Here is a 72,089-nt window from a genome sequence, read left to right on the forward strand (position 1 = left end):
TACTATAGGTAATCCATTCTCTCTTCTCTTTATAGATTCACCATTGGATGATGTTGTAGATTATCAAATGTATAGTTTCATTTATGGATTTTTAGGCTATAACGAAATTTGCATGCATCCCAAATGATATGAACAAAATAACATTTATAAGAGAGTGGAGAACTTTTGTCAATGTGATGATGAATTTTGGCATGAAGAATAGTCTTGGGAGTTTCAAGGAGCTATACATCAGACCTTTGATCCTTATTTGACTTGTCTTATGAGGGTCTTCTTAGATAATTTCCATGTCTTTCGAAAGGAGAACCATCTTTGTAATTTGAGACTATGTTTTGAAATATACTAGATGTATGAATTGTCTTTGAGTCCTTTTAAGTTAGCATCTGTAGTCATGAGGGGAGTAATGTTGGGTCACATCATTTCTATAGAAGGTATGGTCATTGATCCTAGGAAGATTGAAGTGGTGAGACTAAAGATGACTAAAGCTCGGTCTCCAAAGATAGTTTCTAAAGTGATGTGGTTTGTAGGCTAGCTTAAATGTGCTACGTATCTGTATTTCAAAGGATAGTAAGAAATACCCTTTCTTTACATGCTATAAGGCCACCAAAATGATCCCTTTTACTTTACTAAACTTATAGGTTTTTCAAATTATAATTGAAAACCCCCTTTTGTAAATATAATCCTGTAAATTTTACTAAATAAAATACCCTTTCCTTTGAATTCATGTGGTATCTTACATGTTATATAAGGTGGACTCCCCAAGGTATTACTTGGTTAATATACATCTTCTTTTTACTACATTGACAAAAAAAAAGGTGCATTTTGTTTGGAGAGACTCTCAATAGAAATATTTTGAAGCTTTGAAGAAGATGTTGATACTAGCACCTATTTTGTAACCCGCTTGGTGGAATCTCCTATTTCATGTTTTTGTGGATGCCTCTATGAAGTTTCAAGCTAGTTTTGCCCTATTTGTTATATAAGAAAAATAATTAGTGCTACAAAAAAGAATTATTTTGTTACAAAAGAGAAGCTCTTAGCATATGTTTGGATTGCAAGAAAATAGAGATTCTTTATTAGCTAATAAGGTTATTTTCCATGTTGATCATCAAGCTTTGGCATTGTGGATATGCCTCACTTGTAGATGGAGGCTTTGAGAAAGTCAAATGGAGGGCATGGTGGATTTGGCTCCATCCTTGGTCATTGTAGAAGATTTACAGTTGCAACTCTATGAAAAGCCTCAATTGTGAAAATGTTTTGCCAAAGACATGTGAGATGAGTTTGGGAAAGCAACTAGGACAAGGCCTCTCTATACCTTTAAAGACTCATGGCCCTTGCAAAAACTTCACATTCACAGATTTTTGGAAAGGGTGATGCATTTGATGAAACACATTCCATTGGCCATCTATGGTATGCAAAGAACGAGGCTGTGCACGATTGGGCAAATGTGGTGTATGAGAGGATCATATCAAAAATTTCTCATGGGAACTCACAAGTAAGACCATTGCAGTACTTGCTATATTGCATGAGTATGTTGTGGATAAGCATCTAAACTTGCCACATGCAAGTCCCATCTTGTAGGAAAGGGGAAAGAGTAGCAATCTCCATGATCTAATCATGGCATACATACTATCAAAAAAGAAGGATAAGTTGGAGTTAACACTTCAATATCAAGTAGTACAAAGCACGAAATTTTGGATTATTTCATTTCAATTGGATATGATATCAAGGTGGCAAAGAAGGCTATTGATTCCATCCATGATGACTAGAGTTTTGATTTGGATTCGCATGCCACCATGCAAACAAGTACCTTTGACAAATAAAATGGTGGGAAAGAAATCTTTGCTTCGGTTGTGAAATTTTGATTTAAATTCCAAGTTTTCTCAAATTGGGTCCACACCCATTGGATTAACATTAATCATGAGTCTACCTAAACAAAATATGGCATAGTTTAGTCCTCCAACTATTTTGACTGCAACTAGGCAAATGTAGGATTTAGATGTATCAAAAGTGGTATGTAGACTGGAGGAAGTACTACAATTTGGGAAGGAATTACCTTTGAAGTCTTTTGTCAATCTTTTAGCTTATGATGATTTAAAATAACAATATGAACATGAAATCTCTAAAGTGGTGGAATTATCTTCCTATTTACAACAAGTAAATAGGGAGCAAGGTAAGGAAAGGATGTATGGCAAAAAAGGGTGGATGCCTTAAGGCAACATGTTATTCAAGGAAAATTGTCTATTAAGCTTTTTAAGCATTGGATTAATGATCTTAAGAAATATATGTCTAAGGAATATGCAGTATTAGCACAACAACATGTTGAATTATTGGTTGAAGCTTAAATGTTGCATAAAATGATTGCTTCAACTACAATAGTTGGAGAGATGTTTTGAATAACCTAGAAATTAAAGTGGAAGGTTCTATCATTTTAGCTACACATAGTCAAGAAATGCATTCTGATGTGCTCAATGCAGCTAAACAAGCTTGGTCAACAATTGTAGGTAGACTAGATGTGAATGTGAATTGGCCATATGAGGTTTTATAAGGCTCTTTCTTGATAGAAGATGCTGAGAAGTTACTGAGGACGGTGAATAAAGGGCATTGTGCCCATATTGAATATCTTTAGAATGAAACTTTGATGCTTAATGAGAAATTGTAGAAAACTATCCATGCTGAGGTTGCTGCTCATAATTTAGTTGAGCACAAATGAAGCAAACGTTGTAGATTCTGCAATCTGAGCAAGAAACAACAATGGATTCAAAAATGTGCAAATGAAGAAAGCTTCTTAGAGGTTGTAGCTATTCAGGAAATGTTGGGCGCGCAGGAGATCTATCATCTTGAAGGTTTCACTTTTTCGATTCATGAAGAATGTTTGTAGCAAAATATATTGTTCTTGAAGTTTCAACAAGCATTGAAGAACATGATGTTGAAACTGGCTTTGATTTTGCGCTCCAGTATTGAGAACCCAATTCAAATTTTGAGAATGTGCAGCAAATGCTCTCTGATGTAGGATTTATTGATGATTTTTTTCATTGTCCTCCAGGAAGTCATTTGCAAGAAGTTCAAAAGTTTTTTATTGCAAATATGGATTTAGATATACATATGGAGGTGGAATGTTAGGAAATGAAAGTTATTTTTGAAGGATCTCATACTAAGTAGTAGAAGAATCTCAAAGCTACTATAGTTGAACATGTTGACATTTCTACTATCTAAAGCATTTAGTTTTCTTTGCTTTTTACATAATCATGTAGTTTTCTTTTCTTCATTGATTTAATATACTGCTTGGGCAACTACACCAAAGGGCTTTTTACTCCTAAAACTGCATCTAGGCTTTGCTCTTAATGAGGCATAAGGCTTTGAATGGGACTCACATAGTAGCCAATCATAGTTGCATTTCATTTTGTTGCATTGTCATCTATGGATATGTGTAGTCAAGTTGTCACTACTAGGCATCCATCCACTAGGATGTACTGGGTTTTTACCAATGGTGTGGCCATGATATGCTCAGGATTAGCATGTATTGTGAACCATACCTTAGTTATCATAGAAAGTTGGTACTTTTAAATATCAATGTAGTTAACAATTCTACTCTATCTTTCAATATTGATTATCTCATTATTGAAGATAATTGTTTTATTCTAAACTATATAATATCTTCTTTGATATTTCGTTTCTTGTTTTGGATATATTTCGTGTTGTCTGCAATGTTCAGCATTTGTTAGTTATGTTTGTTTTAGTATTGTTCTTCTAAGTGAGTGGGTAATAGGGCTAGAAACACTACTACCATTGATGAATTTTTTGCTCTTGAAAATTGTCAGCATTCCAAAAATTGAAGCTAGAAATACAATGAATAATTGTTATTTTTCTAGTCATGTCTTTCTTCTCAATTAAAGAATCAAATTTTGTGCAATTATTATACATTATTCAAACTAACAATGCTACCAAGAATTGTGCTAGAAGTTGGTTCTTCTCAATAAATATTTATTTTTGAGTATGCTATTATTTCTCTAGGATTGTTTAACATTGAAATAGTGATGGAGTTTGTTGGTGCAAAGATAGTTGTTGTTGTACCATGCTTGTAATTTTTAAATCCTCACATATGCTTGTTAAGATGGCAAGCTCAACACGTGTAGACATTGATGTTTGCTTATTTTGAAGGGCCCTGTGCTTGGGACATCATGTAGCATGCCAACAAGAACTCATATTTAGTATTCAAGGATTTCAAAGATCCCTTGGATAGTGGGGCCCTTGGTGCTAGCAATGTAATAAAAAGTATTTTCTTACAGGAAACATTAAGTTGTATTGATAATAAAGAAAAAGTTGTACTCATAGAAAATGGAAAGTTCTATTGATAGAAAAGGATAATGTAATGATGTCATTTCATTTGTAGTTGCATGATGTCTTTCTTGGCTAGCATTTGGATAATTTGATATATTGATTTTGTATTCAATGTCACTTCATCTCTAGTTGCCTATTGGTTTTCTTGGCTAGCATTTGATTGATTTCTAGCAAACTTTGGATGCCGATGTTTTGCTAATGTTATTGTGGCATCTCACCCTATGATTGATCGTCTACTCTAAAAGCAATAACTCTCTCTTGTAAAATTTATTGGAGTTGATTCCTTTTGTTGTGCTTTGCAAACATCCATTGTTGCTTGCGCTTGGTGGGATATTTTGGTTGCTAGATATCTTGTTTAAGTGAGTTGGTTTTGATATAGACACTAGTTGCGATAGCTACCATAGTGAATGAAAATGGAAAGTAGATGTATAAGGCCAACCACATCAACAATACATTCTAAACCAAATGCATCACCAAAAATAGGATGTCACGTGCCTACCCAATAAATCTCTGGTAGCATGTTTTAGTGGTCCATCGGGGAACTATCCTAGATAGCTTGGCCAGCACTCGTGAGAATGCACATGGTTTATCGTCTAGGTTTCCTAGAGTCCACCTCGTAACGAAAGGTACCGACCGTCCCCACAAGAATCAACCTACAAGCTCAGGGTCCTAATTTGGCAATTGAGGTCTTGATACATTAGTTAACTCCATCAGAGGTGTCTCACAAGGGCTTCTCATCCAATTGGAGCAATCGTAGTTATCCTTGGTTCATGGAGTGTTACACTTTTTTCTAGCAAAACTGGTTAGGATTCAACCTTAACGCAGTTCTCGCACTGTCGTCACACCTTTCCCCTAAGATAATTATTGATCAAGGTTTTAAGACCTAACCTTGGGTAAGTCAACACTTGGCTCTACCTAATTTTTCCTAATTAACGTTTCGTTCAATCTCTTGAAAGAAGCTCCCAGCTTATCGAGACCACCCATCCGTAGGATGGATTTGTCAGGGATCTCGCCCACCTACTTTCCAAAAATAGTTTTCTTTAGTTTTCTAATTACCTATCACATTAAGTTATGGCATATGAAAGCATCTTTGTTAATTAACCCGTTATCATAGGTTCCTTTGCATAATTTTATGGCACAACATAAAGACAGAGGAAACAATATTTTGGAAAAACGTATTTTGCAAAATTATTTACAATGCTTTTCCCCTTTTGCCTATGCAGAAGATAAACCTCAGTTCATTGGAAAATCCCTTCTGTCGTATTCCATTTGCCTTTTGAAAAATGCATACTTTTTTTCTTTGCATAGAGCTTATGCGTCCTCATTGTGTCCAACACAATGCACAATTGCAACTCATGGTCTTCGTCTCTCTTGGAGTATGTTAGGATGTCATCAAAGAAGACTAGGAAAAACTCATCAAGATAAGGTCAAAAAATGTCTTGCCTAATTTATTAAATGTAGCAGGGGCATTAGTTAGACCAAAAGACATTAAAAGAAATTCAAAATGACCATATCTAGTATTGAAGGTAGTTTTGGGGATATCTTCTTCCTTGATCTTTATTTGGTAATAACCAAATCAAAGATCAATCTTGGAAAATATTTTTGCCCCTTACAGCCTATCAAGTAGCTCGTCTATTCTTGGGATCAGATACTTATTCTTGATTGTTACCTGGTTTAGACCTCGGTAATCAAAGCAAAGGCAAAGAGTTATGTCCTTTTTTTTTTTGAAACAGTACTGGGGCTCACTATTTTTAAAATGCTAGCTATATTTTTTAGAACTAGGTCTAATGTATCCTTGATCTAGGACATTGGTGAACCCGACGTGAAAGGATTTCAAAAGAAGGAAAGACAAAATGGGAGAACCTTTGAACACAATCTCTAGTGATGTTTTATAATAGTTGGTGCAAAATATGAATATGCTTATGCAGGTACAACAACAACAACAATAGGTGATGCAAGATTCTGTTCAAACAGAAAGTGTTGTGGTGAATGCTTTGCAAGCAGTTGAGCGTGGGATGAAGTTGTTCAATGGTAGGAATGTATTTGCATATGTATGCTCAAAAGATAGAATTCTTTGGAGTGGCTCAACTTGCATGGAGCCGGTATTTTGTATGTGTTACTATACATGAACTGAAAGCATGAATTACTGAATTATACATGTAGGATGCTGACTGGGTAGCCTTCAAAAAGACACTCAAGGAAGAATTTTACATTGAAGATACCAGTTTGATTACACGCAATACTTTTCAGGAGTGTGTTTTACAACCCAATAAGAGTCATGTGGCTGCAGAATTGCTAAGAGAATTTGAAAGTCGATTTGAGTAGTTGGATCTTGCGAAATAGCAAGCTCTTGCAAGTTAGAAAATTGAAGTATTTCTACAGGTAGCTGATCCTGAGCTTCAAGAGAAGCTTGATGATTTGCTGGAGGATCAGACTACAGAGACAGGTTTGAAAACAGAGTGGAGACATGTCAAGGAATTTGTTATTGCACTTGTGAAAAAACATAGAAGAAGAGAAAGATTGCACATCTCTAGCTTGCCCACTGTTACGGGCAAGACAGTTGAAGTATCCAGTAAGCCACCCGCTTGTGTGGCTAACCCTATGGCTGTACCTGCTATTGTTCCCTCTGTTAGGGAAGATGTCTTGGATGAATTGGTCAAAGGCATGCATGAGCTTCAATTGAAGGTCGCAAAGTTGAATGAGAAAGGACAAGAGGAAAGGGGACGGGCAGCAACCCCTAAGCTAGAAAAAAGATATATGTGGTGTGATAGTTTGTAGCATGAGAGAAAGGATTGTGATGCCTATCATGAGGCCTTGGCACGGCATCTCATCTTTTGGAAAGATGGAAAGATCCATGCACAAGAAATGGGATTGTCTCTTGCTTTGAATTTTGGAAAGGGAGGTATACAGAAGTTGTTGGAAGACTTGGCTATCCGAAATGCTTATGCGGCGATACATGCTTTTGCTTTTGGTCTACAATTGGATAGAACGCATGTCCAAGTGATGGTTAATCCAAAGGATGAAATATGGACATATAATTTTCATGCAGTTGAAAAGAGAAAAGTTACGGATAGTGAAATATCTCATGCAGGGCAAGAAATTCATGACATAACTAGCTGGGAATCATTGATAGATGCATATTCAGTGGATGCATATTCAGTAAAAGGGCAAAACACAGATGTATTTGTGGAAGAGAAACAGAAGAGAGATGAAGATAATGTGGGATAACTAAGGAAGTGACAAAAAGAAATATGGATTTGTATAAAGCTACAAATCAGCCACCTTGCGAGCATGTTATGGAAGAGATTGGGTAGGAGCAAAAATAGGATAGCGAGCAAGAGGACAAACAACTAGGATATAAGCTGCAGTCTGATATTGAGACATACACAAATGCCTTAGAAGATCATGTACTAGAAGATTCAACCATTGCATCTATAGATTTTCTTAATGTATCTGAAGAGATTTACGAAGATCATGTTTAATCTACGTTGAGTGTGAGATACCCTAAGCTGTAGGATTAGAGATTCAGTTCCTTGGAGCATATTCAGTGAGGACTATCTATTATCTCCTAGATTAATCAATCAAAAGAGTGAAACATGTTTTGAATGTGTTTTATGTGTTCATAATGCTTCTTAGGGCCAATCCCCGAGGTGTAGGAGAGCTGTAGTGGAGCTACATTAATCAGCCCATTGAGGGGGGTGCTCGCTTTGTATGTGCCTATGTGATGTATAACATCGATATGTTTAGGGACTTCCTCTGAGGAGAGTAGGGAAGGATATTAGCTCGATTACAATTTATACAAATGCAAAGGTTCTTTATTAGAGGTTAGGGTCTTGATGCAGAGAGTCAAAGGGAGATCGATGACTTATTGGATGCACATGATTTGCACGATAAAGTTATTATCTATGAGACAGTTTATGAGCTTGAGGATATGCCTATATTAGAGAACGTTAGATATGATGCTGCATAGTTGAAAACTGTTTCAGATGCTTTATCAAAGGCCTTGATAGACAAATCAAAGATGCTTCAAGATATGGATTGTTTCACTATTTTCGGTGATGGTGATAATGTGTTGAATGCGATTGAGACTCATATCAGAAGAAACTTCCCATGCAATGGACTTTGAAAGAGTAGGCATGTTGCTATGTATTTGTTGTTGGGTGTATTGATAGCATGTATATGGAGATTCAACAACCTCTAATGTATGATATGCACCCAAGGCCTTATGACCCTAGAGGGGGTACTAAGTATGTCTCAAGAGTTGTACAAATCTTGATTATTTTGATCTATGATCCAGTGGGATGCCTTCTTATATGCATGATAAGCAACAAGTTGATACTATGGGTGTTGGACTTAGGTCGTGCATCGGTGGCACATACCAGAGGATGTGCAGGTTCAGAGGGGGGGATGTCGTGCCACTATGCAGACATGGTGTGAAAAGCTCTAGAATGCATCATCATTCGACTTTCTTATTGATCAAGAGGGTTAATGTGATCTGAGTTATTAGTACTAGTATGAGTGGCATGGATTATCTAAAAACACTAGATTTTTGGATCATGTTAGCCTATTTTTATATTATTTATTATAAAAAATATGAAAAAGTTAAAAAAGCTTCTAGATTAGGATGGCATACAAAAAACAAGTGGCTTTTTCAGCTAGTTATGGGATTTTCATAAAAAAAGACAGATTGACGAAATCACGCGCGTCACGATCACTGTTGATAAAATGAAAACTATAGTTTGAACTGGAAGAGGAAGAAGGAGTGATCTGGGAGATCCGTAAACATGTGTCTTGAGGTTTTACCCCCCTTTCGGAGCCAATAGAGCCATCAAATTCGGGTTCCGAGCAACAGAGAAGGAGCTGTTTTTTCTAATCCATGTTTTTATTCTACAAGGGAGCTCCAGGAGATCTAATGCCTGAAGAGTGCTTCTGAGTAGTGCCAGACAAAGGATTTCGGGTTCTCTCAATACATATTGATTTGATTCATTGTACTTTGTCATTATTATGTTTACCTCTTGTATATTCTTTATCTTCTCTTCCATCTCCTATCTCTAATCTCTTCTACCTCTGATCCCTAGTGGATTTGACCTTTCGGCAAAAAACCCTCCGATATCGTATTGTAGATCCCCAAATACAAAGTCAGGAGGCATTGTTTGTGAGGTCAAGTGCACACTTTTGCACCGTATCACACTTTCACTCATATATGAAATCAAAGGATGTTGCAAAGAAAAGAAGAAGGTTGTCATCAGGGTCAATAAGGGCTTCTGGTTGTGTTGCCTTCTTCCCTAAAATTCCCATAGCTTTCTCCCCTTGTTCAACATCAAGTGTGGGAATACCTATGAAGTCTCCAATCACAGAGGATTGTCTCAGATCACAGAGGCTTCTCCATTAGAAAGGCTCCTAGACTTTCTTCTTCAGAATGGTATGGAGTTATCTTATTACAGAACTGCAAAGGATATTTTCAATCCTGACTAGGATATTGACCATGTATTGAACTCATGCAAGGAGTTTTTCTTGGAGGAGTTTGCTGAGTTTGAAAGTCTTGCATTTCTGATAGTTGAAAAGGATGCAAATGAATATGTTCACATACCTATTGGGAGCTCACCTTCAGAGAAGGCTTTGTTTTCAAGAAAGTATACATCTCATTCTCTCAACCGGTTTTGTACCTCAGATTTTTTTTGTTTTGCTCATTCTAGAAAATACAGGCTAATGTCCAAAATAGTTGCATTCATTGTGTTTACTATTGTTAAATATCTTGTTAAATTTGATGAACAACAATTAGAGGGTCCAAAATGTTCCAGCTTCTACCTTTTGGAGGAGATAGCAAATGACAAGGATATAGAGGAATGTTTGGACCCTGAGCAAGAAGCATATATTCCTGGGAAACTAGATGTTGCCCAATTCAAAGCTAAGACCATTATTGAAGAAAACCATGCAAACGCAGATCTTGTATGTGACTCTTCTTTTTATACTGTTTCTTTACTTCCAACTTTCCCTATCAAGGACAAGGAATACATAATGCTAGCAGACATCCAAAGACTCTTTAATCTTAGGAAGAATTATTGTTTAGCCATCATTGCAGAGGCTTCTGATGCTAAAAATGGCATTGTTGATGTCAAAAATGAATCGAAAGAAGAGTTACTTAAACTTGACACCGAAATTACGGACGACAAGTTCATTGAAGCAAGGGATGCCCTTTGTCTTTGTTTTTGTAAGGCAAAGAATGCTGAGAAAGAGTATGGGATTACTGAAGAGGAGTTCTATGGCCTTCAAGACGACTTGCAATTTCCCATTTTGGAAGAGAAGAGTCGCAATATGTTAAAGAATTGGAAGATACCAATGAGGCACAATCATCAATTAACATATGGAATCCAACTAAGCTAGAGAATGATGAAAATCAATTGGTACTATTATCTTGAATTCTATAAGATATACATTAATATGTTTGATTTCAACATTCATTTGAAATTTATCTTTTTTAACAATTGGAGAATGAAGATTTCGATTACTTATTGGGATGGGGTAAAGGAACAAGAGTTGGTATTAGTTCATTGAAAAATGTTGCACTTGGCCATTACTTAGCAAGGATTGATTTGCATGTTTTCTTGGTACTTCATAACATCTTCTCAAAGGAAGCAACATGGCCTATACTATATATCAAGGCACTTACAAGGCTACTTGGTTTCTCTGGGTTACAGTATAATGCACACAAGGTGATGTTTTTGGAGAAGACTGCGGCAATTAGGTTTTTTGGTTATGGTCCTGGTTTCTCTGCTTCTAGAGCAAGATACTTTTTGGCCCTCTCATCTTATTCTTTGGCAGCAAACCAAACTAATATAAAATCAATAGTTGGCTACAAGAGAATAAAATTTCTGCATTATAGAGGAAATATCCCAGAGGGGGAGGATGATGTAAAGGCTCTTGAGAGCTAGCTTTGTCCTTTTCTTTCTTGAAAAATACTATGAATTCTCAAGTTGAAGTATCTATCATTGAAAAAACCAATTGAATAGCTCCTCAAGAGCATTGCTTTTTGTAACTTCTCCTCCATGTCTTTGCTTTGAAAAAAACTTGTACGTGCTTGATAGTGAGATTTTTCCATGCCTTTGGCCACTATAAGTTGCTAGGGGGCCTTGCTCCTCCACAAAGTAAGGCCCATGGATATGAAGGATATGCTGCAAATTCATAAGAGTAAGGATCATTTTATGCCAATGGAAATTTTATCAAAGAAAGCTTGGATTAAATATTCTCTCTTACCAAATAAAATGTGATATCCTTTTCTCCCCATACCTCCTTTATTGCTTGAACAAGATTTGTAATCGAACATTTGAACTCTTATGGATACGTGTAGGTTTCGTTTGTTGCTTAAGGAGCTTTAGGAAGACATCGAGGTGTCTCCAAAACTCCATCCTTAGAAATACAATTTGTGGTGTGGTTGCAACATTTTTTGTTATCCCACATAGCTCTCTCCAATGCTCCCAAGTAATGCTCACCTATTTTCTTGTATGGTTACCTATAAAACATCTACCTTTTGAGCCTCCCATTGAGACATCAACCAAGACATATCTTGTTTTCCTTGAAAGTGTTTGATCATTTCTTAAGTGAACTTGACCTCCATGAAAACCCATTTTGGAGAGTAATGTCTCACATTTGTCAATACACTCATCTGATAAAGACAAAGGCTTTATTGAGTATGCATAGTTGAGATGCAACCTGAGAAGTTTATCGATAATACTAATCTCTACATGCAAAGTACATATATGAAAATTTGTAAGAGGAATTGAAAGAATTGGATCCCATATATCTTCCTTGTTTTTTTAAAAACTTAGATCTATAGAGTCTCTAGTTGGGGCTCTTCTTACAAGGTGTTAGTTGCTCTAATCTTTAGACACAACACTTTCCATGCAATAAATACAAAGATATTTTACATTTTACCCATTGCATATTCCAAGCACACATTTGATAGTTTTCAAGTCAGTGATTATGTGCCATTCCACATTAAAATTACCAACCCCATCAACAATCAACATTTCTCCTTCACTTTGAGACTTAATAATGCTTGGAATACCTATATGAGTAAACAACCATTTCAATGTTTGATGATTCTTAATTGGTACTTGAGCTGCACCAACCCACCAAATCTCCATTTCAAATTGGAACTTATGCACTGGTGCTTGACCCTCACCATTGCTGTATTCCAATACCCTGTTCATGATGCAAATGTTGACTCTTCCCATCTTTTGTCCTTTTTGAATTTGTGCTTCATCTAACTTCAAGGCAAACTTCAAAACATCGTGACATTACTCTAACGTGAGTTTATACATGTGAGCCATTGCAATCTGCACTCTTCTTAGATCAACCCATATATTGTTAAATACATTGTGTTCAAAACTAGATTTTATTTTTGTCTTTTCATATGGCATAAATGCTTCAATATGAATGTATTCCTTGAAAACTTGTGGAATCTTACGATTCATGGCAGTCCTTGCAACCGATACTCTTAGGGCTCGAGGTAATCCAAATGTAGTTATTCTATTATATTTTAGATTTTTAAACCATAATCTTGAGATAGCCTGATAACATTTTCGACTAATGCCCATAGTATCACATGTCTCTACAATTTTGTTTGGTTTTACTATGTCCTTTAAGTCATTCACAAATTCTTTGAGAGTTGGGCCTCTCAAATCCATATTCTGAGGTGACCTAAGAATCCTTAAAATATCATTCTTATTCATGGCCTCTTTTAAAAAACTGATTCTCTCCTCACTCTCTCAAATGTTAATACCTGACATGTTAGAGACATATTTCTTTGCAAGATTCAATCTTCTTTTCTTTACTCACACACACAAGCTAGTTATACTTTTTAATGGTCTCTTTCTCTCTCTTAATCCTATTGGAGTTTTCTTTAAGTGTTCTAGCTTGTCTTGTAATGACTTATTGGCATTTTCTAAAATGTCAATCTTATTTATAAGCTCAGAAACGCTTGTCTGTGCAATAAATAATGCTTTTCTCATTTCATTCATTTGAGCCATGTATGTGTAAGATGTAGAGTATAACCTTTTACAATAGCCAAGCATCCCATTATAACCTTTCCCAACATATCTCATGTAGTCATGAATATTAAAAAAATTAGGAGGTTTACGTATTGAAGGATCCTTGGGATAAATATTTCCATCCACCCACAAATCTATATGTTTCTTTCCTTGAGTTTGCAATTTGTGGGCCTCCATCTCATCTCTTAGTACTCGACGATGTATACTTCTCCAAGATGAATAAATTGGATCTAGTTGGATGGTAAGTTTGTATTTTCATGTGCTCGCATCTGTATTACTTGCAGAGGTATTGATAAATATTTTAGCAGATCAACAATCACAATGATAAGAAAGTGAGCACAAAGAAGAGAATGGTGAAAGAAAATGGAGAAAGAGCGTGGAGAAAGAGCGTGTAAAAAGAATATGTGGGAGTAGATAAACCGCGATATAGGTGGACATTTCTTGAAAATACAAATTCTCCCAAGTTTCAAGATTAAAAAAACATCCAAAAAGGTTACCCTGACATAAATTAAAGATGAGGGACATTTAATGGATGAGCTCTTTAAGGAATTTAATATTCTCTCTTTAATCACATCCAAGCAACCAAATTTGGAATTTTCATTCTTCCAAAATCTCAACTAATTAGCAACTTAATCATTTTCTTACAAGTGCCTTTTTTGAAGCGTTTTTGGCCCTAATGATGCTATGATTTTTACAACTAAGGGATATTTACAAATGGCAGATGTTTACAAGTACGGATACATCAACATCGATAGGATAGGCTGGATGCTATATAAAATTTCCAAAACATGATATCATTATATCTTTCTTTTCAGGGATGGATATCAGTTACATTCATGTAGAAAAAAGTAGGCCAATTGTTGTTTATGTCCAGAAACCTATACTATGAGAATGACAGATCTTTAAAACCATGGATACGGTAATCTTGATACTTGCGATATCCTTGGATTATAATCCTATCAGTTGGAATTACCTTCAGTACCCTATCATAGACATAATGGTCTAGACGTATCTGTCGACCACCACTGGTAATCATAACTGGATTCCTTCTAGATGGACAAAAGATAAATGCATCAACTACTTTTAAATTTCCATCCATTCAAGGCATTTTAGATTATTTTCATGTTGAAGAATCGATTGGCCTCTTGATGTAACAATAACGCTCATCCCAGAACCATCTTCTTTCGTGATTCACAGGGGATGGATCATATATAAGTGATCAAGTATCCTCATCATTTCTCTTCTCCACTTGTCATCCATGGAGTTTAGCACAGATGTGTACATTGCTCAAAAAACAAGGAACTGGTTCTAGGCTTCATTATTCTGCCAAAGTTTATCCCTTAATAATTAGCATGCTGATTATTACTTAGAATAGTTGGTCTTAAAAACCATATATATTTTTAATTTCAATTATGCTCTAATACCACGTGTCACGTGCCTACCCAATAATTCCTTGGTAGCACATTTTAGTGGTCCATTGGGAACTATCCTAGATGGCTTCACCGGCACTCGCAAGAATGCACATGGTCTATCATCTAGGTTTCCCAGAGTCCACTTCGTAATGGAAGGTACCGGCCATCCCCATGAGGATCAACCTACAAGCTCGGGGCCCTAATTTGACAACTGAGGTCTCGATACATTAGCTAACTCCATCAGAGGTGTCCCACAAGGGCTTCTCGTCCAACTGGAGCAATCGTAGTTACCCTTGGTTTATGGAGTGCAACACTTTTTTCCAGCACAACTGGTTAGGATTCAACCTTAACGTAGTTCTGGCACAGCCGCCACACCTTTCCCCTAAGATAATTATTGATCAAGGTTTTAAGACTTGACCCTAGGTAAGGCAATGCTCGGCTCTACCTAATTTTTTATAATTAACATTTTGTTCAATCTCTTGAAAAAAGCTCCCAGCTTATCGGGACCACCCATGCGTAGGACAGATCCGTCAGGGATCTCGCCCACCCATTTTTCACAAATGGTTTTCTTTATTTTTCTAATTACCTATCACATTAAGTTATGATATATGAAAGCATCTTCATTAAATAACCCCTTATCACAGGTTCCTTCACATAATTTTACGGCACAATACAAAGATAGAGAAAACAGTCTTTTGGAAAAATGTATTTCGCAAAGTTATTTACAATGCTTTTCCCCTTCTGCCTACACAAAAGATAAACCTTCATTCACCAAAAAATCCCTTATGTCTATGTAGAAGAAAATAAACCCCCCAAGATTTCCATCCCTTCACTATACCGAGGACTCCACGATCCCATCTTGATTTGCATGAGGGTCAGGAAGTTCGTAGGAGCGATCGAGAGATTTATGCCCAAACCCTCCCTAGCACTCTCGCCTCCTCCTACTTGATGGATCCCTCATCGAGTGATCTCTTGGCGTCTGGGCCGGTCCAAAGCTCCTCGCAATGGTACAAAACAATCCCCCTTTGAGCAAGTATTTCCAATCGTTTGAGAAGAAGAAGCTTTTATTGGAATCAGTCCCCTACACCTCGTTAGGTTGTGTTTTATACAAGAAAGGTAAAGATGAAGTCCTGCGAAGATGTGTTGCAAAAGAAGAGATTGGAATTGTGTTGAAAGCATGCCATGACAAGCCCCACGGAGGACACTTTGTGGGAGAAGTGATAGATAGGAAGGACTTGCTCATAGGATATTGGTGGTTGACCCTCCACAAGGATACCTATGACTATTGTAAACATTGTGATGCCATGACAAGCCCCACGGAGGACACTTCACGGGAGAAGTGATAGCTAGGAAGGACTTGCTCATAGGATATTGGTGGCCGACCCTCCACAAGGATGCCTATGACTATTGTAAACATTGTGATGCTTGTCAATGAATGGGAAAGCCTACCAAATCTAGCATCATGCCACTGTAACCCATTCTTCTCTTAAAGCTATTCGAGAAATGGAAATTGACTTTGTGGGCCCCATTGATCCGCCCACCAAAAGGAAATAGAATAGATACATCTTGGTCTGTACAGACTATGTGACGAAGTGGTGTATGCTCTCAAGCAAGATGATGACAACACTGTGGCCCTATTCCTATACGAGAATATCATCACCTGTTTTGACAGTCCCCTAGAGCTCATAAGTGATAGAGGTACTCATTTTCTCAACAAGATAATGGAAGAGTTGATTGAGTTGTGCAAGATTTGCCATCACAAGTCCACACCCTACTACCCCAGAGCCAATGGCCAAGTTGAAGTTAACCAATCACATTCTTTGCTTGATCTTGATAAGAACGATTGCTCCACATAATCTTGATTAGAGGGATCGACTTACAGAGGCCCTCTGGGTATACGGAACCTCTCATAAGGCTGTTACAACCCCTTTCCAGTTGGTGTATGGCACACAAGCGGTTCGCTCTTGAGTTAGAGCTATACTCTTTGTAAGCAAGAGAAGAGAAGAGAAGAGAATAAGAGAGAAGAAGATGGAGAACTTCTCCTCCACGATCCCTCACCCTCACCCTCACACACTCACTCCCTCACACTCTCACACTCCCTCTCTCAAGCACACGCTCAAGCAAGCAAGCAAGAAGAAGAAGAAGAAGAAGAAGAATAAGATAGCTACTTTTGGCTACACACAAGAATGAGCTTCTCATTCACTTTTCAACTTTATATACAAAGCCCCAAATCCCTTTTGGGCAGTCATCCCCTTAGCCCTTTTTTACATGGCCGGCCATAGCCTATGGCCGTAGCTTAGGCCCTTTTTTCATTGTCCTCCTATCTTCTTTCCTACCACCCATCTACCTTTACAAATTGTATGGGTGAGAGCCCCGCCGACGCTCTTAAAATAAATCATGGTGCGCCTTGCACTCTTTTACAAAAGTATTGACTTGCGCTTTTTCTTGTGCGCCTTTTTTCTTGATTTAGGAATTTTTAGCACTTCTTGTATTTCCATATTTTTCTTGGCACACCCTTGTCTTCCATTCCACTTTTTCGTTGGTCTTGTCTTCTGCTTTAGATTTTCTAGATTTGCCATCTTGTTCATTTGAGGGTTAACATTACCCCCCTCCTAGACAAGTGCCAGTCCCACGGCACTCTCCATCATAGGTAGCAGGATTTGGCATGTACCGAAGACGTGGTTGGAAGGGATTGTTGTGGTTTATTGTGGAGGAGTTTTGGTGGTGGTGCGGATAAAGGTCATTGGGGATACTTGTTGGCATGATTAGCAGGTGATACGGTAGTTGTAGTTGGTGATAGGATTGTTCTTTGTTGGGAGTTGCACTCATGACTGACACAGGTGTTGATGTTCGGAAATTCTGCAGGCGACGATTCTTTGGTGGGCTTGCACGATGATAAAGGATAAGAATTCAAAGTTGAGTGTTGATGAAGAGTTGACAACACTTTTGTTGGAGTCTTCAGTACCTGCAATTGAAAACCTCTCATATATGGTCTCCCCCTGGGGATAGTGCTAGTCTTCTTATCGTGCACAAGACGTAGTTTGATTAGTTTGGGAAATAATTTGAACTGTAAGCAAGCTGAGAGTATTGTCTTGCACTTGAGGACCCAAACTGTGTATATATTGTGGTGCAGATATTATGTGAGTGCATGTCCATACTTAGATATTACATAGTTAACAGATTGCTGGTTTGGTTCCTTGTAGCAAGGGGTGGACGAAGCAAGGGTTATATGGGGTGGAAAAAATTATTAATGTTGAGGAGAAGTACACTTAAAGGCTTCTTGAGAAATCATTTGTGATTTTGACAACATGACATATCATACTTGAGCTCATTGACACCTTAGCTTTTTGTAGTTGGTGACTATTTGTAGTGATTGAAGAGTATAGTGTACTTTCCATGGCCTTCCATGCCTTGCTTACCACTTTTGATTGCAATGGCATTGAGATGGAGTGCGAAAAATAATTGTGCAAATGGCTCAGGGTGACAGGACTACAAGACGAGCTCCCTAGGTATTTCCTGCCCTTGATATGCCCTGAACAATTGTGGAGGATGTGTAAAGGGCTAGGGGACTAGGGATGGGAGCCATCCGACTAAGGTCATTAGACGTACCTAATTTGAGGACCCCTAGGTGTTATACTGTGATCGTGGGTGCCTTTCTCTTTTTCTTTTTTTAATTTTTTTTCTTTTTCTATAAAATGAATACAATCAGTGCAATATATTGAGGCTATCAATCTTTCATTTAGATTGAGAAATGTCAAGATCCAAAGGCTATGAAAAATGGATATTATAAGGGTGATTGTGTTACTAGCCTCGCTGCCAGAGGAATAGTCGTTGAGATGGAGAGATACACTTGAAATTTTGCAAACCTCTTTGTAACATGTGAGACATCGGAACAATTGAGGTGGCAACTGCAGTGAGCTAGATGTAGAGTTTGGCCAAGAAAGAGAGAGTAGCCAATGACTATTCTTTGGGCCATGCTCAAATGCGATGTGTGCTTTCTGCAAGGGCAATTTTCACCTCTAGCTATAGGGCTTTTGTCATGGCTCTTTGTTCTTGGTATTTCAGTTGTTTTATCTGTACTAGCTCTTTGTGGGATTGGTGGTCTTGTGGTGACTTGGACATTGAACGCTTTCGTACAGCGACTTGTGTCATCCTGTATCCACTTGACAGCTCGTATGAGTACATGTGAGTCATATGCTTCAATCATAATGAACAGGTGCAACTCAAAAAGACATCACTTATCTGAATCCCGTAGTGTTGACTTCGATGCATATCACTTGTGATTGATTATTATCACTTGTGTGTGTGCTATCTTTGCTTTTTTAGTATTATCTATACACAATCACAAAACACATTGTTTATTTATATATACATTTATAAATCCATGTCACTTCATGAGGATAAAAACCAATTTTAGAACTCAAGATTGTATTGGAGTGTGGCACATGCATCTAGTACTCGTGGCAGCCTACTCAATAACAACATATATTTTGCAACATCGAGTAGCATGGTACCTTGTCCGAATCTACTGGAAACATGTAGCTCCTCTCCTCAATGAGAATTTTATCAATCAGATATTTCTCTTGGCTAGTTCTGGCTAAGTCCATACCTCAAACGACAATCAATACTCGAAAGGAAGTTGGCACCACATAGATCGAGTCTCTTTGAGACTGCCATTTAGCCAATCACTCCTTTGAGACTGTAATAATTTGGGCTCACAAGTTCAGCCATTGTAGCATGGTTTTCAAACCAATGTTTTTCAAATTGGCTTTGATTATGTGATTGTCGCTTTAGCTTCTCTATCTCTAAGAGATTTGGTTGGTAGAGCACGTCATTGAATGTCATAGTTAAGCGTAGTTCGTTAGCTTCCTCATCAGAGATGAGTTGCATGCATTCATGTAGGAGCTTGTCATAATGCTCATCCAGATATTCTTGCTCTCCCAAGATAGAGGATATGGCAAGTATTCCTCAAGCTTCTCCCTAGGGAATGTGCCATGTCTGCAAGGACGTAGACACATGCGAATAATTTGAGTTTAGCATCCAACTAAGTCAAGCACTCTGTGACACTTCTATGTTCTATGAAGGCTTGCTCGGTTACTATCTCATGCAAGGTTCTAGGAGTTTCCCTAGGCTTTAGCATAACTGGGGGACTTAGGCCTAGATGAGCAAGATTGGTTAATGCTAGGATTGCTTATGTCCTCAGGGTTTTCATGTTTCTCATCCTCCTGAGGCTTTACTGCTATTGTGTCATGGTTTTCCTTGGATGTGACTGGTATAGTTTTGTCACCCTATTGTGACAATGTTTTATCTTGATTGATCAATGCAAGTTGTGTTGTTGTCGGTGGATTGAGTGTTGCAAGCAACCATTGATGGTAATGGTTTCTTTGACTTATCAGAACACATGGATGTGTCTGAGGTTTCACCATTGTTAGGAGAGATGGCAATGGATTCATTTGTGGGTGGACTCAATGCTTTATTTCCAAGATCTTCAGTCCTCTTGGCCTCACTCTTCTTGGTGTCTACAACCACTTGCAACTGCCATTGTTTTCTCCTCTTTTTCTTGGGAAATGGAGGTGTATCTTTTAAAGACTCAGGTCCCTAAACTAGGTCAGCCATTGATGTGCTAGGTTGGGCCTCAACATTCTCTTTCTCTAGTGTGTCCCCATGGGACATAGCTGTGGCCTGCTGAACGGCCTCGCTAGGTTGTGAGGGTACAACTCCCTCTCCTTTTGGAGAGTCTAGCTCTTTAGCTAATTCCCTAGTGTTTAGCCCCTCATTCGATTACATTGGTAGTTGCTCCTAGTCGGGCATTTGCTCTAGACTCTTGTCCTTACCCATTGGAACATGCCTGCATTGCTTCTTATCAGAGCGGATGTCATGCTTAGTGATGCCAGGAGGCATATTCCACAGTGGATTTCGTGAGGTTTTGCGGTGGATTTCGTAAAATTTTATTACCGGGGCTCATACACAAAGTGGATTCTTTGTGCGAGAAGTCGATAGGGATGCCTATCCTTTTCGAGCATTTTGTTAATTTTGTGTGTACATGGGTGATTCCATAGCGGGTGATTCCGCAAAATACATATTTAAATTAATAAACGTTTATGAGTTTAGAGTGCACACTCGTAATAAATGAAGGTTAGGATTGATTTCTAACCAATTTATTTATGTAGCTGAAGACTGCTAGGTATTCACTTTTGTCGGTTTAATTGTATTATTTTTCTAACAATTGTGAATGCTTCAGTTGATGTGTAGAGCAAGCAGCAGTGGCAGTGGGAAGCATTGGAGGATAGAGTGTATTCAAGTTATCGTCAATATTTTGATGGGCGCATATCTTAGGCATGACGCCTATATTTTGTCGCGCTTATTTATCAAAGTGCTTGATATTTATTTATTATTTTTGTATGTGCATGGGTGCACGATTTAAATAATTGTATTGGACATTGTATTTGGGTACCGCTGACTTCTTGGGCACCCATTAGCTTTAATTCTTTCTTGGCACAAAAGCAAACTCAAAAGCTAAGGTGTGCTATTTTGTAATTTGGGCTATTATTTGAGCTTGAAGATGAATAATATATTAAATACATGCTTTGTGGAGCGCTCACACAAGGCATGGGGGGGAGATTGCACCCAAGTGGTCTCTTGTTCATGTCGTGCAAGCTTTCTACATTGATTTGTGTGCAAAAAGTAGAGTTTTTTTGTTCTTGGGGACCTTTTGACGCTCACTACGCATGCATATGGCGACCGATCTGTGCACCAGTGGTATCAGAGTGAAGCTGAGATTGAGAGCTTCCAATCGCTTATCATCTTGCACGAAGGCGGAGCTCTTGGAACGATTGAGCTCTACAGTCAATTTCATCGCGAACGGTCAATACCAGCGTGTTCCTGGCAGTCAAGAACCCCCTTCGGCATCCTCTGATCACAAAGGACCAACCTTTGTAGGCGGAGAACCACGCGGATAACTCCTTCATCAAAGTTGTGATATGCAGATAAGATTCTTCACCATAGCTTAAAAGCTTATAAAGCTTAAAGATTAAGCTTAATAAGATTTATAAGAAGCTTATCTAAAAGCTTCCATAAACGATTTTTCAAAACGGTGGCAGCGGCATGTCCTAGACGGCGTCAAAACGGCCGCCAACATACTCAGATACACAAAAATCACGCATGCATCATAAAGCTTAAAGCTCTTAAATCCTCCAAGTACTCCAAGCCTTCTTAATCCTGCAAGTCACAAAGGTCATTAAAGACTTCAAAAACAACTACTTAAGAGGCAGTTCACACGCAGAAGCACACGAACTAGTCTATTGCTCTCTGGTAGACCCTGTTCACACTTCTAGACTTACTGAACCAGTTTTAGCAAGAACAGAAGTTCATACACAGGTCATACACAGATTATACGCAGTTTCTACGCAACACTATTCTCTTGGAAGACGGTTGTGATAACGAATACTGCAATCGCAAAGGAGAGATACCATAAAAGCCAAACAAAAAAATATATATACAAGCCTTGTATACCCGCCTTTGAGCTACGCTCATACCGCTAATAATATTTTGAGAGTGTGAGGTCTTTTGGATTTTGTAGGATGACTGATCAAAACATGGACGATCTTATGGCTGAAGGTGATCTACTTGAACCAACGATGGAGCAAAAGTTGGATTTGATTATGATGCAGCTTGTAGAAGAACGAAGAGCTCGACAAGCCTTGCAAGTTCAATTGGCCAATCTGCAACGATCTACCACCAACCAAGATGGACCGCAACCCAAAGATCTTATATGACGTACCATTGATGCGACCTTGAAGCCCAATCCATCCGCAAAGAAACAAAGATAAGTTAAAGAAACTTCAAATTTCGTACTTTCAATGGATCATGCAATGGAAAGACTGTACTTGCTTTTATCAGTCAATTTGATGATTACTTCCATGAAGAAACATATGCTGAGAAAGACAAAATTAAATGTGTCACTAACCATTTAGTTGATCGAGCATCCTTATGGTGGACTATGGTCCGCAAGAGCGTTGATTGTCCCACTACCTGGGAGACTTTCCAAAAGAAATTTTTGCAGAATTTCCTTCCCCCTCAATTCCATGAAAAAGCCATCAAGCAATGGGATCTTCTACAACAAAGAGATCGTGAACCTATTTCCCAATACACTGAACGTTTCTGGAATGCCCTATTGCAACTACGTATGCTCGAAGATGTACCTAAAGCAACTCATAAATGCAAGTTTATGTCTAGTCTACTTGGACATTACTATGCGGAAGTCAATATGTTCAAGCCAACAACCCTTGAAGATGCAATTTCCTTGGCTCATGATACTGAAGACAAGATTCGAGGAAGAGACAAGTGGCTACAACAATTTCCAACTAATGGTAACTATGGTTCCAAACAATTCAATTCAAATTTTCGAAGATTCAATCAAAGTCGTTTTCTTTCATCTTCATTCCGTAAATCTTAGACACGACCACCTGCCTTGCCATCAAACACCAATCCAAACCCTAAGCCATCCTCACAGTCAAATCCCAACATTTCTAAACTTCCTGCCATTATCAATAATGTATCTAAAGCCAAACCCATAGTTTGTTACAAATGCCATCAACCTGGACATCTAGTAGCCAATTGCCAAACCAAAAAGCCACCTATCCATATCAATTATCTTGGTGCAATAGAAGAAGAAGAACGTGAGGAAATACCGGACTTTACGAAAAATGATGACGACATTGGTACTACTTCGGATACTTTGCCAGGTATGCCAACTCCTCATTCTTTATTAACAATAAAATGTTTTGTGCATGGTAAAGAAAAGACTATTTTACATGATGATGGGAGCACACATGACTTTATTTCAGCAAAATTAGTCAAAGAATTGAATTTACAAACTGTTTCTACACATTATCGCATCAAGGCTGCATTCCTAAGAATGAGATATAATGGAACACAAGAGGTGCATAATTTAGAAATTAAAATTGGTGAATATACTGAACAAAGAAATTTCTTAGTTGTACCTTTGCATTCTAGTGACATTATCTTAGGAATGCCTTGGTATCATTAATACAATCCTGACATAGATTATTCTACGCATTCAATTAAAATTTATTTCCAAGGAAAACAAATCACATTGCATGGTATGCACGCTTCTAATAACTTTCCACTGTTTACTCATACTCAAGCTAAACGTGTATTACATAAAAGTAGCAAATCTTATTTAATATGGGTGAATAAAATTCAAGCTAAAGAAAAACAGATGCATCCTAGGCATACACAATTTCTTGCCCAATTTCAAGATTATTTTGCTATTGATTTACCACCTAGATTACCACCATCACGTCCTGAAGATCACAAAATAGATTTAATTCCTAGAACACAACCACCATGTAAAGCACCATATAGACATAACCAAATTGAACAGAAAGAAATTCAAAGTCAAATAGAGGAATTGCTTAACAGAGGATTAATTAGACCTAGTAGTTCTCCATTTGGTGCACTTATTTTATTAGTGAAGAAGAAAAATAATACTTATCGCATGTGCATTGATTATCGTGCCCTAAATAAAATTACTGTTAAGAATAGATATTCGATTCCTAGGGTAGATTATCTTATGGATAAGCTACAAGGATCTGCCATATTCAATAAGATAGATCTTAAATCTGATTATCATCAAGTAAGATTGGACAAATCTGATATATTCAAAATTGCATTTAGAACACAATTTGGACACTATGAATTTCTGGTTATGCCTTTTGGTTTAACTAATGCACTAGCCACATTTAGTCATATGATGAATCACATATTTTTGAAACATCAACATTGTGTCATAGTTTTCTTTGATGAGATATTAGTATTCAGTAAAAATGAAAATGAGCATTATGAACATTTGTCTTTAGTTTTTTAGTTGTTAAAAGACAATCAATTATATGCTAATCCAGAAAAGAGTGAATTCTTCCAAACAAAAATTAAATATCTAGGACATATTATTTCATCAGAAGGTATTAAAGTTGACCCTTGGCCCATACCCAAAAATGTGCATGAATTACGTTCTTTTCTAGGTCTTGCTAGCTTTTACAAAAAGTTTGTGAGGAATTTCTCATTACTTGCATTACCTTTGACAAAACTTTTAAAGAAGGTTATTGTGTATAACTGGTCTGACAATCAACAAAAATCCTTTGATTTATTGAAACATGCTTTAACTCATGCTCTTGTATTACAACTACCTGACTTCAATAGACCATTCTTCTTAGTAGTTACTGACGCTAGTGGATCTAGAGTAGGAGCCGTCCTTATGCAAGATAATCATCCCACAGCCTATTCTAGCTGTAAACTCAAACCATCTGAACTTAAATATTCTACATATGATAAAGAATTGCTAGCTGTAGTACAAGCCTTACGTCAATGGAAACATTATTTAATGGGATGTGAATTTATGATCAAAACTGACCAACAAAGCATTAGACATCTTCTTAGTCAACCACAAATATCTGACTGACACATTAAATGGGCCGCTTTTATTCAAAGTTTTCATCCCCTTATACAATATCAACCAAGAAAAGAGAATGTTGTAGCTGATGCTTTGAGTAGACGACCGACAATTCATAATATTTCTATGATATCATTTGATTCCCTTATCCCTATGAAAGATACTTATCATCAAGATCCTACTTTTCAAGCTGATTGGAATAAACTAGTCACAAATAATTGGATTCCTATTGATTCATTGTCTTACAATAATGGATTCATGTTTTATGAAAAAAGATTATGTGTGACACTTCCATTTAGATCATTTGTTTTGCATGAAATTCATAGTCCTCCATATCAAGATCATAGAGTAATTATATCTACTTTGCATACATTGACTGAAGATTTTTATTGGCCACATATGGACACTGATGTATCTAACTTTGTATCTGAATGTTTAGTTTGTCAACGAGTTAAAAGACACCATGGTAAACAGTATGGTTTACTAATGCCATTATCTATTCCATCACGACCATGGGAACAGATTTCAATGGATTTTATCACTGGTTTACCTAACACTAAAGCTAACCATGATATGATTTGGACTTTTGTCGATAGATTTAGCAAACAAGCATATTTTATTCCATACAAGAAAACTTTAACTGCATCTCAAGCTGCTCAATTGTTTTTGAAAACTGTTTTCACTAACCACGGTTTACCAAAAGTCATTATTTTTTATCGTGATTCTAGATTTTGTAATAATTTTTGGATTACTTTTTTTGCTAACTTAAGAACAAAGATTGATTTTTCATCTGCATTTCGTCCTGAAATAAACGGTCAAACAGAAGCTACTAATAGTACTATTTTAGATCTTTTGCGTGCTTACACCATTTCAAAAACACACACATGGGATGCACATCTACATTTACTTTAGTTTGCATATAATAATACACCACATACAGCTACAAAGAAAGCACCATTTGAAGTTATTTATGGATATTGATTGCCTACACATGTTGCATCATTATCAAACAAAATTCAAACTGCTGATGATATTGCTAACATGCATGCTACTATTTTTTATGAAGTTAAAGATATGATTGCCAAAGCCCAGCAATCATATACAAAACAAGCAAATAAGAAAAGACAAGCTATGAATTTTAAAGTAGATGATTATGTTTGGTTATGCATAGAAAAACGAAGATTACAAAGTGTAGATAGACACCCAGTTGTGAAATTAGCACCTAGATTTTATAGACCATTCAAGATCATACACAAAATCAATGACAATGCATTTAAACTAGAGCTATCACAACATTGAAAAATCCATAACACTTTCCATATAAGTTTATTATGACCCTTTAGAGGTCAATTACATGTACACCCTGTCTATGAAAACCCTCCTTTGCTAGATGATGAAACTGAAATCCTTGAGCCTGAAACTATTATAGATACTGACTTTATGACCACTAGAATTGGCCATAGATATTCTAGATATTTGGTCAAGTTTAAAAACCATCCTGTTGAAGAAGCCCAATGGATGCACGTTAGAGACTTAAATGCTTTCCCCACTCTGTTAGCTCCACATTGAGCTAATAGCAATTGAGGAAAATTGCTATCCCACCTCGGGGGTATGATGCCAGGAGGCATATTCCACAGTGGATTCCGTGCCACGGTGGATTCTGTGAGGTTTTGCAGTGGGTTCTATAAAATTTTATTACCGGGGCTTATACACAAAGTGGATTCTTTGTGTGAGAAGTTGATGGGGATGCCTATCCTTTTCGGGCGTTCTGTTAATTTTGTGTGTACATGGGTGATTCCATAGCAGGTGATTCCGAAAAATACATATTTAAATTAATAAACGTTTATGAGTTTAGAGTGCACACTCGTAATAAATTAAGGTTAGGATTGATTTCTAACAAATTTATTTATGTAGCTGAAGACTACTAGGTATCCACTTTTGTCGGTTTAATTGTATTATTTTTCTAACAATTGTGAATGCTTCAGTTGATGTGTAGAGCAAGCAACGGTGGCAGTGGGAAGCATTGGAGGATAGCGTGTATTCAAGTTATCGTCAATATTTTGATGGGCGTGTATCTTAGGCATGGCGCCTATATTTTTTCACGCTTATTTATCAAAGTTCTTGATATTTATTTATTGTTTTTGTATGTGCATGGGCGCACGATTTAAATAATTGTATTGGACATTGTATTTGGGTACCGCCTGACTTCTTAGGCGCCCATTAGCTTTAATTCTTTCTTGGCACAAAAGCAAACTCAAAAGCTAAGGCGTGCTATTTTGTAATTTGGGCTATTATTTGAGCTTGAAGATGAAAAATATATTAAATACATGCTTTGTGGAGCACTCACACAAGGCATGGGGGGAGATTGCATCCAATTGGTCTCTTGTTCATGTCGTGCAAGCTTTCTACATTGATTTGTGTGCAAAAAGTAGAGTTCTTTTGTTCTTGGGGACCTTCTGACGCTCACTACGCATGCATACGGTGACTGATCTGTGGACCACTTAGAGCTCTTTTTCTCTTGCTATGGAGGTTCGAGTGACTCTAGTGTAGAACCAAGAGACAGTTTAGGATTCTTGTCATGTAAGCTTGGATGAAACCAGCTAAAGAAGTCGAGGTTATATTGATGGGAAGCATAAAGATCTAGGATTGCAGGGTCTTGAGTGAGGAAAAAGACATATGCGCTAACATCAAGTATTATGCTCCCTACTCCTAGCCAGCTAGCCACATGTAGATCTTCTTTTAGAAGCAGTTTATTGTACAAGGGATGTTTTTTGGAGAGTGGTGGTAGAAAGCTGGACCTCACGGACCATTGCCAACACTCTTAATGAGATCGGGGCAACATACGTGGGATCATGTATTGATGTCCAAAGGGCTTTCCTTTGCTCAGCAAGTGTCATTAATCGGTGGCCAATTTTGGCTGCCAAACTCTAGTTGGAGTACCATTTCTGCACAAAGCTGCCTTGTCCTTTCCCTTTTTGTTTGATTGCTTTGACCTTTTTCTTGTTTGTCTCACATTGAGCAGTATAGAGTTATGGTATCAAGCACAATTCTCTAGCTGTGGCCTTTGGGATATCCTTTATGACTTCTTCAGAAATAGCTACATAGCAGGAGCAAACATGTTGTTGCTCATCCCAAGTCAGGGGTTTGGCTATGAGGTTTGTGTGCTCTGGTGTTGGTCTTCCAATGTCCCCATGGACATACGCACATGTGATGGCTGTCAACTTGTGGTCAAGCTTCATCATGCACTTCACATCTGGTTTATTGATTAGATGCGCCATCTCCTTGGCCAAATATTTGAGAGATTTCTCCTCAAGCCTAGGCTTTAGGTGCTTCAGAAGTGTTGGATGTGTCAAGGATGTTGGTTGAGGCACCTCTTCCATAGGTGAATTGCTAAGGACATGTTTCGCAAGGGGTGTTGTCACGGCCAAACGTTGTGACTGCTATGGTTCTTGATTGGAAGTAGTAGCAGCTAGTTCAGTGGAGTAGCTACTATTGGTGGATTGCGGCGTCAAGTCCTTACGCAGATCAGAAATGGTCATGTCTTTTGTTACCCTTTGAGCATTCACTTGTGCAAACCACCATTGAGCTGTTAGAAGACAGGCATAGAAACCCACTGTAAGCAAGGGAGTATAAGGGCAGATGAGTGTGAATAGCCCTAGGGGTAGGGAAAACCCTAACCCTAGTTGGAAAAGGCTATATAAACAGCCTATGGGTCACTATCAAGTGTGAGAGGGTGTACCCAAGTTGTACTCTAAGCAACTTAATAAGCAAGATTTCATTCTTGTACTTTGAGCTCTCTTCTCCCTCTTGTGCACACATTCCAATGCTGAAAACTTTGATTCTCAACATGGTATCAGAGCCATCTCTGATCTCCTTAGCTTCCCTTAGCATAAGCTATCACTAAGTGCACATGAGCTATCATTTTCTTCATCTTATCCTTCTTTCATCCATAGCTTCCTGAAACCTACCTCAATTGGAGGACTTGGGGAGGATAAAGGAGGCCATATCAGCCTGTGCTTTCTTTTGGAGATCTCTTTCCCACGTCAGGTCACAGCTCCTCGTCAGGTCTACCCCCGACATTGTCCATGTGTGAGGCCAGCATTGCGAAAATCCTAGAAACGGCGCAGTTTTCTGACAGCACAGAATTCGGGCTGCTGTACACGCAGCAGGCGGCGCAATCTGTGCGGCTATCTTGGGGCTCTGATAGCCCCCAAGTGGGCTATCCTCAGCTAAAAGGGTTCTTGGAAATTCCTCTCACAAAGAGAGATCTCTGCCAAACCCTAACTGTGTTTTTTTGGGCAGCCATAGCCAACAAGCTCCAAGCTTGACATTTTGTCAGGTTTTCACTCTGAGCTTCATTAATAGTGATTCTAATCATTGAAGCAGAGTCTCTGAAGCCCATTCCAGATTCTAAAGCTCTTGGGCATGCTCAATGGACATCACTAAGCATCGGGAAGCCGACTTCCAACCGGGTTCCATTCAAGCACTTCACTAAGCTTAACAATAGTGTTTTCTAAACACTAATAATGAATCATCAGGTTAATTACTTGCTGGGCATTCACTAAAACCCAGTGAGTTTTTTATTCCTCTTCATATATCGTTGTAAGGTTATGTGTAAAATTAACACATAGACCATCATGCACTAGAAGTGTATAGCATACCGTGAGTGACTTTGTCTCAAGTACATTGGTCAGTGAAATCAATAGCATGAGTGTCATTGTACTCTCCTCGGAATCATCAGCAACAAGCATTGAGATCATAGACAAACCGTGTCCAACACAAGCTTCATCCACTAAGCCATACCACAAGGAGGAGCCCGAAGTCCAGTCTAGGTTTACTTCATTAAAACCTAAAAAGACTATTAAACCTCGGAAGAAGCTTGCACATAAGAAAGGACCACCAAAGTCATACTTTGAAATATTACACTTATATGATTTTCAGCCTTTCTCTTCATTGCAACTTTGACTTCACATTGTCTAATTTGCTTCTGCATTAGTGAAAAGTCTGTAAGGGACTAGACATTGCCCTTGTCCTAACAAGTGGTCAGACCTTCCCAATGACCACAACATATGCGGATGTCCGTCCACAAATTCGAAAGTTTGATGGCAAGGATTTCCACCCATGGCAGGTACTTATAAAATACAAAATGATGGAGAGAGGGTATTGGCCTCTCATTCAAGGTAGTAGAGCTGTAAACTTTGCAAATATGATTGATATAGAGGATGACCAACATGCTCAAGCAGTCATAATGCTACACTTAGATGAATCCCTGATTCATCATGTTGATCAACCAAACACTGCTAAAGAAAAATGGGATGAGCTTGAAAAGCTCTATGGAGCCACTGGCAAAATACTAAAATCTTCCTTAAAATTGAATTCTTTAGCTTGGAATATCGTTCAGGAGAAGATTTGGGAAAATTCATTTCTCATATGAAGGGACTTATGACACAGCTTGCTTCTGTACAAGCTCCAATACTTGAAGAAGATGCTATTGCTATTCTCCTAAAAGGTGTAAAACAGGTATTTCCTACTCTTGTAACGACTCTCACCAACATTCCAGATCCTACTTTGGCAAGTAACATTCAATCCTGTTTGGATGAAGAAAAGAGGAACCACAAAGAAAGCAGCAACAGTCAGGCAACTTCAAATTCCCGTGAACAAGTATTGGTTCATACAGTTCTCACTAGATGTTCTTTCTGTAAGAAAAAAGGACATCTTGTAAACAACTGTTGGAAGAAGTATCCCGAGAAGATGAAATGTAACAAATGCAAGAAGACAGGGCATATCAATAGTAAATGCCCCAACACTCTTGAAATACCCAAAGAATTGGTGGCCAACTATGTCTCCAATCCATCTGAAGATCGACTATTTTGACTATTTAAATCATCTACCTAAAACCACCTTGTAAGCCTGATTTATAAAGGCATCCCAAAAAGGGGGGGAATCTCTTACCTGCTTTGTAATCCAATGCCACCCTGGCATTGAGGGGGGGTGTTAGAAGACATGCATAGAAACCCACTGTAAGCAAGGGAGTATAAGGGCAGATGAGTGTGAATAGCCCTAGGGGCAGGGGAAACCCTAACCCTAGCTGGCAAAGGCTATATAAACAGCCTATGGGTCACTATCAAGTGTGAGAGAGTGTACCCAAGTTGTACTCTAAGCAACTTAATAAGCAAAATTTCATTCTTGTACTTTGAGCTCTCTTCTCCCTCTTGTGCATACATTCCAATGCTAAAAACTCTGGTTCTCAACATGAGCTAGTCACAATGGATTGCACAGGCATATCCTTAGGCTGAGAGCTAAAGGTGGTGTCATGTCCCATCTCTTGGACATTTGGAAGCTCACATGGAGATAGATATTGTGATTGAGTAGCTGTACTTGAAAACTGTTGTTGTGCTTCCTATGTTTGTTTATGGACCATTACTAATGGACAAGAGAAGAAGTCTTGAGATGCTGCCCTTGTATCAATCTAGCAAAAGAATGATGGCAAGGCTTAAGCTATCATAAAGCTTGAGTTAGATGACAGCTATATCCACTGTGTGGATGTTTATGACATGACACATCCCATAACACTTGGGATAGATTGGACACATTTTTTGGTACCTAGTCAAAGTCCTCAAAGTATGGTATATTAATTGAATTTTTCACACTAGACACGAAGCCTAATACATCACTGGTATCTCATCTGAACTAGATGGAAAGTCTTCTAACCTAGCTTGAAGGAATAAATCTAAAAATGGATGAAGATATATGTATTGGTATCTTGTTAAAAAGTTTACCTCCAGATTAAATAAGTGTTTCAACCACTTTAATCAATATGAAAAATCCTAAATTGGTGGACATTAAGGCCTCCTTGTTTAGAAGAACAAAAGAAGATTAAAGGAAAACAAGAAACTACAAAAGATTGACAACTATTATATGTATGTAATAGGAACAAAGGCAAACAAACCAACTAACTTGTGACTTCTGCAAAAGGATTGGACATATTGAGAAGTTCTGTCATACCAGAAAGAGGTCTTAGAAGGCCTATCTTGCACATCTAGGAAGAAAGAAGAAGACCATAGAGCAAAAGAAAAAGAAGAAGACAATCAGGAGCAGAAGGACAAGCCTCACCAGTCCTTTTATTCCCAGTTTTTTTATAGACTTTTTTGAAGCCTTATATAACCTTGCCCAACTCCTCATGTAACTTGGCACTACAACCTCTGTACACTTTGTGAAGCCCGTGTTATAGCCTCTGGACGTCCACCATGTTTTTGGTACCCACACTTAGCTTTTACTGTGATAGCCTTTGGATGATTACCATGTTTGTGGTATGCCCACACTTTGCATGTGGTTTCTCACTAAAGCCTCTACACACTTTGTGCCTTTTAGGTTGTGATTGAGGAGGGGTATTGAGAATTAGGCAATCACATCCAGTGTAGCCCCTTTGTATGGAGCAATTGAGCTAAGGATATGCAAGCTTGCTCAATCCCATAAGCACAGTCACGGTGGTAAGTGTTATCTATCTTGAAGCTATAAAGCATTGTACTTGCCTATAATTTGAATGAAATGTCATAGTACTTTTTGTCCTTTCACTCAAGTGTCAGTCTACACACACAAGATTGTGTTTATGAGTCCAAGCTTGCATCTTGGAACCTAATTCACTTGTGTGATAGTCATTATCTCTAGTCATGTAATCATGAGTCTTCTCTTTCTCTTCCATCCACCATAGCTATGCTTTAAGATCCATGCTTCTCAACATAACAATGAGCTACAATATGACCTATTTTGCTACAATAATGACAAACAATAGCAGAATTTCAAGAACCTCTGTACTACCATCCACCTCTTTCTCTAGAGCTCCCCCTATCTCTAAAGTTTCCATGGCCTCCTAAAACCTACATCTCACCAGATTATTGATTTAACATGTTTTGCTAGTTATCACTAGCACGTCCCATACCATAGCCTCTCAAAGGGGATTTGCCACATCCCCTTCCTAAACTTGAGTAAAATTCTTGGATCTATTCACCATTTCCTTTAGATGAGTTATCTTGCATATTGATCTCTTTGGTAATCATGAGAGAGACCAACTCGTCAAAATTTGGAAATGGCTTCTGTACATATACAAAAGTGACAAATGATTTTCAAAAAGTCTCATTATTAAGGCTACCCAAAGTAGATGAAACCAAATTGTCATCATCAGGCATTGTATCAGTTGCTACTAAAGCATTTGTGATGCTCCTCACCTTCAAAACATACTCATTGATAGACGTTTTTCCTTTCTTCAAGATGTTCAACTCTTGCTTGAGTTGAATCTTTCATGCCTTTGTATTTATTGAAAACATGTTCTCAAAAATTTTCTAAGCTACATGTGAAGTTTTTGCATTCCTAGTATGTCCCGACATAGTATTATCAATGACTGCAGATATACAATACATCACCTTTTTGTCTTTTGTATTCCATTCTTTCCATGCCTTTAATTCATCTATGAAGTCACAGGGATACTCAAAATCTAGCTTCTTTTTCCATCTAAAACAAACTCATAAAGACCCTTTCCAATGAGGAAGTTCGTCACACAAAACCTTAATGAAGGATAGTTGTTCTTCTCTAGCTTCTCAATGATGGGATTTTCACATTGTTCTCTATCATTATCATAAAAATGATACAAAATAGCAAGCAAGTCTTTTGCAACCTTTTACAACAAATGCACAGCAATATACCAAGCAACCTTTTTCGCTAATTGCTCAATAGTACATGTAATGTGTAACCTATTTGCAAATAAAACTTATGTTTACTTCTTGGAAAACACCTCGAAATTTACATATTCAAAATTTGCAACCTATATATCCACTTTCGGTCAATATAGTCGAAATTGCAGTATACTTTGAAACTATTGTCCACAACCTTGCGGCTCTAAAATGAGGCTCGCAACAATCTTAGATGCCTTAAAAAGCAATGGGGAATCCCTAATTAGCCAATTTGTAGAATATACAGTGCTCTACTCGCACATCAAAACTCACATCGACCTAAGATTTTTACTCTGGCCTACTTCTAGTGCTTCCACATACACTATCCAAGAGAAAGAGTGGAAAAATGGAAGAGCTTCTTACCTATTGCTTGCTTGCTTGAATCCTTGCTTCATCTCCTTCACTTCATCCTTCAAAAGCAACCCCTTTCAGTGGCGCTACTCTGATACCATGTCAAGAATCATGTAGTGGGGGGACTTGCTTGAGCTGTTGGACATGTGAGTAATATCATGCCATAGGCTGTAAAATAATGGCAACTGTTGTTAAGGAACAAAGGCAGAATATTTCGAGAGGGTGGTAATAGAAATCATAGGATATATAAGGCATGAGATTTGGTAATGTGATGCAGCAGTTTACCAATGATTTAAGGATTAGTGGTAGTCCGTTTGATGGCAGGAAGATGATGGCCAATGTAGGCAATGATTAGAGCAGATGATAGGAAAAGCAACAACAGTTTGAAATACAAAAAGGTTGGGCAAGGAAGATTAAAGTTTATAGCCTTTTAGGCTAAATGATTTTGTTTTTGAGCCTTCAAGGCTTTTATTTTAGACTATAATGATCAAGGCTTTTAGGCTTAAGGAAAAGCTAAGGCATTAAAAGCCTTAGGCTTTTTATGAAAAAGATAAATGCACAAGGTGAGAAGAAGTGGAGGAAAAACTATAAAAGGAGGACTAGGAGTGCTTGGAGGGTCAATCAAATCAAGTGAGAGAGGCTAGAGGTGGAGCTTGTATCCCTCACCCTCTTTGAATATCTTACCGTAAAATTTGGGAGAGAAGGCTTGAGGTCAAGCTTTAAACCCCTCACCTACATTGAAGTTTCTGCCACCGAGTTGCTTATGAAGTTGGCTTGAGTTGAGCTTTAAGCTTCTCACCTATATTGAAGAATCTCATCAAGTTCCACGGAGTGGCAGCTATGAGGTCCTTGCCCTCTTCAAAATTATTGCCATCAAATTCTACGAGAGTGGCTTGAGTTCGAGCTTGGTCCTCCTCACCTTCCTTGAAGATCTTTCCATAAATCCCGACATTCCACCTTCTTCTCTTTAAAAGAGACAAATTCCATCTCAAGCTATTGAGATATCAATTGATCATTTCCGAGAATCTTTTGATCTTGTATCTTGTCTATATCTTTAATCAAAGAAATTTTTCTCTTTCATCTTGAATCAAACATTATACTAGATAATTATTTTATGTTGAGTTCTTGTGAAGTGCATCTATATGACATTTCAGCTACTCGAGCACCATGAACTCTTATTGACTCCTCTTTCTAAAACCACTGTGTTAAATTCCTTGTAGTTAAGTTGATTAAACTCTGACCAACGATGATTGTACAAAGAATGTGCAATCATGTTGATGTCCAAGGATCATCCATGGATACAAAACACTCTTCGTGCAACAACAAGTTTCCACCATCTCCACAAAGAATGCAAGTGTCGGATGTAGTGATAGGCAATAAAATCCACTTAAATGTCCATGATATGAGTGGATAACCTTATTGTATTCAAGGTCCCAGCAGTTGACTTGCTTACCATCACTAGTAGAGAACATGTAAGGAAATCTTGGACTAACTGCAAGCCCTCATACCTTGCTCAATATGCCCTTATAGTTTTTGTAGGTTGCTAATGTTGAACCAATTTCACATATGAAGAGACATATTATCTGCACTAGCAACATTTGAATAGAAAGTCGCATGGGGAAAATCCAAGCTCCATTTCACAATAATAACCATAGCATGATGGTTTCGTCAACAAGTGACGATGTAAAACTTACAACCTTTTCCTTTGATCCTTGAGTCTTCAAAACAGATTCCTTCATATGAACCTATTTTCCCATGCAATATACCCTAAGAATATGCTTTGGAAGAGAATTTTGTGCAGTGAATTGGCCTGAAATCTATGTAGCAGAAGGAGATTGTGCTTGGACTGCCTAAGTTCAAGTATCATGACTTTGGACATGTATGTGATGCATGTCAGTTTGGAAAGTAGACATAGTTTCCATTTATGAGACATATACAGAATAGATCACGACCCTTGCAATTGGTACATTTAGATGTATGGGTTCCATCTCATAATGCTTCGTTTGGTAGTGCTCGTTACTATGTATCCTTCATTGATGATTTCAGCAGGTATACTTGGCTTTACATACTGCAACATAAGGATGAAGTGTTTGATGCATTCAAGGACTTCAAGAAGCATGTTGAAAATGAGTTGAGCTATAAAATTTCATGTCTTAGATTAGATGGAGGTGGAGGATGTGTCTCTAATTACTTTGACAGGCACCTTGATGGGGATCAGAAGACAATTAACTTGCAGCTATACACTAAAGAAAAATGGTGTAGCAGAAAGGAAAAATAGGGTACTGATGGAATCAGCAAGAGGTATGCTGAATGAGAAGAGTTTGCCAAATGATTATTGGGCTGAAGCAGTAGTGACTACTATCTATATGCTGAATAGAACCTCTACAGCAGGGATTCATGATGTAACTCCATATGAGAAGTTGTATGGTCATAAGCCTGACATTTCACACTTGAAGGTATTTGGAAGCATTGCATATGTGCATGTTCTTGATGAAAAGAGGAAGAAATTGGATCCTAAAGTTGCCAAGAGTGTGTTCCTTGGTTATGCATAAGACCGCAAAGCTTACAAGTGTTATATACCATCTACACATGAGACATTGATTAGTAGAGATGTTGTTTTTGATGAGTTGGAATCGTGGTATAGTAATCCTATTACACTGGCTAATGATGGATTAGCCAGCACTAGTAATGCTGAAAATACACGTACAATGAGTACATCTATGAGTGGTCCTATAGGTGATGGGTCACCTACAATAAGTCCTTGGTCAGGATGCTTGTGGAGTCGTACTTTTATGTCCATTGACACGGATATGTCAGTGAGGGGGAGATCAGATAACGGAAAAGAAAAGATGTTTGAGGATGTGATAGGTCCACTTACAGCAGGTTATGAGTTATCTAACAATGATAGTTTGGATAGTGAGTTGAGCATTCCGTCTATTATGACGCCTGGAGCAAGGCAAAGTCGTTATGTACTGCCTCATGAGAGGCAAGCTTAGAGTGAGCCACAATTATGGAGATTTGAGAGAGTCACAAAACTAGTTGACAAGTTTACATACATTGGTTATTCAGCCTGTCATTATGCATATATGGCTAGTGTGACATGTTACAAAGAACCTACAAAGTTTGATGATGCAATTACAGATGATAACTGGTGTGTTGGCATGGATGAGGAGTATGTAGCCCTGGTGGAAAATCAGACATGGGAATTGGTTGAGTTGCCTGAAGACAAAGTCCCCATTGGTTGCAAATGGGTGTACAAGGTAAGTGCAAGTCAGATGGTTCGTTAGAATGCTATAAGACCGGGCTGGTTGCAAAAGGGTATGCACAACAATATGGCCTTGACTATGAGAAGACTTTCAGTCTGGTGGCTAAAATGGAAACACTCTGAACTGTCATTGCTTTGGCAGCATGCAAAGGTTGGAAATTATGGCAAATGGACATCAAGAATGCTTTCTTGAACGATGATTTGGTTAAGGAAGTATATATGGAGCAGCTTGAAGGCTATGTTCACCTGGGCTTTCCTACACATGTATGTAAGTTGAAAAAGGCTTTATATGGAGTGAAACAAGCACCTAGAGCATGGAATGCTCAGATCAGTAGTTATTTACAACAACATGGATTTAGATTGGGTGATGCAGATCATAGTCTATTCACGAAGAAGACAGATCATGGATATGTGTTTCTAGTGGTTTATGTAGATGATCTTATCATCATTGGAGATGATGAAGATGTTGAGATATTAGCAATCACACCTAATGTAGCCTCTTTGTATGAGGCAGTTTGGGATGAAGACATGCAGGCTTTAGGAATCCCATATGCACAGAAAGGGAAAACTGTACCCATCCAACAATTATAAAGCATTGTACTTGACTACCACTTTTCATATGAATGAATACATGATGATGCTTTTCTTTATCATTTAAGGTCAGTCTTGTACTTGTCAATCTAAAATACAAGATTGTGTTTATGTGTCTAAGCTTCAATATTAGAACCTAATTCACTTGTGTAATAGTCAAGTCAAGTGTCTCTGTCATCATGAGTTCATTCTTCTTCTTCCATCCACCATAGCTACATTGCCATGTCCTAGATCCCACACATTTTCACATGGTATCAGAACTCAGTCAGGCATGACACTAGTTCTCTAGCTCCATTCTACTCTCATCTAGCTCAGCTTGAGCTTAGTCTAGCTCAGGTTAAGTCTAGGAGCTCATCTCCTACTCCTTCTCCATTTGACCTTGTGGCAGCCATAGGCACCCTGCATCTATCCTGCTCCAAGCTCTTATATCTCTTCAACCAGACAAGATCTTTACAAGATTTCTTCTAGAGAATTATAGCCCTGCTCTAGAGATCCTCTCTATCACCCCAAAGCTCAACATTAGGCCATTTCAAGCTCAGCATTGTGATTCTACACAGTTATTGCCCTGTGTGTCTGCCATAGCCAGACAGAGACCCTGCCAACTTTGAGGAGCTAGATCTTGCGATAGAGGGCATAACCCTTCACGCTATCTTCTACAAAGTTGTTCCTCTACTTGAGACGCTTCAGTATGGTACAAAAATTGACGTGATCAATGGAAAATAAGCCCATCATTTTGAAAATTTGATGTCGTTGATAGATCTGCACCTGGTTCTAATCGTACAGTTTGTTCAATCCGTACATGCAACAATGTTGATCATTATCATAGGGCTTTTGAAGCTATACATCTTAACTCTCTCCCTCTTAGAGGGTTTTTCAAATGACTACCTCTGTGAGCAGCAATAAGAAAAATACCAGTCGCCTATTTTGAAAACCCTAATCTGCCATAGCTCACTTTCACTGAAGCTCCCTTTTTACTTCATCTACTCACTAATTCCACCACACTAAAGGCCTTGTCACTCAGATTTGAAGGTATCAGCATCAAATCAAGGAAGGGAAGATTTGGTTTGGAAGATCTTGAAGGCTTGGAAGTTTTTTGAAGATCATCAAGTCAAACTCAAGCAACAAACATCAAAGTTCAAACTAGTATCTTTTGATACTACGCTGCCATTGCTTGTGTCTTTTGACACATACAAAGATCAACTCATTGCTAGTTATTCTCAATCATTTAAAGCTGATTCCCTAACACAAGAATGCCAAGCATGAATTTTTTTATGTGGATGCCACTCATGGGAAGTAACATGATTATTGTTACTCATTTATACTACACTAGAAAAATGTCTATTCTACTTACAAGAATACATGAAGTTGCCTACATAAAAGAGCAATTAATGAATCCATTTGAAGATTTTGAAGTCATTTTTGCTGCCTCAAAGATTGTACCTTTGCTTAAGGGGGACCATAAAGACAAGAACTATATGACGAATGCAAGCAAAGTCCATGAAAATGATGACCATAAAGGAAAGATCAAAGAGAAAAATAAGAAGAAGAAAAAATAGAAAAATCATGAAGACTTTGAAGTGGCAAGCAAAGTGAACAGCAAGTACATGATCAAAAAGAGCAAGCTGTACTACTGCGACAAGAAGACCTACAATGAATTGAAGATCTATGTCAAAAATAATGTTGAAAACTGCAAGGGCTTGCTAGTCCTTAATCCTATTTTTTATTGAATTTTTTAGCTGTGTAATATCTAGCCCAAATGTATTTATCATAAGCTTGTAAACTCCTCATGTAGCCTGCACACTACAGCCTCTACACACTTAGTGAGGCCTTGTAACAACCTCTAGCTTTGTATGGTTGTTTATGTTTCTTCCATGTCTACACTTAAGAAGGTTCTACTCATGATAGCCTCTATATACTTAGTGTCTTTTCCAGTTGTGATTGAGGAGGGGTGTTGAGATATTAGCAATCACACCTAATGTAGCCTCTTTGTATGAGGCAATTTGGGATGAAGACATGCAGGCTGTAAGAATCCCATATGCACAGAAAGGGAAAACTATACCCATCCAACAACTATAAAGCATTGTACTTGACTACCACTTTTCATATGAATGAATACATGATGATGCTTTTCTTTATCAGTTAGTGTCTTGTGCTTGTCAATCCAAAACACAAGATTGTGTTTATGAGTCTCCAAGCTTCAATCTCAGAACCTAATTCACTTGTGTAATAGTCAAGTTCAGTGTCTCTGTCATCATGAGTTCATTCTTCTTCTTCCATCCACCATAGCTACATTGCCATGTCCTAGATCCCGCACATTTTCACAGAAGAGGGCATTGCTGAAATTAAATCATGTTTATAGGCTAAATTCAGAGTCAAAGACCTTGGTGAATAAAAGTATTTTCTTGGGATTGAGGTAGTCTCTACGCCTCAAGGTATATGGCTGCTACAGAAGTAGTATGCTCATGACATGTTACAGAAGCATGGTATGGTTGAATGCAAGCCTATGGAGACACCTCTTGATCAGAATGCCAAGCTAAAGACTGATATTGGGAATTACATAGGGAATGCGACAATGTATTGATAGATGGTGGGCAACTTGATATACTTGACTATTAGCCATCCTGACTTATGTTATGCAGTGGGGCTGATTAGTAAGTTCATGCAAAATCCTCACAAACCACATTTAGATGCAATCAAGAGGATCATGAGATATCTAAAGGGTACTATAGATTATGGGTTGTTTTATGAATATGGAAAATCTCTTGACTTGATAGGGTTTATTGATGTTGATTGGGCTGGTTGTGCCTATGATAGGAGGTCAACCAGTGGTTATGCATTTGGATTGGACAGCAGTATGATTAGTTGGTAGAGTAAGAAACAGCCTACTGTTGCATTGTCTAGTACAGAAGCTGAGTACAAAGGAGTTGCCTTAGCAGCTTGCGAAGCAGTTTGGTTAATGAAACTACTAAAAGACTTGGGAATACAACTAGAAAGCAGAGTGAGATTGCATTGTGATAACCTCAGCAATGTTATGTTAGCAAGCAATCTTATCTACCATGCTAGGTCCAAACATATTGAGGTTCACTACCATTTCATTAGAGAAATGGTTACTACAGGGAAGATTGACTTGATTCATGTGAAGAATGAAGACCAAGTGTAGCAGATATATTTACCAAGTCTTTTGGTAAAGAAAAGTTCATATATTTCAAACAGCTACTTGGATTTTATTAGATGGTTTGAGGTTGAGGGGGAGTGTTAGAATATCAAGCTCTCGTTACTCTTCAAACAGTCTATCTTTATGTTTGTGACATATAGTTGTACATGTGTGTGACACTCAATAAGTCGGTGTAGTCAGTGACTTAACCATAGTTAGTCTTGGTTAGTCATACCAATGTGTGTAAGTCTCTTTTCAGTTAGTATGATGGAAGAATAATGAAAGAAGAACAATAATGAGCTGAGGCTCATCTTTTGCTCCACTCTGTCTCTCTCCCTCTCTTCCAGCACGATTCTCAGCAATATATATTGACTTAGGGGATTCTCTTGCCTCTGTAATATTCGCCTCCTTTTCTAGTTTCTCAATGGGTTCATTTGATGTGGCATCACATTTAGCACAAAGAACAAGACAACTACTTGATCATTTTTTTAAAGATTTATGAAGTGTGGTGGTAGATCCCTTGGTTTCTTCTAAGTCTGGGATTTTGAGTCAATACTATGTGTGTCATGTTTCAAGTGTCTCCAAGGGTTTCCATGAGACGCATTGCATGCCATTTAGCTCCTTCTGAGAATATGTTGACACATAAGGCACTTAATGTTGGAGGTGCACTAAGGTAAGATTTTGGAACAAGGTGAGGTTGGCTAGGATTTTTGCCTTTTATCGATGCTTTTAATCCTTGCTAGGTCATTAGATTATCTTTAAGTAGGGTTTAGAGTGAAATGGTTTGACTTGGGTTGATGCAAGCGATGCAAATGGAAGGCTCAATTTTCTCATAGATATATCACAATTGACTCAATATTCTCATAGACGTATCACAATTGACTCAATGTTCTCATAGATGCAATTATGGAAGGCTCAATATTCTCATATATATATCACAATTGACTTGTATCAGGAATGAGAGAAACCTCATGTTCCATAGATTGTGGATGAATCGACAGCTCAATTGTGATCTTGTCTAGTTGTCATATCCTTTTTGGAATCAATGCATTTTGCATGTGAGATAAGATGGGGAGGCTCATAATTTCCTTGGTCTATTCTTTGTGCAACTCATCTTGTGCTTCTTTCAGCTATTGTTTGACCTTGTCAATGGCAACTAGCCATTACACTAGGTCAGGATAAGCATCATCCTTAGCAATAGTTTCTTTTACAATTTGTGGTGTTATTGTGGCACCTTTTTGTGCTAGAGATTTGAGCGATTGGTGGAATTGAGGAGAGGACTTTGCTCTTAAGTTTGAGTTTAGCTCTCTTTTTCCTCTTCTTGGCACTCTTTTTTTAAATTACTAAGCCATTTTTTATTGAAGGACCTATGATTCACACCCCCTACTTTACTTTGTGTGCAAGTGGTAGCATGCACTAGAATGGGAATACTATCTTCAACATTGATCATATCCATTACAAATATGTAGATACTCCTTGCATTATGGATTGCCAATATACATGTGTGATTCTTTATTCTAGGTAGCATTGATCCATTTCATTTCCCTTAGCTTGCTCTCACTTTTTTGTCATCTCAAAGATATGTGTCCTAGTTTCCCATAAGTCTAACAAGTGATAGGGTCCCTAGTTGATGATACTACTTGCCTACAACCTCGTCCTAACATCATGATTGGGACGAGTCTATAATCCATAAGGATTGGGTGCCCATCTTTATCATAGTAGACAAAGGGATTTGTGTATTCATCCTTTTCAGTAGTGGGGTCCTCAATCAAGTGGACAAGGGCATTGCTAGGTGAGTATGTGATGATGGGCATCTAGGTATTCCTGAAGGATCAATTTCTACATGTTGCACGACCGCTCGGTATTCAAGAGGGGCCAAAAATACCAACTCTTGTCCATGTTGTGGTTGTGTACAATAATTGGCACCTTGATTATGCTGTTGATAGATAAAATTTGGACCAAGGGCTTTGTGGAGCTCTAGAATATGTGGCTTCATGAGACTATAATATTTGCAATTTATGCATATCCTTGGTGGTTTGGAGTAGTCCAAAGGGAGATAGTCTCCACCACAATGCACGCATTGTATGTTTGGTGATGATTTTCAAAGAATTTGTCATCTTTAGTAACTCTTAACATTGGTTCTTGACAATAGGACTTAATTCCAACATCTCTTTCTTCTCCATTTGTGTTTGTCTTGCATAACTTTCTAGATAGGATCCCATTGTTTGTTTGTTTCTACTATTCTCTATGTAGGTCATCTAGATGGATAGCCTCTTTCAAAGCTTCAAATTGATAATAGAGAAGTTGAACTCACAATTTTGAGCTAAGATCTCATAAATACTCTCATTGTATATGCCCTCGAAGAAGGCATTTATGACTACTTTGGATGTGGGTCTCTTTGCTAGGGATATTCATTTAAACATTCTTTTGACCTGAGAGACATAATCTCTCATACTCTCCCTATCCTACTATTTGATGTTCATTGTTGGGACCTCAAATGGGCCCACCAATAGTGGCTCTATGGTACTAGCCCGAGCCTCTACTAAGCACCTAAATCAGCCCTCATGGCCTCACAACTAGGAGCCACCTAAGGGGTATACTACTCTCACCTCTAGTACAGAACTTTGTGTTTGTATGGATTGTAATCCAATAGATAACCCTTTCCATACTCCTCAAAAGGAGCTCCTACACATATCGGTGTGATACACCATGTAAGCACAGAAAAGAGGAGCGTTCCCTCGACTGATTGCTGCGGCCCCACTATGGCTCTCCTACACCTCAAGGATTGGCCTTGAGATGCACTGTGAACACATAAAGCACGTACGATGACACACACTTCACTCTTTTAATCGATTGATCCAGGAGATAATAGATAGTCCTCATAAATACTCCCCAAAGGAACAAACCACTAACCCTACAGCTTAGGGTACCTCACCTCCTCAACGTAGGTCATTGTTTATAAAAACAATTGCTATGCATCCAACATGATACCATGTTTTGCGTGCAATGTAATTGTGTAAAATTTATAGTGCTCAAATAATATCCTTATTGACAACCAACATTGTGAAGGTGCAAAAATATTTCTTTTCATGCCTTTACTCTAAATGAGATTGTTGCGTTGCTTAGGGCCAACAGTACTGAGCATGCTCGGTGCCACTAATCCCTCTTAACTTTAAAAACAAAGTGTCCTATATGCCATGCATAAAAAAAACATCAAAATTTAGTAGCACTTAACACCCCCTTCTCCCTACTGCTTAAGGTTGTGCATTCGATGATGGTAGGTTTAGAGAGCATTTTTAATGTATTTTTCCTTCATAAAAGCGATAAACATCAACTTTAACATAGAGATAGGAGTGAACTGAGGCTCACCCTCATGCTTTAGTCTTATCATACATTCACAAACACAAATATTATTTTTCTCTATTTTTAAGATGTAAAAAATATTTTTTATTTTTTTCTATTAATTTATTGATAATAATTAAAAAATTTTGATTTACTAATTTAAATTGATTGAACTTACTAAGAATTATTTTTCTATCATATTCCATCCTATACGAACACCATACCCACAACAAAACCCCAAAACTACATGATTTTCCTTAAAACCGCAATGTTGCGGGTTTTGCACGTTTATAAAGAAATTATTAGATGATTGATTTTTCTTGATTTCCTTAACATTTTTGATCAATCATAGCATTGAAAACCAAGTGCAACCATTTCTAACCAAAATCTATCATAAAATAATTATATTTACGGTTTACTCATAAAGTCATGTCTTATGTTGTACGTATCTCATGATTGGAGGTCCGTTGATGCTTCCCAATAGCCATTAATGATCCTTTCAACCTTGATCTATGCTCTTTCATGCTTCAACATCATCCCACAATCAAAATCTCTCATCTCAACCCACCCCTTCTCTCATAGAATCAACCATGGAAACACACAACAAGAGGAGAGAGGAGAGACAAAGACTAAAAACCGATCTCTTTATTTATTACATCATTTTTTTATTTGATTAAGTGATGGATGGTGCCCAAGTTCTTCATCTTGCTGCCCTCTTGCCTCCCCTTGATGCCAATAGGCATAGAAGATCATTTTTTAAATCAAGAATGGGGTACTGAAAAAACGGTGCCCCCTCCTTCCCCAACGATCCAAATTTTAGAGTTTTTTCTTCTAATTAGCCTATTAACGCTTTAAGACCAAAATAACTAGTTCATCCTCTCATGTTCACATTGCAAATGAAGTGATTTTTTGCGTTTTAGAGGGGCAAACAGACTCAAATTATAGACCAACTAGACATGCAACTCTGTGGCATTGAAATCTATAAACCTGGCCTCCCTCAGGTACTTTTCAGCTCTCAAATCAAATAGCTACTTTATAATGTGAAACCTTGCAGGGATTAAATGGGGTCAAATGGACTCGATCGACAAATCGAGACTTGGGTTCTGTTCCTAGCATTGAATCCTATCTAGGAAAACTCCAACTCATCGATTCACAATCATTTCATTTTCCATGAAAATTGGTCTGTTATGCCTCCCAAGAACTTTTCCACTTCAAAAAGGGGTCCCAAAATTTGGCTAGCACTTTTCCACTTCAAAAATGGGTCCCAAAATTGAGCTCTCATTGGCAACCATGGGATAGGGTGACTCAGACCATAAAATCCCACGATCTGATTTGCACAAACAACAACCATAAAAAGCATCAAGTTGCTACAAAACATAATACTCAACAAAGCACAAGAATAGCTCTTACCCTACTCCCTGATAAAATTAAGATATAAAAATCCTCAAGGGATAGGCTCAACATAATCTGATAGAAATCTAGAGTGAGTTGCTAACCAAATGTGCTAACACAAACTTGCTAAAAGAATTACCAAAGACATTTTCCTAGGTGGTGACATGAACTACCTATCTAGCTTAGGATAACTAGACCAGGAACTCCCACTAGGTGATGACTCCTATAGCCTAACAACATAGATTTTCATTTGAACACTTTTTTTTTCAAGCTTTCCATATTCGGGTGTGTAAAAAGGAGGGAGCTGAGCATAATGACCCAAGGAGAACAAGGCATTGGTCTCACGTCATCCTGGACTCGGTACCCCAGAACCTACTAAGCTCATGCAAGGCAACATTTCAAAATTTTTTTGTTCTACTCGCTTTTATTTTCTCTCCAACCTTCATTAGTATTTCTTTTTTAGCTAAATGCCATCCCTAGGAAGACAAGGCATGGGTTGACTCGTTCCCAGGAACCTATCAAGCCCTTGCAAGGCAATAATCAAATGTACTAGAGATTTTTTATCATTCTTTCTTATTTCTATTTTATGGATTAGAATCCCTTTTTATACCCCTCTGTATTTTTACATTTTAAGCATAATCATGCTTGTTTCTTATTTTTATTTTGGTAGGCTTCTCTAATTGCCTCACATTAGCACAAACTCCTAGAACAACTACCTAGTAGGCTAGTAGAATAGGGTCACTAGGATTACCTTCTAAAAACAAGACTTAGAATGCCACTTGATAGGAGATAGTTGAACCTCCCTAAATATACCTAACCTAACCTAACCCTAGGACTTCATGCCTTAATTACCAATCCCCAACAAAAGAACGATTCTCCCCAAGTAAATAAAGTAAATAAACATATGTAGCATTAGAAAAAGTACTCATAAAGAAAGAACATCACCTAGACTTGGCCACAAGAAGCTTCTACATAGCAAGAGGCTCCCTCTAGGTTTTGCTAAATCTATTTGGCACTGCATTAAAACAAAATCCATTAACCGCACCCACACCAAATAGAAACGTGGCCCTCTTTGTTAGAATACGCAGGATCTAGATCATGGCAGATGTGGAAGCTATGGAGGTTGAAAGAGGAAAAAGAAATTCATGAAGACATTGACCCTGACAAAGACAAATTGTCACACAAGTGGAGACTTGAACTCATAAACACAATCTTGTGTATTGACAGTGACATGACACTTTACTAGAAAGAAAAGAGTACCATCATTGCATTAGAAAAAGAGTGCAAGTACAATGCTTTATAGGAATTGAGTGGTGGTACTTTCTCCTGCTGTGCATATGGGATTTTGGTCATGAGCCCTCACTGCTCCTTACAAATGGACTGAAGTAGATGTGATTGTAAATATCTCAATACTCTTGGCCTAACAAAATGTAACATTTCACTATAGAATGATTGGCCCTCTTGGCATAATGAGATAATTCACAAAATGACCTTTCAATAGTGTACTACTAAAACAAACCCTTGGTCAATACATAACTCCACTGAAGCATAAGACTGACCAAGGATAAGGGCTCGTCAGGCCCTACGCTAAATGCATCAGGTTATTGGCTAACCCCTTTGCATAAATAGCAAGGGGTGTCTGACAAATATGATGATAAACAATCCTACGCATCCATGATAGAATAGAAAGGTGCTCAATTGCTACCTGACTCATAACCCAAACTACCCATTGGTGGCCAAAATAGGACATGTTAACAAGAAGACCTCAAAGTAGTCCTAGGCTAAAGTTAGAAGGTAATTGTAAGAGCTTCCCTAGACCACAATTGAAAAAGACATCTACAACAAAAGCATAATTAGCCAAGGAATCAACAAAGCAATTCCATTATCAAGGAACCAGCTGACAAGTCATCTAAAAAATATGCAATATATCCAAGACTGCACGATGGTACATCTGTAGGATGGCATCCCGTATACTATATGTCCCATTCAACTGGTTGATCACTAACTGCGAGTCGCCTTTCACCAATAAGTGGTGGATATCAACACATTGGGCTACATTCAACCTCATAGCCAAGGGCTTGTATTCTACCATATTCTTAGTAAAAGAGTGTCCTAAATGTCAAGATTGTTGGAGAGAAGGAAGGAGTCTCACTTGTAGCTTTCTTGCTTGCACAATGGGGGAATACACACACAGGTGGAGGCTGAAAACAGTTTTCCTCTTCTTAGTTGTGTAAGCCAAAAAGAACTCAAGTACATAGAAATAGAAGAACCCTATATATGGGTCTCAAACCAAACTCAACTAACTAGGGTGGCATACTAATTGAGCCACGAACTAGAGTAGATAAGGATAGCTATCATGTAGCTATTATTCATGGGTGGTGTACCAACCTCATCTACAGCTAACAAGTTGGTGACATAAATGCACAACGGTCACCCTGGCATATCACAAGTGGAGCTCGATATCTCAACACTCCCCCTCGAGCTCAATCCCAATTCCTGCACATCAAGCAGGTCTCTAAACTTGCGCAGCTTCTTTGTGCCCAATGCCTTCGTGAATATGTCAGCTACCTGATCCTCTGTGTTGACATAAACTAGATCAATAAGACTTAGTAAAACCCTCTCCCGCACATAGTGATAATGCACCTCAATGTGCTTTGTTCTAGCATGATAGACTGGGTTATTTGCCAAGTGTATACTATTCATGTTGTCACAATAAATGACAACTAGCCCATCTGTAGGCTGATGCATATCATAAAGTAGCTTATGCAACCAACCTACCTCACATGCAGCCATTGCTGCACCCCTATACTCAGCCTCTGTGCTCGACAAGGCAACTGTAGGTTGTTTCTTGCTGCTCCAAGTGACTGCAGCACTCCCAAAAGAGAACACATATCCACTAGTAGATCGTCTATCAGAAATACTACCAGCCCAATCAGCATCAGTGTATTCATACAACTGTATCTGAACCCCAGTCTCATAAAATAGTCCATACTGCAATGTGGACTTCACATACCTGAGTATGCGTCTAGTCGCATCCAAATGCGGTTTCCTTGGAGCCTGCATAAACTGACTTACCAATCCAACAGCATAGCTCAAATGTGGCCTGGTAATAGTCATATAAATCAAACTTCCTACTATGCGTCTGTACATAGTAGGGTCTTTGAGAAGCTCACTTGCATCTGCGCTCAGCTTCACATTCTGCTCCAAAGGAACTGAAATAGGCTTACAGCCTGTCATCCCATATTTGGACAGCATGTCCAATCCATACTGCCTCTGCAAGAGCCGTATCCCACTTGGTGATCTAATCACCTCAATGCCCAAGAAATAATGCAGCTCTCCCAAATCCTTCATCTCAAACTTCTGCTTCAATAGCATTTTCACATGAAGGATATCTTCATCACTATCACCTATCATAATAAAATCATCAACATAAATGACAAGCAGCATAATACCTTTCTCTGTTTTTCTCACATAAAGTGAGATATTTGCCTTGGAAATCTGAAAGCCAATAGTGATAAGATACTCTCCTATCTTGTCAGACCATGCTCTAGGTGCTTGCTTCAAGCCATACAAGCCTTTCTTCAACCTGCAAACAAACTCAGGATGAATAGCATGCACATAACCTGGTGGCTGCTCCATATAGACCTCTTCTTGCAAATTACCATGCAAGAAGGCATTCTTTACATCCATCTGATGTAAAGACCATTCCTTTGATGCACCCATAGCAATGACTACTCTTATGGTTGCCATCCTTGCAACCGGACTGAATGTTTCTTCATAATCAATTCCATATGTTTGTGCATACCCCTTGACTACTAATCTTGCCTTGTATCTGTGCACAGAATCATCTGCATTGTGCTTCACCTTATAAACCCACTTACAACCAATTGCATTTTTACCTTTAGGCAAAGGTACCAATTCCCATGTAGCATTTGCTTCCAAGGCATCCATTTCTTCATCCATGGCTTTCTCCCATTTTTCTTTTCCCATGGCTTGCTCAAAAGAAGTGGATTCTGGTTCCTGTATCACTTTGACCATATAGGCATAGTGAATGGCTATAAATCCATCATATTTCAACCTATCCACAGGATACCTAGCTCTGGTAGACCTGCGCAAAGTAGGTTCACTCCCAGGTGCTCTCAAAACATCACTGGTCTTCCTTACTCCAGGTGTAACAATAGAAGGAATACCCAACTCATCATCAATGCTCTGTTCTGAGCCACCGGATTCACCATCCACATAGGAGTGACCTGCATTCACATCAAACATGGGCTGATCTACCTTCTCTTTTCCTTTTTCGTGAAACCTGCATAGCACTATCTGCATTGTTTTGAGGAGATTCTCCTGATCTCAATCTGCCTGTCCATGGCGAAGAATGTGAACCACTGCTAGAGAACACTCCAGGTCCACTAATATTTTGTGACTCCTGCTGTGAATTCTGTGCAGCATTACCATTTTGTGCATCTACATCATCAATCACATTTACTGGTTTATACCACTCATCTCATTTAAAAAAAAAAAAACTCACTGTAAAATTACGAGTAGAAGGGTTATAGCATCTATACCCTTTATGCTCAGAGAGTAACCAATAAAGATGCACTTCTCAGCTTTTGGATCCAACTTGGATCTCAACTCATCTGGCACATGAACATAGGCAATGAAACAAAAAATCTTCAAATGAGAAATATCTGGTTTCCTACCAGTATACCTCTCCTCTGGAGTCATCCCATGTATTGTTGTAATGGGAGTCCTGTTCATTATGTAGACTGCTGTAGCGTTCAGCCCAGTAAAAATCTGGCAAGTCTTTTTCATTGAGCATGGTACGAGATACCTCTCCAATATGCCTGTTTTTCTTTCTGCAATTCCATTTTGTTGTGGGGTATGACTGCATGAATATTGCTGCTTTATGCCATGCTCCTGCAGGAACCTTGCAAACTCATTTGAGAGGTACTCTCCCCCTCCATCTGACCTTAGGCATTTTATTTGCAGGCCTATTTCTTTTTCAACCATAGCTTTAAGAGTTTTGAAATGCTCAAAAACTTCACTTTTCTTTTTCATAAAATACACCCAAACTTTTTTGCTATAGTCATCAATAAAAGTGACAAAATAATGAGAGCCTCCAAGAGATGCAGCTTTAGTTGTCGACACATCAGAGTGGATTAATTCCAATGGCTTCTTACTCTCTTGAACATGTCTAGGAAATGGTTTCCTTGCCTGTTTTCCAAATTGACAGGCTTCACATATCTTATGCATTTCTGCAATCTTGAATTTAGGCAATCCTGTAACAATATTTTAGGCTTGCATTGATTTAAGTCGATGAACATTAATATGACCAATGTGTTTATGCCAGATATCAATATTTGCAACTACACCGGTCCCATGTGCAAACATTGTTGCACTCAATTCAGGCATGTTTGCATCCAACGTAAACATTATGCCCTTCTTCTTTCCTTTTGCTATCAAGCGATCTTTATTTTTCATATCCTCAACAAAGCATCCATGAGAATTAAATCTGACCTGAAAGCCCTGCTCAACCATTTGACCAATAGAAACCAGGTTCTTGGTGATATTCGGGACATGAAATACATCCGACAGGTATTTCTTTTTCCCATCCTGCATAGACAAAGGAATATTTCCAATCTGCACAATAGGATGTGCAATATCATCACCAGTCTCCACAAATCCTAGTTTTTCCATTTTCCTTGCATCCTGCATCCATTCTGCATGGCCTGTCATGTGGTTTGATGCACCTGAGTCAACATAGCACACATCGTTGCTTTCTTCTGCACTTGTCACAGAATTGATCATGTGCTACACTATAAACAAATGCTCATTTCTGTCATCACCCTGTCTACTAGAAGATGCATAATTTCCTTGTTGCAATTTTCCATTCATGATGTCATTCTGCTTTTTATAGCAGTCTTTAGCCATATGACCCATTTTACCACAGTAGTAGCATTCAACATTGTTGTTTGCATTTTGGCCTCTTTGCCATCCACCACGACCTCTTTGATTTTCCCTGCCTCTAGAGTTACCACATCCTCCTCCATAGGACTGGTTTTCTTGAGTTTGCTGCATATTCTGATTTCTACCACGGCCTCCAGATCAACCTCTTCTACCTCTGTCCCTACCTCTTCCAACATTTGAGTAGAAGACATCTTCTTTTGAAGTTCCTCCTGAAGAAGATGCACCACCATTTATCTGCTCCTCAGAAATTAGAAGAGCAATCAACTCCTCAAAATCAGGAAATCTTTCACGGACGGAAATCGATGTTCGAAACTGAAGGATGGATTTTAGGCCCCGGAACATGCCTAAAAATAGAAGAAAAATATGGAAATGCGGGGGAAAATGCTCAACCACGAAGGCGGCAGCTCGACCTAGGACGATTTTAAGCATTAAGTGCTTGACGGGCGCCCATGCGACACTCCGTGAATTTTCATAATTTTTCCGTGCGCCCGTGCCAGTCAGTGAAGCCGCAGGCCTGTCCGAGGGTCCGAGACGAACTCACAAAAATTTCCAGAACTCAGTTTCGATGCCGGATGCTCAAGATTGCCCAAAACCGGCCGACCGCCCGCAAGAAGGGCCAAAATTTGTGGAATGAAAAGGCATAGTAAGTGGGGGGTGCCCTTTGGGGGCTCCCCCCCCACAAAAACTTCGTGTGAGGACGAGAGGAGGTTGACGACCTGCACGCGCCGAAAAAAACGCGACCCCCCCCCCCCCCCCCCCCCCCCCCAATCGATTTGCTGGCTTGCAAAGAAGCCATACTAATGAACCTACAGGCCTGATGAAGACGTTGTGCCGATCAATTCGCCGGTCTCCGCTCCCGCAATGGTGGACTGGTTGGAGAGAGAGAAAATCAGTCTTTCTCTCTCCTCCCTCTCTCTCCTCTTAGCCCCCGTTCGTGCTTGAAGGGATAGGATGGAGATGGACGGCCGGATGGATGCCGATTCTTGACGGGATGGAAGAGCAATGCAAAATCATTGTAGATTGCTGATTCCAAGCAGAATTCATGGCTAGAAATCAATCGTGGGACGTGCCAAATTTAATGGAAAAACCCGCAAGACACGGTAATAATTGTTTTTACAAAGAAAATGGTCTTTTGATGCAAATTTGGTTGATAAAAATGTGTTCATATGGAATGAGTTTTGAGTATGTCGTGCTTTGAGTTGGTTTCTAGCTGTTCATCATTTAAAAATCTGGAAAACCTGTGTGGGATAGCAGAAAATAGGGAACCGAGACACGAAAAACCATAAAAATGAAGGAAAACAAGGGTTTTGGGCATATAAATGGGGAAAACCGTCGATACACATCAACTAATCTTTCAATTTTGTTGCAAATGAACTAAGGGCCACAGCCCACAAACTGGTTTTCATTTTCAGCAATTTAAAAAATACAAGAAAATGAAGAAAATGGGGAAAAATGATAAAAAAACCATGGAAAATAGGGGAAAAATACATTTGGGGCTACGAAAAATATAGAAAAATAGGATTTATGTTTGTTGATGTATAGCAAGGCTGGGGCATGAAGTTATGCTTCAGTTCAGCCTTGTTTATATGTTGTAGTGTGTGTTTCCTTCCTTTCTCCACATAAAATGATAAGGAAACCCTAAAAGAAATGAATGCAACGATGCACTATCAATGGGGAAGGGTAGAGTTGTGGAAAAAATGGTTAAATGCCGTTGAGCATGAGGGATAATTTGCTGATTTTATATGCATTGCATCTAGGATGGAATAATAATGATAAAAATTAAAACCTAGTAGCACGAAGATCACTTCGGTGCTAGGTGTTGCAACGAAGCACAAAGCGGTTAGAAAGAAAAGCATGAAAGAGATGATTTGCACTTGCACGCTGCTGGTTTTTAAGATGTTTGAGCACTAGGCATCCACCTCTTTGCATGATCATTTAGAGGAAATTAAAAGTATCAGAGTTAGCTCCTGGATATGCATAGCAATTGTTTTCAGCAGGCCTGTGACCCACCGTTGAGAGTGTGAGGTTCCTATGCTGTAGGTTAGTCGTGGGATCCTAAAGGGGAAATCAAGTAAGGACAATGGTACATTCCTGGATACGTTTATTTGGTACCTTGAGCGACTTGTGTGCGAAATGTCTAAATGTTGAGCGGCGCATCGAGGGGCCAATCCCCAAGGTGTAGGAGAGTCGCAGAGGGTTGACGGCATTCAGCCGTAGGAGGAACCCCATGTGTATGTGTTTCGAGCCTTTTGGCTATGTGAAAGGGACTCCCTCTGAGGAGCAATATTGGGTTAGGATCAGTTGGACTACAACGTATTACAAACGCAATGTTTAGGAAGGCAGAGATTTTGATAGACGCTCCTGGCCGCGAGGCCGAGGGGTTGTCTTGCGCATAGTGACGAGGTCCGGCTAGTGCATGAGCCAGTGCCGGCCCGTTTTTTAGGTCCATCAGTGGTGCGTCTGCCGGGAGCTGCTTAAAAGTGGCGGTTCTCGAATCCTGGTTGTTTAAGGACCAACTAGCAGTTTATGCCAAAGGATACTGAGCTTGATCCGTTATTTATTGATAAGCATCGTCTAGCAGAAATCCAAAAGCAAGAAAGAGACGAAAGAGCTAGGCGACGTGCTGAAATTTTTAGGAGATATTCCCCTAAGCGTAGCGGTGCTGAACCCTTACGAGGGAGTGGATCTAGTGGTCTTAGGACCACAAGCAGTAAGTTAGGAGAAGGTGGAAGCTCTAGTGCTCCCCTTTCTTCTATAAGTCAGTCCACGTCAAGTACGGGAGGTGTAACCCCACCGTCCCCTATTCCTAGTACAAATCCAATCCGCATCATGGCGCAGCCTATTGCAATTCCAGCAGGAACGACGGATTTGCCGGCTCTAGGTTACCCGCTACCCATTTTTAATGGGCTAGTTGAGGAAGATGCGGAACTCCACATTAGGGAGTTTCAAAAGCTGATGTTTAACTGTCGCATTCAAGAGGAAGGACATTTGATGATGTTCTTCAATATGACTCTCAAAGGAAGAGCCGCTATATGGTATCATGGTTTAGAAGCCGGAACCATATTGAACATTGATGCATTTTATGGAGCTTTTCGAAGGGAGTTTGCCCCTGAAAGGGGTGGGCAATATTGGTTGCGTGTACTCAACGTGACCCGCCAAGATCCACATGAGGATATTTGTGCTTATGCGAAGAAGATAAAAGAGGTCTTCCGTAAGTTGGACACCTCTATTCCTATCCCCGCAGCTGCCCAATTGCAATATTTTCTACATGGGTTGGACTTCAATATCCAATTGCAGTTGAGTAGTGTCCCCTTGGGGGATATAGACACTGCCATTACACGAGCACAAGAGGTGGAATCCCGACTACAAGCAGCTTATGCTTCTCGAGGCAATTCGAATATGGGTTTAGTATTGGGAAACAATATGGCGATAGCCAATGGCAGTAGTGGCCAAGGGATAGCGATGGCTAACCCTAATGGGAGAGGGAACATGATGCAGAATGTGCCTTTATTACCAGCTCCCCCTAGCATGTCGATGCCTACGGGCAGTCAAATGGCTCCAAATGGTGGAGGCCAGGCGGTCAATTCTAACACCATGCCTGCAGCTCAACAGCCTGTGCCTAATCGAATTGTTAGGCCGATGGAGCGACATGGTAATGACCAAGGCGATGAGTCGAGTTCTTCCAATGTTCTTGGCGAGGTTAAGGACATGATGAAGCATTATACCGACATGATTACGGAGCAGTATCGACAAATAGCTGTTGATGTCAACTTCCTTAAAAAAACAACAAAATTTGATAGGAAGTAGATACCCGGAGGAGGGTGCACCGTCGAGGTTTAGTTGCAAATGGTGTGGCGGGCAGCACTATCCAAGAAATTGCCCAAATGTTAAGTGCGACATTTGTGGAAAATCCGGCCATCTAGCAGCTACTTGCTGGAGTAAGATCAGTTCTCTCCAGCGTGGTAGTCGGCAACCAGGGCCTGTTAATCATCGTGCCCAAGGAAATGATTCCCAGCCAGAAAATGGGCCTAAACAAATACTTCAACGACCAAAGACTACAGTGGAAGAGCTACCAAGTGGTAGTGGGGTTAGTTTGATTGAGGCTGTACGCGTTAATGATGCTGAAACCTCTAATCTACGAGCTGTCCTTACAAGAGGTAAAAAGGGTAGAGAAGCCGACATGGATAAGCCTGTCGACGGAAACCCTAAACAAGGCGACAAAGGAACGCAAGTTTTGGATCCTGCCCTAGAAGGGGGACCTTTGAAGCCCGTAGAGAGTAAAGCCGATAAGGAAGCACCAAAGAAGAAGGTGAAAGTTAAGAAAGAGGCAATAAAGCCAGTTCAGCGACCTAAAGAGCGGATGATTTGGCGTGAAAAGCGAGCTCTATCGAACTATCATGAATTCGATTTGGCGGGCTCTCTTTGTGAAGTCAAGCCGGATGTGAACCTTTTGCAGCTTATTAAGCTTTCCCCAGGAGTACGTAAGGAATTTAGAAAGATCCTACGTACCGGGTATATCGTAGAACCTTTGGGTATTGCGCGAGTTGGTGATGACTGGTTCGAGCATGCTGAGAAGCATTGCCCAAGGGTTGCAGCCTATGTCGATGGGATATTAGTAGATTATGCCATTGTCGACACGGGATCATCTGTTAACATTATGAGTTCTGAACTGATGGAAAGGTTAGGTCTTGCGATTCAGAAAGATACTTCCACAATTCTCAGAATGGCAGATGATAGTTTGAGACAGCCGGAAGGCTGCATTACTAAGGTCCATGTCACTGTTGCAAATGTAGAATGCATGTTGGACTTTAGGGTGATTCGTTTTGCAGGGCGGCCAAGTTACCAAGTATTACTTGGACGACCTTGGATCTTGCAAGCGGATTGCCAAGTGGATATACCCGCCGGTCGATTGATATTCGGCAGAGGTGCCCAGCGTGTGGTGGTTGATGCTTATCCTGAGTCCCCGCAGAGTGAGAGAGCTCCTCTATCTTCTACAGAATTGGAGACATTAGAAGATTTATCTGCCAGTGAGACATCATCGAGCGATGAGTCCAAAGAGGGATCCACCACGGAGGACATCTATCAGATCACTTTGAACGAGCCGATAGAGGCCCAAGATCGTATAAGAGATGCAGATGTTATCGAGCTAGACCTTGGTACGCTTGATGATTCGCGGCCCATCAAATTAGGCTCTATGCTCAGCATAGCAGAAAGGGAGGACTATGTGGCCTTGATCCAAGAATTCCGTGATATCTTTGCCTGGAGTTATGATGAGTTGAGAGGCATTCCTCCTAGTCTTGCTGTTCATACAATTCCGTTGAAAGAGGGCAGTCGTCCTGTACGGCAGAAAGTAAGGCGTATGCCTTTCGAATTGAGGGACGGGCTGTTTGAGGAGTTACAGAAGCTTCGAAAAGCGGGTTTGATTTTTCCTGTGCAACACACGGAATGGTGTTCGCCAGTTGTGATTAGAAAGAAGAAGAATAATCAGATCCGTTTATGTGTAGACTTTAGGGAGCTGAATAAGCAGACAGTTAAGGACTACTACCAATTGCCATTTATTGACCAGATTTTGGATCAATTAGCGGGTAGGGAGATATATTCGTTTATGGATTGCTTTGCAGGATACAACCAAATGGCAATTGCAGAAGAGGACAAGTTGAAAACAACTTTCATCACTGTATTTGGTACTTTTGCTTACCACGTGATGGCTTTTGGTTTATGCAATGCGCCTGGTTCGTGGCAACGAACAGCCGATAAGACATTCGGTGACATATCCCCTGAAGAGTTGAGGGTGTTTATTGATGACTTAGGGGCCGCCACCGTGAGGGAAAGGCAGTTGATCATTTTGAGAAAATGCTTTGAGCGCTGTAGACAATTTTGCATCGCCCTAAACCCACGGAAGTGTGCTTTTGGAGTACCTTATGGGCTATTGCTGGGCCATGTGGTCAGTTCGGTAGGAATTGCGACAGACCCCGAGAAGGTGAAAGTTATAGTTGCCATGGGTCCACCACGCACTCCGAAAGAAGTTCATAGCTTTCTGTCTTCGGTTGGTTACTACCGTAGATTCATTAACGCCTTAGCAGAAAGGACGTTGCTGCTTACAAATTTATTGTCCTTTAGCTGTTCGTTTGTGTGGGGTGATCCTTGCAAGGTAGCATTCGAGGATGTGAAACAAGAGCTAGCAAGAGCGCCCGTTTTAAAAGCACCTAAGAGAGGTGAGGTGTTCTATATATTCTCAGCAGCCACCATGTATAGTATCAGCTGCTGTTTAGCCCAAATTTGGGAAGAGAAGTGGTACCACCCGATTGCTTTTGCTAGTCGGAAGCTGGGGGTATCCGAAATCAATTACACCTATATGGAGAAGCTGTGTCTAGCGATGGTCTTTGGGACCAAGAAATTCAGGCATTACATTCTCTATGAGAAAGTCGTGCTTTATACGAAGGCGGAGGGACTTCGACTATTGATGAATAAGTTACAGCCGCCTGATCGTTTAGCGAAGTGGTTGATCACTTTGCAGGAATTTGATTATGAAATCAAGAGTAAGCCACCAAGGTTGCAAGGCATCGTGGAATGTCTAGTGGACTTTGGGGAGCCGAAAGAATCTGTGGCTGAAGGTAGTGACATGGAGATGATATTTAAAATAGATACGGCATCTATTCCCTCCTGGTATGCTGCAATAACGCATTATTTATCAACAGGAGAGGCGGGATCCGAATTATCTAAGGCTGAGAAAAGGAAAATTAAGCAGCAAGCGTTAAAGTTTGCCTTGATCGCAGGTACATTATATCGGCAAGGGGTTGATGATATCTATAGCCGATGTGTGACGCCTGACGAGGTGCCATTCATTTTGGAAGAGTGCCATGATTCTGCTTGCGGTGGCCATTTTGCTGGACGGCTTACAGCACAAAAGGCTTTAAGAGCAGGTTATTGGTGGCCTGCCATCTTCCAGGATGCGTTTGCGTATGTTAAGCGATGCGATATTTGCCAACGCCATGATAGTCGAGAGAATAGGAAACGACCACTCACCCCTATTATGGCGATACTTCCATTTGAGAAGTGGGGAATAGACTTTGTGGGTCCTATTACTCCGTCATCGACTACGCAAAAGCGCTACATCATTGTAGCAACTGACTACTTCACAAAGTGGTCAGAAGCACGTGCAACAAGGAAAGATGATGCTAAAGAAACTGCTAGTTTCCTTTTAGAGCAGATAATATGCCGGTTTGGTCCACAATTCAAAATTGTCTACAATGCTCAAAAGATTTCCTTAAAATGATTAATTGTCTTTCCCTTGTGGTGGTTGCGCCTAGATCATTGATGAAGAATTCTAACTCCTCTAGGGAGCCCTAGATTCTCATTTCCTTCAAGGCCTCTTTCAGCACCGTCTCTTCTTGTGTGAATACTATCATTTTCCTTGTCATTTTTAGTTAGAAGTTTGCAAAAGCATTATTTTTTTCTTCTAGCATCTTAGCAAGCATAGCTTTTCTCTCCTCATTCATTCTATCACACTGACTCTAGAGCTCTTTCACTAACTCATCATACTCCTCCGTGTTGCGCACTGCCTATGGTATTAAAGTGGTTGATACCTCAAGACGTGGCATCTTAGGACCTTGGCAGGACTCTACATCAACTTTGTTGTTGGTCTCTTGGCTCCTACAGTGGGTCCCCTTCTAATGTTGTTGGTGTTAGCTCTCATGCACTTTGTTTAGTAGATACTACACCCATGCCATCATGTTACTTTTATTGACTACTACTTTTGTGGCTCCTTGTGTTGAAGCATTTGTGGTAGCCATGACTAATAGTAGTGCATGCATGGAGGCCTATCCCTTACCCTCTACCATTGGTCTCTATTCAACCTCCTCTATGGGGTAGCACTTGTTCTAGGCACATTTTCATGTGTTGGGCTCATCATCATGACTAGCTCTTGGGATTGAGAGGTTTGCTCTACTAATCTTCTGATGGCAACCACTTGCTCTTCCTCTCCTCATCTCAATCTTTCTTCTCCTCCTCTTCTTTTCTTTTACATTCCTCTTCAAGTTTTCTTGACTCTTCTTTAGCCCTTTTCAAGTTTCTGCTTTCTTCATTAGTGGTGTTGGTCTTTCTGATGGGAATCCTCAATATAATTCTTCACCACTCTCCTTGACTAGATGGTGCTAAGCCTTGCTCCCCTTGCTCATTGACTATTTTCTTGCTTGATGTTTCTTATTGTTGTTGAGTTTGATAGTCAACTTCTCTCTTCTTAGTCACTTGCTCTACTTCTTATTGGCTAAACTTTGTTAGCTTCTTCCCCAAGGTTCTTTGTGAGAAAGAGATGGGAGGGCTCACTGTAATGGATGAAAGATGCTCATGGATTGGTGATTGTTTTGGTGTTTCCTCCACTTTCTCTTCTCTATCCATCTTCCCCATGCCCCCTTGTACTAGGGCTGTTAGCACTCCTCCGAAACCTATATTCGATGCCTTAGATGCTGGTTTTTTCCTTTTTGACTCAACCTTTGTCATTGCTGGGGGATTCCCTACCCATGGCTTTTGGAGCTGGTGCTAGTACCTTAGCTGATGCCTAGATTATCATTCAGACATAAGAGCTCAAATTTACTTCATCTAGTACCTTGGTTGCAATGCTCTTGAGTAGTGGTATCCCTATTCTATTCATGAGTACATTGTACCTCTGGCTCGAGAAAAGAGCATGCACCATCTTAGCTTGCAATTTGACAATGGACTCAGGGATGTTTGCTACTAGGATAATTCCATCATTTGTATATACTTGTTGCTTATTCATACTTAGCCTCTTTTCTAGCTTGTCCACTAGCCCTAGATCTTTCTCAACCAACTCTAAGCTAGGACGATTCCATTACTCATGTATACTTGTTGCTTATTCATCCCTAGCATGATATACATGTCTCTCTTTGGCTTCTTTTCTAGCTTGTCCACTAACCCTAGAGCTTTCTTAACCAACTCTGCTCTAAGCATAACCTCCACACACTTAGTTACATCTCCTTGTTTGACCATCACACTATACCACTATTCTCTTTGACATCAAAGGATATGAGAAATTCTATGCGCTTGTCATGATCTATTTGTTAATCGCCCTTCTAGAGGTACTTGGCTACATTACATTGCTCAACAATCTGCTTAGCTAATTGCCACAATTTTCTCTAGGTTGTGTACACTTTGATATCGTAACTAGTTGAAAACTTGCATCTCTGTGGTTAATCGATATTTGTTCTATTCTTACTCAAAAAATGGGAGCTCTGCCATTTGGATTTCTATCATAATACAATAGCTCACAATGAGTTATCTTTGAAGGATATTTTTTTCTTTAAAATGAAGTGGTTGGAAGGAAACATTATCAAGTAGTGAAATATATAAGCCAAAGAATGAAAACTTTTCATATCAATCAATCCATACATTTCGCGCAAGAACTTCATGAATAATTTTTCACTAAATGAAAATTCAATTCATCCTTCTCTTTGGGATTCAATCATATTTTGATTCATATTCACCTTTCACCTTACTTCACATTTTACCTTACTCCCTCCCCTCTTGGAACGATGAGAATCCTTCCTAAGATTGGAGAATAAAGGAGTAAGGTCATTTGGTATGCTCTTGGCATGCTCTAGTGTTTCAAGAGCCAATCATAGAAGTTTGGGTTATACTCCAATGTAGCATGGAAATCCATATCTTGTGGGAAAATTTCCACATATGTGATAAAGGTTAATATATCGGTTAACAGATCACCTGAGTTTATTCTACTAGTAGCAACATGAAGTTTCTCTTTTATTAGGATCATATCTAAGTATGGATGCAACATGACATTGTCTTCTAATGGTCTATTTCTTGTCATTGTCAAGATTGTGGGAGAGAAGGAAGGAGTCTCACTTGTAGCTTTCTCACTTACACAATGGCGGAATACACAAAAAGGTGGAGGCTGAAAATAGTTTTCCTCTCCTTAGTTGTGTAAGCCAAAAAGAACACCCGTATAGAGAAATAGAAGAACCCTATATATGAGTCTCAAACCAAACTCAACTAACTAAGGTGGCATACTAACTGAGCCACGAACTAGAGTAGATAAGGATAGCTGTCATCTAGCTATTATTCATGGGCGGTGTACCAACCTCATCTGCCCCAGCAGCTAACAAGTCGGTGACATAAATGCACAACGGTCACCCTGGCATATCACAAGTGGAGCTCCATATCTCAACACTCCCCCTCGAGCTCAATCCCAATTCCTGCACACCAAGCAGGTTTCTGAACTTGCGCAGCTTCTCTGCGCCCAATGCCTTCATGAATATGTCAGCTATCGGATCCTCTGTGCTGACATAAACTAGATCAATAAGACCTAGTAGTGATAATGCACCTCAATGTGCTTTGTTCTAGCATGATAGACTGGGTTATTTGCCAAGTGTATACTACTCATGTTGTCACAATAAATGACAACTGGCCCATCTGTAGGCTGATGCATATCATAAAGTAGCTTATGCAACCAAGCTACCTCAGATGTAGCCATTGTTGCACCCCTGTACTCAGCCTCTGTACTCGACAAGGCAACTGTAGGTTGTTTCTTGCTACTCCAAGTGATTGTAGCACTCCCAAAAGAGAACACATATCCACTAGTAGATCGTCTATCAGAAATACTACCAGCCCAATCAGCATCAATGTATCCATGCAACTGTATCTGAACCCCAGTCTCATAAAATAGTCCATACTGCAATGTGGACTTCACATACCTGAGTATGCATCTAGCCGCATCCAAATGCGGTTTCCTTGGAGCCTACATAAACTGACTTACCAATCCAATAACATAGCTCAAATCTTGCCTGGTAATAGTCATATAAATCAAACTTCCTACTATGCGTCTGTACATAGTAGGGTCTTCGAGAAGCTCACTTGCATCTGCACTCAGCTTCGCATTCTGCTCCAAAGGAACTGAAATAGGCTTACAGCCTGTCATCCCATATTTGGACAGCATGTCCAATCCATACTGCCTCTACAAGAGCCGTATTCCACTTGGTGATCTAATCACCTCAATGCCCAAGAAATAATGCAGCTCTCCCAAATTCTTCATCTCAAACTTCTTCTTCAATAGTATTTTCACATGAAGGATATCTTCATCACTATCACCTGTGATAATCAAATCATCAACATAAATGACAAGCAGCATAATACCTTTCTCTGTTTTTCTCACATAAAGTGAGAAATCTGCCTTGGAAACCTGAAAGCCAATAGTGACAAGATACTCTCCTATCTTGTCAGACCATGCTCTAGGTGCTTGCTTCAAGCCATACAAGGCTTTCTTCAACCTGCAAACAAACTCAGGATGAACAGCATGCACATAACCTGGTGGCTGCTCCATATAGACCTCTTCTTGCAAATCACCATGCAAGAAGGCATTCTTCACATCCATCTGATGTAAAGACCATTCCTTTGATGCACCCATAGCAATGACTGCTCTTACGGTTGCCATCCTTGCAACCGGACTGAATGTTTCTTCATAATCAATTCCATATGTTTGCGCATACCCCTTGACTACTAATCTTGCCTTGTATCTGTTCACAGAATCATCTGCATTGTGCTTCACCTTATAAACCCACTTACAACCAATTGCATTCTTATCTTTAGGCAAATGTACCAATTCCCATGTAGCATTTTCTTTCAAGGCATCCATTTCTTCATCCATGGATTTCTCCCATTTTTCTTTTCCCATGGCTTGCTCAAAAGAAGTGGGTTCTGGTTCCTGTATCATTTTGACTATATAGGCATAGTGAATGGCTGTAAATCCATCATGTTTCAGCCTATCCATAGGATACCTAGCTCTGGTAGACCTGTGCAAAGTAGGCTCACTTCCAGGTGCTCTCAAAACATTTATGGTCTTCCTTACTCTAGGTGTAACAAACAGAAGGAATACTCAACTCATCATCAATGCTCTGTTCTGAGCCACTGGATTCACCATCCACATAAGAGTGACCTGCATTCACATCAAACATGGGTTGGTCTACCTTCTCTTTTCCTTTTCATGATACTTGCATACCACTATCTGTGTTTCTTTGAGGAGATTATCCTGATCTCAATCTGCTTGCCTATGGCAAAGAATGTGAACCACTGCTAGAGGACACTCCAGGTCCACTAATATCTTGTGACTGCTGCGTGAATTCTGTGCACCATTACCATTTTGTGCATCTACATTATCAATCACATTTACTGGTTTATACCAGCCACTCATCTCATCAAAAACATCTCTGCTGACTGTAAACTTACGAGTAGAAGGGTTATAGCATCTATACCCTTTCTGCTTTGCAGAGAGTAACCAATAAAGATGCACTTCTCAGCTTTTGGATCCAACTTGGATCTCAACTCATCTGGCACATGAGCATGGGCAATACAACCAAAAATCTTCAAATGAGAAATATCTGGTTTCCTACCAATATACCTCTCCTCTGGAGTCATGCCATGTATTACTGTAGTGGGAGTCCTGTTCATTATGTAGACTGCTGTAGCAACTACCTCAGCCCAGTAAAAATTTGGCAGGTCTTTTTCATTGAGCATGACATGAGATACTCCAATATGCCTGTTTTTTCTTTCTGCAATTCCATTTTGTTGTGGGGTATGACTACATGAATATTGCTGCTTTATGCAATGCTCTTGCAAAAGAACCTTGCAAACTCATTTGAGAGGTACTCTCCCTCTCCATCTGACCTTAGGCATTTTATTTGCAGGCCTATTTCTTTTTCAACCATAGCTTTAAGAGTTTTGAAATGCCCAAAAACTTCACTTTTCTTTTTCATAAAATACACCCAAACTTTTCTACTATAGTCATCAATAAAAGTGACAAAATAATGATAGTCTCCAATAGATGCAGCTTTAGTAGTTCACACATCAGAGTGGATTAATTCCAATGGCTTCTTACTCTCTTGAACATGTCTAGGGAATGGTTTCCTTGCCTGTTTTCCAAATTGACAGGCTTCACATACCTTATGCATTTTTGCAACCTTGAATTTAGGTAATCCTACAATAATATTTTGGGCTTGCATTGATTTAAGTCGTTGTACATTAACATGACCAATGCATTTATGGCATATATCACTATCTGCAACTACACTGGGCCCATGTGCAAACATTGCTGCACTCAATTCAGGCATGTCTGCATCCAATGTAAACATTCTGCCATTCTTCTTTCCTTTTTCTATCAAGTGACCTTTATTTTTCATATCCTCAACAAAGCATCCATGAGGATTAAATCTAACTTGCAAGCCCTGCTCAACCCTTTGACCAATAGAAAACAGGTTCTTGGTGATATTCATGACATGAAATACATCCGACAGGTATTTCTTTTTCCCATCCTGCATAAATAAATGATTTTTTACAATCTGCACAATAGGATGTGTAGTATCATCACCAGTCTCCACAAATCCTGGTTTTTCCATTTTCCTTGCATCCTACATCCATTCTGCATGACCTATCATGTGGTTTGATGCACCTGAGTCAACATACCATACATAGTTGCTTTCTTCTACACTTGTCTCACAGAATTGGTCATGTGCTGCACCATAAACAAATGCTCATTTCTGTCATCACCCTGTCTACTAGAAGATGCATAATTCCCTTGTTGCAATTTTCCATTCATGATGTCATTCTACTTTTTATAGCAGTCTTTAGCCATATGACCCATTTTACCATAGTAGTAGTATTCAACATTGCTGTTTGCATTTTGGCCTCTTTGCCATCCACCATGACCTCTTTGGCTCTCCCTGCCTCTAGAGTTACCACGTCCTCCTCCATAGGACTGGTTTTCTTGAGTTTGCTGTATATTCTGATTTCTACCACGGTCTCCAGATCGGCCTCCTCTACCTCTGCCTCTATCTCTTCCAACATTTAAGTAGAAGACAGTTTCTTTTGAAGTTCCTCCTGAAGAAGATGCACCACCATTTCTCTGCTCCTCAGAAATTAGAATAGCAATTAACTCCTCAAAATCAAGAAATCTTTCACGGATGGAAATGGATGTTCGGAACTATGCATAATCCTTTCCTAGACCATTCAAGGTCACAGAAACTAAATCATCATCTTCCACTTGCGACCCAATGGAAGCAAGTGCATCTGCAATCTTCTTCACCTTCATGTGGTAGTAATTGATGCTCATACTTGCTCTTGCACATTGTGCAACTCTTGCTTGAGCTGCATTTTCCTGGCTTGCATATTTGTGCTATACATTTTTGACAAAGTATCCCATGCCTCCTTTGGCATACTTGCATCCTGAATATGCACAATCATAGAGTCTGAAATACTGATAGACAGCCAGTACATAACTTTTCTGGCTCTCTCATGCCATCCTTTAAATGCCTGCATTTTCTGTTGATTGGGAACATCAGGAAGAACTGGTTATTCTTCATTTCCTGCAATGAATTCCCAATATCCTTTTCCCATAAGGAAATTCGTCATTCTAAACTTCCATGCTTGGAAGTTGTTCTTGTCAAGCTTTTCGGTGACAATCCGTGAAAGAGAATCAGACGCCATTACAGAATACTACAAAAAATTATGTCACTGCAAAAAACACAGCTTCAGCCTCACAAGGGCAAATCTGCAAAACTGACGAAAGTGGTATTTAACCACATAGTCACTTCCTAATGACGATTTTGCATCAACAGGCAACAAGGATGATTTTGTAACTCCCAATGTCTCTGCGCACAGGCATATGATGCAATTTCTACGGTAACTTTTCACCGACTTGTAGAACAGTGGTCGCACAGCAAAAAACAGGGCCTTTTCCTGAGTGCGTGCGGAAAACTTCCGCCTCCAAAACAAGCCCCGAAATGGCCTTGAATCAAAAAAACAGGGCAACCAGGGGCTAAAGCCCTTTCCCGCAGTATATACTACCCTCTTGCTACACCACGAAGGGCGTCTCAATCTAAGACAATGCACTCTTGTACTTTCCGGCTGTGCTACCTGCAGAGACTTGCTCCCAAACTTGAAAAATGAAAGTAACACTAGTCCTCTTACTAGAACACCACGAACTTGGTTTGCTTTCTTGAGCTTCTTACCACGAACCAGGCTCTGATACCATGTCAAGATTGTGGGAGAGAAGGAAGGAGTCTCACTTGTAGCTTTCTCACTTACACAATGGGGGAATACACACAAAGGTGGAGGCTGAAAACAGTTTTCCTCTTCTTAGTTGTGTAAGCAAAAAAGAACACCCGTACAGAGAAATAGAAGAACCCTACATATGAGTCTCAAACCAAACTCAACTAACTAAGGTGACATACTAACTGAGCCACAAACTAGAGTAGATAAGGATAGCTGTCATCTAGCTATTATTCATGGGCGGTGTACCAACTTCATCTGCAGCTAACAAGTCGGTGACATAAATGCACAACGGTCACCCTGGCATATCACGAGTGGAGCTCGATATCTCTAGAGTCATGGCTAATACTCTAAACAAAGTTGGGACCACATAAATGGGGCCATATTCAAAAGACTTGATGGCACATCTTTTCTGTACATTGGTCATGATTTGGCAATCCTCTTGTTCCCATTGGATGTGGAGAGTGTACCATTTCCGTAGGAAATTGGATTTAGATTCAACTAGCTTTTTCAGCTCATCAAGTTCATCGGGTGACATTGAAACTCTAGTTTTCTTGAAGGACATGATTAATGATTGGTTTAAGGCTTGTTCTCAAGATATTTCAATGGAAATCAAATCTTTTGAAATCATGGGAGTTTTTGTAAATATGAATTCAAGTTCCCCCACGAACAAGACAAAGAATGTACGTCATTTGCTATTTGTTCCTCAAGCATGCCTAGATTCAAGCATTCATAACTTCTAGCAAACAGTGTGAAAGGTTAGTTCAATCATCTGATACAAGTCACTAAGTCATCTCCCATGTTTGTGACCATATCGAATGCCAATTCGAGAATGGATCAGCATTGATAAGATGATTTAAGACCTATGGGTGGTTGGGGTTTGACTCAACTGGACTAGCTAGTAGTTGCCTCTGCTATGAGGTGGTCATTGGAGTGTTTGCTATCTATTCCTATGATTGAGCTTGTGGTTTAGGGGATGTGTGGTTCTTTGTTTGTGTAGTGGGTGGCGTACTGGAGGTATTAGGGCAAGGCCTATCAGTAGTGGGTCTTGACTTCTGGGCAATAGATCCATTGAGTGTTAATGGATTAACCATCTTTTTACCCACTCTAGTTTTTAACTCCTACTAGCTTACAAGTATGTGTGTGTTGGTTGGGAGGTTTTAGTGGATGCACAAGTGTGCTATCCATGGATATTTTCTCACAGATTAGGGCATGGGTTGCAATGAGTCGGGTTTTAAATAGGCATTCTAGTTTTATTAGGCAATTTGTCCATGCTTACTTGCCATCCCATCTCTCTTGGATCACTATTCTCAAGCTTGAAACAAAGAACTCAACTTGTAAGATTGCTTTAGTTCCATAGGTCAGCTTGAATGGTGTCTGTCTTATGGATGTTTTGTAGGCTATCATGTAAGCCCATAATGCTACCATTAGCTTATTGTCCTAGTATCACTGCATGAGGCAAAGACCACCTTGGTTAGGACAGTCACTAGGATTTTATTTGTAGCTTTAGTTGACCATTGACTTAAGGGTAATACGATGAGGATTTTTGATGGATTATCAAGAAGGTGGATAACAAGTATGAAATCCCTTCATTGATGAAGTGCACGCCTTGATTACTAATTAGTTATATGGGACATCTTGTAAAATATTACACGGCGCAGCGAACAGAATCTGAGAAAGAGATAGAGAGTACACAACAGATAAGAGGAGAATCAGTAAAATTCTTTAACTCCAAACAACTGATACAAAGATGGCTCTGTCCACCCGTGCACTTCCACTGTGTGAAGCTTAGATGGCGATCTAGACAGAAGATAGGTGAAGAGCTTAAGGCTAGCTGGAACAACAACTCTGACTGGGTGAAAGATGAGTGTAAGATGGCTGCGAAGGGGTTTAGCTTTTATAGCCCGCGAAGGTCGTTAGGTCGGCCTGCTGACCGACCTACCATATGAGCCTCCACTAGTCGGCCAGGGAATATTCCAGGGAATATTCCCTTTACCATCGGGCCGGGGGCGCTGCCCCCGGACCCCCGCCAGGGGGGCCGCTGGCCCCCCTGGGACCCCCCAGCCAGGGGCCGCTTCCGCGGCCCCCGGACCCCACAATAGGGGCCCCTTTTAACTCCCTTACCACGCAACTCAATGCAATGTGCCTCGAGTTGCTACCAGCTTAACCACTCCGTCTAACCCAAAGATTAGACCCACAACAGTCACCTTTTTGCCATCCGGTCACATAGACCTCATCTGATATACAAGTCAGGACTCAACCAATGTCCGGGCTCACATTTGGCTTCTCCTCATAATGGGGGCCTTACAACTTTGAGCACCATGGATCATTGGTAGCACCTAATGAGGGTGGGGCATTGATCATATCTAACACCCCCCCTCAATGTCCACCCATAGGTGAACTATCTCCTCGGCCCAATGCCGAGTCTCTGAAGATGAACTTGAAGCAGATCCTTCGTAAGTGCTTTGGTGAAGATATCTGCTCCATTCTCCTCTATTGGACAGTAGACCAATTCCACTATCCCATCCTCCATCAAATCACGCACATAGTGATACTGGATCTCTATATGTTTGGTGCGTGCATGAAACACTGGATTTTTGGCAATGGCGATGCAACTCTGATTGTCACATCTCAGCACAGTTGGTTCTTCATCCTGCACTCCCATATGCCATAGAATCCTTCTCAACCATACGGCCTCACATGCAGCAAAACAAGCTGCCTTGTACTCTGCTTCGGTAGAAGACAATGCCACTGTTGGTTGCTTCTTACTAATCCAAGAGAAAATTCCTGAACCCAAAGAGAAACAATAACCAGAAACTGACTTCCTGGAATCAATGTCTCCTGCCCAATCTGAGTCACAGTTCCCCACAAGAGAAGTTCCGAAACTGTATGTGATACCATAGTCAAGAGTTTTCTTCAAGTATCTGAGCACCCGCATCCCAGCCTTCCAATGACTCTCATGAGGTTTGTTTGAGAACCTGCTCAAAACACCAACAGCAAAACTGATATCTGGTCTGGTGTTACACAAGTAGATTAGACTGCCGACCAACCTCCTATACCTCCCAATGTCTGCTAGTGCTGATGTATCCTCAACGGATAACTTTACATTCACCTCCATAGGTGTAGCTATCTCCTTGCACTCGGTCATGCCAAATGCCTTCAAGATCTCCCATGCATACTTCTTCTGAGAGATGAAGATCTTTCCTGGCTCTTGCCAGACTTCAATCCCCAAACAATAGTGCAGCAAGCCCAAGTCTGTCATTTCAAACTCAAAACTCAAAGCCTTTCGAGTTTGGTTGATCATATCTTCATAGTCACCTGTAATAAGAAGGTCGTCCACATATAGGACAATCACTACAGACTTTTTACCATCCCTGTAAACATACAAGTTAGCATCTGAGGCACATCTTTTGAAGTTTAGGTTTAAAAAGAACCTATCTATCCGCTGGTACCATGCTCTAGGGGCTTGTTTCAGCCCATACAATGCCTTCTTCAGTTTACACACTTTGTTCTCAGAATGGGGGGCCTCAAACCCTGGTGGCTGAGCCACGTACACCTCCTCCTTGAGGTCACCATTTAAGAACGCTGACTTAACATCCATTTGGTACACTGGCCACTTCTTGTGGGCAGCCACTGCAAGTACCGTGCGAATAGTGGTCATTCTGGCAGTTGGGGCAAATGACTCTTGAAAATCAAACCCTTCAACTTGTGAAAATCCTTGGGCAACCAGTCTAGCTTTGTACTTTTCTAAGGTACCATCAGCCTTGTACTTTACCTTCCAGATCCACTTGGTGCCAATAATCTTCCTCTTTGCTGGCCGATCCACTAGCTCCCAAGTGTCATTCTTCATTATGCTGTCATACTCCGCCTGCATAGCAGCCTTCCATGATGGATCTGCAAGTGCTTCTTCTAAGTCAGTTGGCTCCTTTACTTCTCTCATAATCTCAACCATCAAGGCCATGTTGACTATGTGAGCAGAAGCCCTCCTTTGCTCCTCTATTCTCTGAGACCTCCTTGGTCCGTCTGCCTTCTCCTCAACAGATGCAGGCATAGGATTATTGTGGTCATAGAGCTGCTTCACCCAGCGCGGCAATGGCTTTTCCGGTGGGGTGATGTCAGGTTGGTGAACTTTTTCCTCATCATCTGAAGATGATGCTTCCTCCTCCTTAAGGATAGGGATAGCTCTCGGGACAGGTTCATAGTGGACTACTTCTTCGCTTGATGATAAAGTGGAAGACCTTGCCTTCTCCTCCTCCACTGTATGCGGCTCCTCCTTGAACACCACATCACGGCTCGCGATGATCTTCTTTGCCTCTTGGTCATATAACTTGTAAGCCTTCTGCTCATCACTATAACCCAAGAAGATACATTTTCTGCTTTTTGGTTGTAACTTGTTTCTCTTCTCATCTGGAACATGTGCATAACATTCACATCCAAAAATTCTGAAATGTGAAACAGATGGTTTCTTACCAGTGTAAGCCTCATGAGGTGTTTTTCCCTTGAGAGCCTTTGTGTAGCTCCGATTTAGAATGTAGACTGCAGTATTAACAGCTTCAGCCCAAAAATGGTTAGGCAATCCCTTGCCCTTTAGCATGCATCTTGCCATCTCCACAATGGTACGATTCCTGCGTTCCACAACACCATTCTGCTGAGGTGTGTGAGGCGTCGTCAATTGACGCTTGATCCCTTTGCTCTTGCAAAAGCCTTCAAACTCCTTTGAGTTGAACTCACCACCACCATCTGTTCTAAATTTCTTCACACTTTTCCCTGTTTCATTCTCAACAAGTATTAGCCATTCTTTAAACTTACCAAAAGCTTGAGCCTTATCACGAAGGAAGTACACCCACATCTTCCTACTGTAGTCATCGACAATCAACATAAAATAAGAAGATCCCCCCAAGGCCTGTGTAGGCATCTTACCACACAAGTCAGCATGCACCAACTCTAGAGGAGCATGTGCTCTA

Source organism: Lygodium microphyllum, unplaced genomic scaffold (assembly GCF_053477565.2).
Source record: "Lygodium microphyllum isolate KBCC unplaced genomic scaffold, Lygodium_microphyllum_v1.1.10 scaffold_51, whole genome shotgun sequence".
NCBI classification, from domain to species: domain Eukaryota; kingdom Viridiplantae; phylum Streptophyta; class Polypodiopsida; order Schizaeales; family Lygodiaceae; genus Lygodium; species Lygodium microphyllum.